Genomic DNA, 72,089 nt, shown 5'->3' on the forward strand with positions numbered 1-72,089 from the left:
TTCCTGTTTTCTTCTTCTGGTGTCCATCCTCTTTGCCTTTCAGAGTGGGGATTGAGCATTTTAGCCAGAGTCCTCCCTCTTGATTAGTTTCTTTAGGTGTACAGATTTTAATAGGTTTATCCAAAATGCTACTTTGGCTAGACTTATTTGTTCTCTAAGCAAACCCTAAGAAAACACCTACTTCTCACTTTAGGGATGCACCCCAGAAATCTTCCTGATCTCTTTTGGAGGTCTCACTTTGGTGCAGGTCCATGTCAGATACCAGTTTCCCCATGAAGTTCTTCTAATCTCAATTAGAAACAATGACCTATTGTTCTGAATCTCAAAAACATCTGTACCTCTCAAATTATTGAAACTGTTATGCTTCTCTCTAAATTATCACATGGCTTTGAAGTATTTTGTTATAAAAACAAATTCAAGCTAGGTTAACTGGAATCAAATAGTGAGCTTGGAAGATACTAGTAGAATGAGTTTGGGCAATAGAAAGAAAGAAAGAAAGAAAGAAAGAAAGAAAGAAAGAAAGAAAGAAAGAAAGAAAGAAAGAAAGAAAGAAAGAAAGAAAGAAAGAAAGGAAGGAAGGAAGAAAGAAACCTTTTGAGGCAATGTTTCTCATCCTTTGTTTAGGATATTATGTGGATAATATGTCTGAAAAACAGGGCAATACCCTTCATAGGTCAGGATTATATATGTAGTTACTATTTTATATTATATATATATTTTAATGCCTATATTGCTGAGCTTCTGGAGGCTAGGATAATAAATTATTTATTCTTATGTGTAAACCATGTTAGTTAAAATTATATTTGCTGACTAAAGAAATGAATCTTGCATGCTAAAATGAATGCTTTGATTTAAAATTTCTATATTTTATTTCCTATGAAGCTGTGAAAAGTTAAATTTTTTTGATTGGTTCATGCTTATTTAGTCATCTATAAATATTTACTGAGCATTTATATGCAAATATAATAGAAGAATCAATAGATTGCAAATTGCACAAACTTTGTCCTTAAACTCAGCAATCTTGGGAGGCAGGAATATGCCTCGAAAGCACAAAGTCAGAGTGAGGTAGAGAATGCAAAATGTTGACTCAGAATAATCTGAATTTCAATTTGCAACATCTACAGTATGATCTAGCTCATAACCAAAGTGTATTTTCCAAAAATATAATTAGAGTAGCCCTAATAATTCTGCATTATGACTTACATTGCTCTCCCAAAGTATGTTGTATGCTTTAAAACAATACTTTACATATTGGCATATATTAATTACCACATAGAAACTAGTTTTCGTTTCCAAAGAAATCACAGAGCGGTTTAAAATAGTGACCTTAACTAGATGTTAAAATGAGCAATTAACTAGCCACAGGATTATCATCATGGATTGCTGAAGCCATGAATCATCTGAAGGAATGGGCGGGCATGGGAGCGTTAGCAGGCCTTCTGGTGTTGGTCTCCTTGGTTTGTCTGTGGTGTATATGCAAGATTAGAGTCTCACAACAGCATAATGCAGCCATGATCATTCAGGCCTTTACAGCCATTGAAGCAGGACAGTCTCCCCAAGCATGGTTGGTTACCATAAAAAGCTAAAATGTTACGCTCAGGATGCGAGGCTAAGCACTGCACTCAGGGTCAGCTGCTTTCGACCCAGAGAAGAGCATGTCTGATTGCATGCGGGTTGATGCCCCAGGTCCCGCCTCTGAGAAAAAGGTATCAGACAGGTCTGATGCTCTTTGGGTGGATGACACCTAAATGAACATTGGTACAAAGTCCCAATTTATTTCTAATATCAGAGATCAGACCTCTACTCTTGCCTGATGCATCTAAAACAAAAAGGGGGAACTGTAGAGAGCTGCGTAATGCTGCGACTTAAAGATGGAGCTGGTTTCCACCTTCCACCTTCCCGATGGTGAGTGCTCTCTGTCACAAACAACTCCATATGTGGCTAAGGCTGAGGATCTGGCTTGCTTCCGTGTATGTGGACCTATCTGCATTGCCCACGCTGGGGTTGGCTACCCAGAGGCTATTTTAAGCTATGGGCTGGCTTTCCCCAGGGTCAGAAGATTGTTCAAGGTTCCTGAATAAACTGCATTGAAAAGAAAAAAAAAATCAGAAAGAAGGAGAGGAGGACCTCCCCTATCAGTGGACTTGGGGAGAGGCATGCATGCAGAAAGGGGGAGAGGGTGGGACCGGGAGGGGAGGAGGGAGGGGCTTATGGGGGGATACAAAAGGAATAAAGTGTAATTAATAAAAGTTAAATAAAAAATAAAAAAAACGAGCAATTAAGGCGTGTATAGAACATTTACCTCTATGTTCATTTTTCATCATTTAAAAAAAAGTTGCCTCCTGGTAAGTACAAGATATTATCATGAATGCAATAGAAACTTATGGGAAGAATGGACTCCGGCTTAGAAACCTGAACAGCTGACAATGTACAGGCATTTAAAAATAATGACGGTGTTTACTATGTCAGTGTGTGTAGAGAAATCCGTTTAACTCACTGTGATGCTCTTAAGGCACTGTGCTTCTGCCTGAAAGGATTTTGAATGCCATGTGGATTCTGTTGCAAGTTGAGCTTAAAAGGCAAATACAACTGAAGGCTGGGGTTGAAAACGGTACTTATCAGTTAGCAATAAAAATAGTGTATGTGAAAGAGCATATCACATGCTCAGCGAATAAGAAATCTCTTATCTTTCTTGGACTAGAATAAATTTACAAAGCTTAGATGAGAGGAATCCAGAGTAGATGGGATTGCGTTTTGGATTGGAGTGGTGGAGTTGTTCAGATTATTTCCACTAAGTATAACAGAGAAAAGGATACAATTGACGGTATCCAGAGAGGGAAATATACAAGTGACCTAGTGGACCACAACATCACAGGCTTGAGCAGATGAGTGAGTTTATCACCGAGAGACATAAATGTAATCTGAAGATCAGGTTCCTCACGTAGAAATAAGCTCTTCTTTCAGGCAATGATATAGGGATAGAGGAAAAAAGGCTGACTGGAGAGATTTGCTTATTCTCAGTCCTGCCTGAAGACAAAGTTATGCAAAGTTTAAGCAGTGGGAAAGGGGGCTTGCCTCTATTCGGAACCTTCATGTTGGGCTTAGATAACAATGATATGCTGATTTTTAAAAAATCATTTCTCATCTTCAAAAAACTGATTTGCATGAATTAGGTGATATTCTCAGGTAGTTAAATAATTAGCGTCACTTTTTTTTTAATTTTACATCTTACACTTAGAGGAGATAGAATTGGAGCCCAGACTCCTTTCTCATGTTCACTAGGTCGCAGGTAAAACTCTTTCAACTGTTACTTCCATGCAAGAATGGCACAGTGTACTCACTGACACTTTCTTTTATAACAGATGAGATGTTGAAATCGTAGCCAGAATCGACAGGTATTCTCTTGAAGCCATAGGCCGCTCCAGAGAGTGAGACAGATGGCCTACTTGAAAATCTTGAATGCTCCCCCTGCTCCTCCAAAACTAATGTCTAGTCTTCTCCTCCATTCTGTAGCAAGCCACCTGCTGCGAACTCACTTTTCTCTCTTGACCTGTATCCTGTCCGTCACACCGATCTTCCTCTCCAAACTTCCTTCCCTATCACCCTTCCCTTTTTCCCAGTCACCACCCCTTGCAGACCTTCCCCGGGAACTTGCAGACCACTGCAGTTTAGATAGAACCTGATAGAAGAGAGAGCAGGGAATAGCATTGAACTCATTAGCACAGGGTAAGACTTTTTGAACAGAGCACTATCAGCACAAATATTAGCATAAAGCATTAATAGACTGGGCTTCATGAAACTGAGAAGCTATAAAAGGAAGTCTCCATCAAATCTTTACCTTCAGGGTTCATGGACCTCAAAAAAGAAGGGAGAAAAACTGTAAGAGCCAGAAGGGACAGAGGACTTTAAAAAAACAAAGTCCTCTAAATCATCATGGACAAAGCACATATGTACTCACAGAGGTGTGGTCAACACGCACACAAGGGTCTGCACTAGGTCCTTTGCATACATATTCATGTTTTTTTTTTTTTTTATGAGAATACCGAGCGTGTGAATGTTTAGGTCTCTGTTCCTTGTGCCTTCTCTTGGACACTTTTCCTTATGCTTGTTTTGTCCAATTCCAATGTGACATTTTTGTTTTAACTTGTTATATTTTATTTTATGATATAAAAAAGAAATCCTAGCAAAAATATAACTTTTTCATTCTTTAAATAATAAAGTTGGCTCTTAGTGACGGGGGCCCTTTTAAGATCTTCCCAGCCAGAGGACAGCAGACAGCAAGGACTTCTCCAACCTTTCCCCAAACCTCTAAATAAGGTTGCTCTAACAGTAAATAAATAAATAACTAAATAAATAAACAATAAAGCTGAAGCTGAATCTCAATTTTAGAGCAAGACTTGGCATTAAAATAAATTTTAAAATGAGATATCTTTCAACTTGTGTCTGTTTACATTTTGGGATGATGGACAATTGATAAAGACATAGAAGCATTATTTTGAACATAGTTGGAGGGCCTCAACTAACCAGTGAGTGGGATCTCAGAAATGATAGATAACTACGCTTATGGTGAAATGTGGTGAGAATATTAATAATAAACCTGGATTTGTTGCGGATTTCAAAGCACAGCAAGTAGTTTGCCACGCTCTTGAATCTAATTGGCCAATAGAAGAATAAGGGAGTCTTTTTCATATTGCCATAATTCTCAAAACTTATCTTCTAAGTCTTTTTTTTTTTTTTTTTTTTTTTTTTTGGTTAGAACTAGTAATTTTATTCAGTAAAGTAGTAGGATCAAAGTTGACACACACAAAACTCAATTCTTTACTCAAGAAAATTAGGAAGACTCCCACTGAAAAAATAGCATTTAAGTAAATTACCTAAGAATTGATCAAATATGTGAATTATGTATGCAATTAAAAACTATAAAGCCTCACTTAGATAAATAAAATAAAACCTAAGTAAATGGATACAACACTTCACTGTTAAGATATAACATTCCTCAAAGTAGCCCAAAGGTCCAACACAGTCTCTGTCAAGGCCTCAGTTACATTTTGGTCTTGCTTAAAGAGCACTCCAGGAAACTCCATGTGACACCTCAAGGGGCTCTGGACAGTTAGAAACACTGTAGAAAGCGCAACAAAACTAGAGGACTCTCTTTTGTTTTTTATTATCATTTGTTAAAATTTATTCAGTTTGTATCCTGGCTGTGGCCCCTTCACTTCTCTCCTCCCAATCCCACCCTCCCTCCTTCTTCTTCTCCATGCCCCTCCCCTAGTCTACTGATAGAAGAGGTCCTCTTCCTCTTCTATTTGACCCTAGCCTTTCAGGACTCATCAGGACTGGTTGCATTGTCTTCCTCTGTGGCCTGGCAAGGCTGCTCCCCCACCCCCGTGGGAGGTGATCAGAGAGCCTGCCACTAAGTTCATATCAGAGAAAGTTCCTGCTCCCCTTACTAGGGACCCTATTTGGAGACTGAGTCTATGGGCTACATCTGAGCTGGGGTTTTAGGTCCTCTCAATCCACTGTCTTTGTTTGGGATGGCATTCTCTTGAGGGCCCCCAGGGCTAAGTTTTTGGTCTCCTTTTAGAGCTCCTGTCCCCTCCAGGTCTTTCTATCTCCCCCTTCTTTCATAAGATTTCCTGTACTCTGCCCAAAGTTTGGCTATGAGTCTCAGCCTCTGCTTTGATACCTCGATCAGAGTCCATCTGTGGTAGGCTCCTGTCCTGTTCCCTGTCTTCTCCTGCTTCCAATGTCTATCACGTTTGTCCTTCTGAATGAGGATTGAGCATCTTTCCTAGGGTCTTCCTTGTTGTTTAGCTTCTTTAGGAGTATAAATTTTTAGTATGTTTATCCTGTATTATGTGGCTAATATCCACTAATGAATGAGTATATACCATGTGTGTCTCTCTGCTTCTGGGTTACCTCACTCTAGATGATCTTTTCTTTTTTTTTTTTTTAATGTTATGCACTATACTCTTTTATTATAAAAGTAAAAGACTCAATGGTTTCAGAATTTGAGACACTGGATAATTTACAGTAATCATGTAGACATGGGCATGATCAAACCTCAAAGAGTTCAAATCAAGAAATATTTGTAACAAATATATGTTAAAAGTGAACATCAATAAATTCTCACTCATATAGGTATTTTAGAATTTCCCCCTTACACAATTTTCAGTAAGTTCCTTAAATAAAATATTAACACATGACAATTAACGATAGTTTCTCTTTTTTTTTTTCAATGCAGTTTATTCAGGAACCTTGAACAATCCTCGGACCCTGGGGAAAGCCAGCCCACAGCTTTACCTTGAACAATCCTCAGACCCTGGGGAAAGGCAGCCCACAGCTTAAATAGCCTCTGGGTAGCCAACCCAGGCGTGCCACATGGGCAATGCAGATAGGTCCACATACATGGAAGCAAGCCAGATCCTCGGCCTTAGCCAAATGTGGAGTTGTTCGTGACAGAGAGCACTCACCATCGGGAAGGTGGAAGGCGGAAACCAGCTCCATCTTTAAGGCATAGCATTCTGCAGCTCTACTAAGTCTTTTCTTAAGAGGTCACTTTTGCATGATTTACTAAAATAGAGGGGACAAAAAATATCCATCCAATTCAGTAAAAAGTAACCCCAAAAGGATGAATGGAAAAAGTCTGTTTGTCAAAAAGACTGGAGCAATACTAGATGAGATGTAGTAAAATTTTATACCAGGAAATTGAAAAGACTGTCAGAGAGGGAGGTACCTGGCATTTGTAAGGTTTTCAATGTCGTAACCAAAATGGAGAGAATCTTTTAAAATAAAATGTTTCCAAAATGACAGAGTTTTCAGGGATGCTAGGTACACAATAATGCAATCAAGAGGAAGGAACCCAAAGAATGATAATGTGACCAATGTACGTGAAATGCAAATGACTAAGAAAAGCTGGGATAGAGACAGGAGGACAGGGAAAACAACCAGTAGAGTTGTATGAGAAGAAAGAAAATGTCCACTTAAGATTTGATGTGTTTGACTCAGAAAATGTAAAACAGACAAACAATAAAACAAAAGTAAAAACAAAACACCACAAAGCAGTAAAGCCAAGATGTTTTCACACCAATACATCTCTTAAGATGGTGACCTTTTGGGGAAAAGTAATGTTAGGTGAGTATGTACAATGATTATGAAAGACTGTTGAAACTGCAAATGATACCATTTACTCAACTAGAGCTGTTTTATTAAGGAGTATGCCGAGTATATTTTATTAAAGATGAATAATGATGCCTTTAATGACATAACTATATCAACTAGTTGAATGAGCAGTTATATAGCTAAAGTATTTAAAGTTCTACTTAAAGAAAGGTGAATTCCTTGACCTGTATTCTTATATCTTCTTTGGGAAATATCTCAAGACAACTTTTTTTTTCTTTTTGAGACAGGGTTTCTCTGTGTAGCCTTGGTTATCCTAGACTAGCTTTGCAAGGCAGTCTGGCTTTGATCTCACAGAGATCCTCCTGCCTCTGCCTCCCTGAGTGCTGGGATTAAAGGTATGTGCCACCAGGCTGGGCTTCAATACAACATTTGAATGAAGAGGTTAACTCAAGCATACAAGATACTCTACGAAAATCTTTGTCCGTCTATCCTGAGCTACAAGATGATATTGTTGGACCTACTTGGTTTTTTTTGTTTGTTTGTTTTTGTTTTTTACTAGAGTGTAGTGAGGTTCTGTTGCTTGTAAACACCTTGATACAGTTATAGGGGAAATAAATATTCTTCTCCTCTACACATTATGGTCTCTAGTTGTGTCTAAGAATTGAAAGTTACATAAGATTAATAACAGTATACAAGCACACAAGTTATATTTTATGTATTTTTATATTTTTAGGACTGTTGCATACAAAATGAATGTCCTGGAGAGATCAGGGATAAAAGGCATTTACCTAAACATAGTAAAGGTAATATACAGCAAACCTATAGCCAACATCAAATTAAACCGAGAGAAACTTAAATCAATCCCTCTGTAATCAGGGACAAGGCAAGGCTGCCCACTCCCTCCATATCTCTTCAACATAGTTCTTGAAGTCCTTGCTAGAGCAATAATACAACTAAAGGAGATCAAGGGAATACAAATTGGAAGAAGTCAAAGTATCACTATTTGCAGATGATATGATATTATATATGAGTGACCCCAAAAATTCTACTAGGGAACTCCTATAGTTGATAAACAACTTCAGCAAAGTGGCCGGATACAAAATTAACTCAAAAATATCAGTAGCCCTCCTGTATACAGAAGAAATTGGGCTGAGAAAGAAATTAGGGAAACAATACCCTTCACAATTGCTACAAAGGACATTAATTACATTGGAGTAACTCTAACCGAACAAGTCAAAGACTTGTATGAAAAAAAAAAAAAAAACAAACTTCAAGTCTCTGAAGAAAGAAATAGAAAAAGATATCAGAAGATGGAAAGATATCCCATGCTCATGGCTTGGCAGGATTAACATAGTAAAAATGACCATGTTACAAAAAGCAATCTACAGATTAATGTAATTCCTACCAAATTACCAATGCAATTCTTTACAGACCTTGAAAGAAAAAAAATTCTCAATTTCATATGGAATAACAAGAAGCCTAGAATGACTAAAACAATTATCTACAATAAAAGATCTTCTGGAGGTATCTCTATCCTTGATCTCAAGATGTACTATAGGGTAAAAAAACTGCATGGTACTAGCATAAAAAACAGACTGGGGGCTCAATGGAATTGAAATGAAGAACCAGAAACAAACCCACACACTTATGGACACCTGAGTTTTGAAAAAGATGCAAAGACCATACAATGGAAAAAGGATAGCATCTTCAACAAATGGTGCTGGTCCAACTGGATGTCTACATGTAGAAAAATGCAAATAGATCCATACTTATCACCCTGCACAAAACTAAAGTCCAAGTGTATCAACGACCTCAACATAAAACTAGACACACTAAATCTGTTAGAAGAAAAAGTGGGGAAGAGCCTTGAAATTGTCACAGGAGACAACTTCCTGAACAAAACAACAACATCACAGTCTCTAAGATCGACAATCAATAAATGGGACCTCACGAAACCGAAAAACTTCTGTAAAACAAAGGACACTGTCATCAGAACAAAATGACAGCCTACAGACTGGGAAAGGATCTTTATTAACTCGGTATCTGACTGAAGGCTAATATCCAGAATATGTAAAGTACTCAAGAAGTTAAACAGCAAAAAAATCAAGTGCAAAAAAATCAAGTGCAAAATAATCAAGTAACCCAATTTAAAAATTGAGTAGAGCTAAACAGAGAATTCTCTGTGGAGGAACGTTGAATGACAGAGAAACACTGAAAGAAAAGGTCAACATCCTTAGTCATGAGGGAAATGCATATCAAAACAACCCTGAGATTTTACCTTATACCCATCAGAATGGCTAAGATCAAAAACTCAAGTGACAACACGTGCTGGAAGGATGTTGAGAAAGGGGAAGAAGCCTCCTCCATTGTTGGTCAGAATGTGAACTTGCACAACCACTTTGGAAATCAATCTGGGGCTTTCTCACAAAATTAAGAATAGCGTTTCCTCAAGATCCAGCTATACCACCCCTAGGCATATATCCAAAAGGTGCTCAAGTGTACAACAAGGACATCTGCTCAACCATGTTTGTAGCACCTATATTTGTAGTAACCAGAATCTGAAAATAACCCAGATGTCCTTCAACTGAGAAATGGAAACAAAAATTGTGGTACATCTACACAATGACACTTAAAAACTGTAATTTTGCCAGTGTTATGAATCAAATGTAAACATCTCATATGCGGGATGCTCTTCAGTTACCCTGGGAAAGTCATTATCTCCCCAATGGAGCCGCAACCCACGGGATGAGAACCAGTGCTCTGTGCAGTCAGTAGAACCAGTGGATTGTGAAAGAACTGAATAAATAACATTCAAGCAAAAAAAAAAAAAAAAGTAATCAAGAGGAGGACTCTTGCTAAAATGCTCCATTCCTATCCAGAAAGGCAAAGAGGCTGGACATCAGAAGAAGGAGAAAAGAGGGAACGAGTCAGGAGCCTGACACAGAGGACCTCTGAAAGGCTCTGCCCTGCAGACTATCAAAGCAGATCCTGAGACTTATGGGCGACCTTTGGGCAGAGTGCAGGGAATCTTAGGAAAGAAGTGGTAAGCAGTAAGATCTGGAGAGAACAGGAGCTCCACGAAGAGAGCAACAGAACCAAACAATCTGAGCACGGGGGTCTTTCTTGAGACTGATACTCCAACCAAGGACCATGCATGGAGATAACCTAAGACCCCTGCACAGATGTAGCCCATGGCAGTTCAGTATCCAAGTGGATTCCATTGTAATAGGAACAGGGACTGTCTCTGACATGAACTGATTGGCCTGCTCTTTAAATACCTCCTCCTGAGGGGGAAGCAGCATTACCAGGCCACAGAAGAAAACAATGCAGCACTCCTGATGAGACCTAATTGACTAGGATCAGAAGGAAGAAAAAGAAGACCTCCCCTATCAGTGGACTTGGGGAGGGGCATGCATGCAGAGGGTGGAGGAAGGGAGGGATTGGGACAGGAGGAGGGAGGTTCACGGGGGGGGGGGGGGGATACAAAGTGAATAAAGTGTAATTAATAAAGAATTTAAAAAAAGAATTCAAATATATATATATAATATATATATATATTTCTGATGTCCAAATTGTCTCATCCATCAGGTTCATATTTTTTAACTTCCCCTTTCTTAGGTATATACTTGCCAATTTTTTTCTGAAATTAAGGACTGGATATTTTAATATAATTTAATGCATGGATATGGGTATCACGTGGAATAAAAAGTGCGTTTTGGACAATTTAGCAGCATTTTTTAAACAGGCAGCTGCAAATCAGATCAAAGTCACGTGGTTCAGGTGCAGGCCCGCGAGTGCGTGAAGGTGTGTGTGCTTTATTTGCTGTTTTATTCTTTGACTAATGTTGTCTTACAGGTCTATGCCTGAAGGTTAGATGATGAAAGGTTGAGGCGAAGGAATGTCAGGCACACTAAATTTCAATTTTCTGAAGAAAAAATATTAACTGGAAAATCGGGGTTTAATTTAAAATTTTGACACTATCTTTTGTATTCTAAAGTATATACAACAGTTTTATTTCACATCACCTATTAAACCTTCATTTTCTTCGATGTCACTGGCGTGATGCATCGCTGTCATTCCTTCCTAGTACATAAAGGTATCCATGGCATCACTGTCCCTTTCCAGATCAGGATGGTAACATTTCTTTCTTTTTTAAAAGAAACTTTTTTATACAATTTATTCATTGTATATTCTGATTGTAGTCCCCGCCCTCAACTCCTCCCAGTCCCACCCTCTTGCCTTCTTCCCCCATATCCCATTCGTTCCCCTAGTCCACAGAAAGGGGGAGTTCTTCCCATTTCTTTCAGGAACTTGGAGAATTTCCTACACCATAAATGCTGCATTCCCTTACCAGGCACCTTTTTGACTGTTTTCCAAGTTTGGTCAAGTTTGTCAACACAGTCTTCACCGCACAGGCATGGCGGTATCTAAAATTTTGGAGGATTTGTGAAGTATGGAGGGTGTGTGTTTAGCATCTAAGTCACGTGTCTTCCCTCCCATCAAAATCTCATTGTTTTGTTTTTTTTTTAACTTTTTTAAATTTTTTTATTAATTACACTTTATTCATTTTGTATCCCCCCATAAGCCCCTCCCTCCTCCCCTCCCGATCCCACCCTCCCTCCCCTTCCTGCATGCATGCCCCTCCCCAAGTCCACTGATAGGGGAGGTTCTCCTCTCCTTTCTGATCTTAGTCTATCAGATCTCATCAGGAGTGGCTGCATTGTCATCTTCTGTGGCCTGGTAAGGCTGCTCCCCCCTCAGGGGGAGGTGATCAAAGAGCAGGCCAATCATTGTTTTTTTAAAGAAGACATTTTCTGGTTATAAATTTTTAAAACATTCTATATGTCTGATATAATTTAAATATTCTCAAATATATACAGTCCAGTGTTTAAGAGAAAACGAGATTTTAATGTGTAAATTGCAGCATGACACTGTTTAATAAACCCATTTTCTAAAAAGGATTGCTTTTAAAGTTTAAAATATGAAGGAAGCATACATCACCGTCAGGCTACACCTGCATACACTTTTTCTAAAGATTTATTTATTATTTGTTCATTATTCTGCATGCATATATACCAGCAGGCCAGAAGAGGACACCCGATCTCATTTGTGGTTGCTGGGGATTGAACTCAGGACCTCTGGAAGAACACTCAGTGCTCTTAACCTCTCTCTAGCCATCTCTCCAGCTCCCACCTGTGCACACCTACCAACAAATGAGAGTGTGTGGAGGTGTACATTTCTCCCTCCAACGTTTTAAGGTCATCATCATACTCTCATGCCCAACAGGAATCTGTACCCTAAAGAGAAAATTCTCATGCTATCACTTAGACTGGAGCCATATAGAATGCACATGGAATCTGTTTCTCAAAAAAGTTTATCCATGTTTAGTCAATGGCGCTGAGTAGTGGAGAATGCAGTCCTTGATAAACAAAGCCATGAGGGAACAGACTCACCTTCTTGTTGTCTCACCTCTGTGAATAAACTTTAGCACTCAATTGACATTCAGTTGGCAGCCAATTAACAAAGAATTAGAGCCGCCAAAAACAGAACTCTATTCCTTTACGTTACTTGTATTAGTTAAGTCTGTGCTTTTGACACTTCCCTCTTACCAGCCTTCCATAATACATAGGAATTTTACTACAATCACTCCTCTTGCCAAGTGAAATGTCAGGAAGCTAAGAGTTATTAGAGCATTCTAATTGAAATTTGAAAACTAATTAAAATGTGTGTCCCTACTTAGAAGCTGCTGAACTAAAAACGCTGGAGCAAAAATAAATCACTATGTTTACACTGTAACTGTCATATATTCTTAAAATTAAATCCAAACGCGAGACTTTTGATTTACAACATAACCAAAAATATATACCACAGCCTTTGAAGTTCCTCAAAAAGTTGTGAAGATAGTTTTTAAACTAAATAGAAATAAAATCTGCCTTTCCTGGTATAAACTAACAAGTAAAATAGCAAGTAGTAGAATTTTAACAACATTATGAGAAAAATATGTCAACACTGGCCAATACCAACATTCTCATTCACAGCGATTGCTGGGATTATACTTTTGCATAGAAAAACTTGGCAGACAAAGTTGTCAAACTCTTTCCAGAAATCTACTGACAAAGAAAACACACAGACACACACACACACACACACACACACACACACACACACACCACACAGGAGATAGATAGAGAGAGAATAAAAAAAAAATCTAATATCCTGCCCGAAGCCTGCCAATATAAAGATGTATAAGCTGTAAGTAACAATCTGGACATCTTAGTTAAGTATGGGTTATACATCAGTCAAGTATGGATTATAAATATATTTTCAAAAGTGATCTAGCCATTGTTCAGTTACACACAATGCGGTTTCACAGCCAAACACACACGAGAGACTTGGGCTTAAAGACAGTGGAATGTGTGTGTGTGAAAAGAGGTGGGGACAGAGTAGCAAGATAGGCTATGGGGGTTGGGGAAGTGGAAATGATAGGAAGATAAAAGAGAGTGAAGGGACGAATGTGGCCAGAATCTATTATTTACATGTATGAGATCATCAAAGAATAACTTACTCAAAACACATACATAAGAGTCAGAATGAAAACAGTTTTGTAAAATGGTTGCTAAAATGAGTTAACATACATACTGAAAGTTCAAGTTGGCATTTGAAAATTATAAAATCTAAAATACCATATTTACATTTGCATGTATTTGTAATCTAGGACAAGTAAAATACACTTGTCTATCTATATTTACTATTTATCTGCTGTCTCTCTCTGTCTACATCTAACTACCATCATCACCATCCATAATTGGCAACTTCCCTTAGGCTGAGCCTGGCACAAGCTCCATGTTTCTACCTGGAAAGGAAGACCTAGGAGTGCAGCCACACCCTGGGAAGCTGAATTCCTAGCGTTTCCTGCAGACAAAGTGTTTTCTTTCTGTGGGCAAGAGCCTTGCTGGAAGGGAGAACAGACCTCAGTTCCCAAACTAAAGAAACGTTAAGAAAAACATGGAGTAAGAGGCTCAGGACTGAGAAATTGGAGTGGATAGAGAGAATATCCGCTTCCAAGAATACCCATCAAGTCAGAAGTTCTCGGGAAGAGCAAGGAATCGAGTGGCTGTTTATGACTGTCAGCAGGCAGAGGCAACTCCAACAGCACGGACTTCAGCTCTTCCCTGTGGCATTGCTTGGTTTTCCTCTTTACACCAAAACAGCACCTGTCAGACTTTGCAGACACGAGAAAGGGTTGAATGGATTAGCATTGGCCTCATTAGCAGAAGTCCAGATTCTGAGGGAAGAAAAAATATTTATATGTGTGTACACGTGTGCATGAAACTGTATAATATGTATGAGTGGAAGGATGTAGTTTGTGTACACATGTTCACTCACCAGTGTGTGTGTAGGTGGGTGCCTCATTCGAAGCTTTATGTGTGTGTATATGTATACCCGTGCAAACACCAGTGTATATATGTATGTAAGATAGGTGCTACTGTCTGTGTGGTGTGTGTGTATTTGTTTATATAAATGTGCATACCTCAGTGTGTTTGTGTGTATGTGAGAGAGAGAGAGACATGGCTGTGTGTATGCACACATGCAATACTTAATAATATTTGCCTAAATTAAAGGAACAATCAGAAAGCAGTGCAAGTCACATGCTATATTTTAAGTTGTGCTCTTGATGGGTAGCTAGTACACAGAGTCTAGTGAGAAGAATGTGGACTATCACCTACAGACAGCTGGCAGGCATGTTCAGTACGATTCCATACCCTCTGGCACACTGCTGCGTGACTTTGAACTGTCCTTGCAATTTATGATCTGATAAAAATAGCCATTAAAGTGGAAACGGCTTATATAATGCTGTCATGGAAAACAACACCCAACAACATGTTAGCATAAGGAAAATAAAATATCCACTTTCAGTTTAATTCTGGATTGAAGGATGGAATGCCTTTGAGAAGTCCTCTCAAGGGTGCGAGACAAGGACGGTGACTGTGACCTTGTCACGTGCTTACACTGGATCTCAAAAGGGCTTTTCTGATTGAGTGTCAAACAGCTGGTAGATACAAGTGAGATCGCTAATCTTTATCAGGTATCTTGATGTCAATTTACAAATTGATCCACTTTCCTTAGTTGTGTAGAATAAAGGGAAGTAACTTGTTTCTTTTTCATTTGAAGATGAGACCACACCCCCCTTAATGACAGTTTATTTGAACTATATAGCCGTTCATGACCATATTACACAAAGAATCATAAAATTTAATTTGGGCCCAGAAAAACACAAGTTAATATTTATCTCCTGGGTAACCTATAAAGTCTAGACATTATAAAGATTTTTCTACAGAATGAGGTATTAGTGAATCATTTATCTTCACATTATTATAACAAGATGGCAGAGGCCATAAACTTATGAAGAAAATGTTTATTTAGTTAATAACTTGGAACGTCAAGTCCATGACAACTTATCCCCACTGCACTGGGCTCATGTTGAAGGCGAGGACAGCAATGGTAGAAGCAAACATGTCATAACAAACTGTTATTTTATATAGCAGGAAGAAGAGAGCAGGAGAGTGGTGAGAGAACATTTTAGAACATATTTTCAATGATATAAGGACCTCAAAGGGCCAGTGCCTCTCAGTAACACTGTTCTGGAGACCAAGTCTTGAGTTGGTGTGACTCTTATAAAAACCATAACTTTAGCTGATTCACTGATCAGTATTACCAGTAACAGTGAAGACTTGCTTTTGTCTTCATGGTAATAACTAAATATGGAGTGGACTATTAACCACACAGAAGAGGGGCTTTCCAGCAGCTCCCATCTCATTCACAGTCCCTGATCAAAGCATCACTCAAGGCTATCACTGACACAGATATAATAGTTTATTGCTTGCTTTGTGTACCCACCTCAAGACCAGGCAATTCACATCCAGTAATGTGATCCGGGATGGCTTCTGAGTGGAATGGATCAGATCTCTCTTTGCAACATTTCTGTGGAGGCCCACGAGTGAGAGGCCTAGGTGAGAGATGAAACCAAAGTTCCAGATGCGCAGAGTCACAGGCTAGCCAAGTAGTAAAGTCAGTTAACAGCTGGACTCTGGGCTACACTTGGCCCTACTTACTGTCCAAAAGTTCCTTCTAATTCCAAATTGTGTGACTCTGCTCTGACCTTTAGGTTTCTGAAAGGCCATGGCATAATTACTAACACACAATACAGAACTGAGAGCAGGAAAGCAAGTAAATAAATGTACCCATTTTTACCATTTTCAGTTTTTAATGGAGCGGCAGTTCTTGGTAAAGCAACCGCGGGCTTGATAGGATTTAGCAATTGTAAAACATAGGTCCATAGACTGGCTTACCGAGAGTCAAATTTGAGTTATGATACATTTCTAGAAATTACTCCTAACTTCAGCCCCTTCCTGATGGTTTTCAGAACTCTAATCTTCAGAAATCTCTCAAAAAACTTCAAAGTCCAGGCATGAGCTTCAGCGACTGCCAGGGCTCCTCGGAAGATCCTGCTGAACTGCACACACTGTTGATCCACTAGGGACTCCTAGCACACTAGCGAAGTCTCAAAATGGATCCGAGGCTGGGACAGTGAGTGCTTCCCTTTCTCTGCAGAAGTCTCCTAAGGTGCCCTTGCTGCCCAAATCTCCACATCTCCTTAGAGTCGCACCAGCCTGATGGATTGTTACTGGAGCGTGAGGCTAGCATGGGATGGTGTGGTTGGCCTTGCAATCATTTAAACGCTGTCACACTGGACAATACGGGTAGATCGGTACCTTTGAGTCTGGTCTCGGAGTCTGGCTCCCGGGATTCTGCATGGGCTCCATCGCCACTCACCTCCGCTCCCCTCGGTTCCTGATCCCAACACTGTATCATATAAGGCACTGCCTATGTTTTCTCTTAGCAGTTTCAGGTTTCTTGTTACGTGAAGGTCTTTGATCTTCTTGGAGTTAGCTTTTCCGAAATGTAATAGACTTGAATATAATTTTGTACTTCAAGGCACGTGGACAGGATGCTCTCTTTTCTTCAGTGCATGGTTTTAGCATTGTTGTCAAACATGAGAAGTCTGTAGTTACATATACTCATGTCTGGATATTCTATTTTGCTCCATTGATCTACATTTTTGAGCCAGTACCATACTGTTATTATTACTATGGCTTTGAAACACATCTTAAGATCTGAAATGGTAATTCTTTTATAATTGTTCATTTTGCTCAGAATTGTTTTGGCTGTCTAGGGTCTTTTGTGGTTCCAAATGAATTTTAGATTTTTTTTTTTTTCTATTTTCTGCAAACAAATGAGCTGAGAATTTTGATTCTCAGCTTAGCTTATGGTGGTATGGCCATTTTTACAACATTCGTTCTACTAATCCACAAGCATGTCTTTCTCAGTCTCTTTCTGTAGAAACTTAAAGTTCCCATTGTAGGGGTCCCCTTACCTCCTTGCTCATGTTTATTCTTAGATATTTTATTTAATTTGAGAATATTGTGAATGTTAGTGTGTCCACAATCTCCACCTCTGTATGTTTATTGCTAATGTATGTAAAAGTCAGTTGATTTATATAATTTCATTCTGTGTTCTGCCATGTTACTAAACTTGTTTATCATTTCTAAAAGTTAGTGAACGTTCCTACTGTTTCTATTTCTTGCAATAATTTATGAAAGATTGACTGTAGAACTTCTTTAAAAGTCTGGTAGAATTCTGTTCTGAATCCATCTGAACCTGGGCTTGGTTTAGTTAGAGGTCTTTTATTGCTATTTCAATCTCTTTATTTTGTTATTGGTAATTTTTTTCCTTATCTATTCTTCATTTAAATTCAGTGATTTGGATGAGTCTAAAAATTCATCTTTCTTTATTAGATTTTTAAACTTAAGGAAGTACAAGTTTTAAAATTTCTCCTTTATAGTATTCTGATTTTTTAAGATGTCTGTTGAGATGTTTCTTTTTTCTTTTACTTTTTTCTTAATTTATTCATTTTACATCCTGCTCAAAACCCTGCTTATTTGGGTATTCTATTTTCCTTCTTTTGGTCCAAGGGCCTCTCTATCTTATTTATCTTCCCAAAGAAGCTGTGTTTAGGTGTTTTTAAATTTTTTTATTCTTTATATTGTTATTTTTATTCTAGTTTACTATTTCCACTCTTATTTGATTACTTATTGCTGTCTAGTGGGTTTGGGCTTTGTTAGGTTTGTTTGTTTAAATTTTTAGATTCATGTTTGAATTATTTATTTGTATTCTTTCTCACTTTTTAAAAGTATACACTTAGAGCTGTACTGAAAGTTATCCTTTGAGGATTGCTTCTAATGTCCCCAAAGGTATTGTGTTGTGTTTTCATTTTCATTCAGTTACAGCAATATTTTGACTTATTTCCTGATTTCTTCTTTGACCCATTCACCATTCAGTAATGAGATGTTTAACCTCCAATCATTTGTGAATTTACTAGAGATATGTTTGCTGACAATTTTTAAATGTTATTGTGTTATGCTCATATAGGATACATGGAATTATTTTACTTATTCTCAATTTGTGAAGATTTGTTTTATGCCCTAGGTTTTGATCTATTTTAGAAAAGTTTCCATGATCTATTAAAAGGAATTATATTCTTTGTTGTTTGGGTGGAATATTCTGTAGATATATTAAATCCATTTGATGTAAAATGACATTTATTTCTGATGTTTCTCTGTTTATTTACTTATTTGTTCCAGACAGTGTTTCTATTGAAGAAAGTAGTTATTGAATTCACCTACTATATTAGGTTTATGTTAATCTGTGTCATTAATTACGTTAACAGAATTTTTATGAAATTGATAGCACCAGAGTTTGGTGTATATATGTTAAGATAGTAATGTTTTCTTCATTAATTGTTCCTTTCATAAAAATGAAATATTCTTCTCTATGCCTTCTTTCAGTTTTAGCTTGAAGTCTGTCTTGTCAGATATTAATATAACAAAGTCTGCTTTCCTTCTGGTTCTATTTGATTAAACTACTGAGAATAAGACTATGATATTGGATGTAGAGGAGCCGAGGGAGAGATCAAGGAACTTTTAAATTAAAAACACCATCAACAAGAAAAACACGCATAATTATCCAGACCCAAAGTCTATTTCAGTTAATTTTGTATATAGTTAGAATAAATATTCTGAAGGTGTGGAGAATCACAATGGATTTTACACTTTCAATATTAATTATATTTATGTACTTATCTACCACACACATACACTAACGGCAATGAAAAAATCTAGTATATGATTAAAATTAGAAAAACAATTGGTGTTATATCTTCTTCTATGTCTCCTGTGTCTATTCCAGGTAATAGACCTGGAATTTATCTTTCCTCAGCACCTAATATTTACTTCCTTATTTTTTCTTTTTATCTATCTGTCTATCTATTACAATTTATTCACTTTGTATCCCAGCTGTAGACCCCTTCCCTATCCCCTCCCAACCCCACCTTTCTTCCCTCTTCTCCTTCCATGCCCCTCCCCAAGTCCTCTGATAGGCGTGGTCCTCCTTCCCCTCCATCTGACCTTAGCCTGTCAGGTCTCATCAAGACTGGCTGCATTGTCCTCCTCTGTGGCCTGTTAAGGCTGCTCCCCCTTCAGGGGGGAGGTGGTTAAAGAGCCAGCTACTGAGTTCATGCCAGGGATATTCCCTGTTCCCCTTACTAGGGAACTCTCTTGGACACTGAGCTGCCATCAGCTACATCTGTGCAAGCAGGTTATCTCCATGAATGGTCCTTGGTTGGAGTATCAGTCTCAGAAAAGATCCCTGTGCCCAGATTTTTTTGGTTCTGTTGTTCTTGTGGAGATCCTGTCCCCTCCAGGTCATTCTATCTCCCCCTTCTTTCATGAACATAATATTTACTTCTTATAATACTATACTGTACCTACATATACAATTGTTTATATACATACCTACACATATATAACTACATATGTATAAATATAATATATATGTGTATATATTATTGACTATGATATGCTTATGAAAAACTTTTTTTTGTTTCTGAGATATAATCTCATTTAATATTAAACATTCTAAGTCATCAATTTTCCTGAAAACTTTGTGACTTGATTTTTTTTTTCTGGATTTGAGAATTCCATTTTGTATGTATTCCAGGTTTACATTATCTGATCCATCTGTTGATGGATAATGTGGTTAACCTCATTTGTTGCTATAGTGAATAAAGCAGCAAAAATACAGATGTGTAAATATATCTGTAATATGTTCTAGCATTATCTGATTATATGCCCAGAAGTGAAATAGCTAGGTCATATGGTAGTTTTACTTTTTATTTTTCCTTTTATTTTTTATGATTTTAATACAATTGCATCATGTCTCCCTTTCCTCTCTCAAAAGCTTCCAATATGTCTCTCCTTGCTTTCTTTCAAATTCATGGCCTTTTTTCATTAATTGTTTATATATGTATACATGAATGTATCCTCAATATCCAGCACTACCACTCTTGGGCATATGCTCAAAGGATGCTTCAGCCTATGTAGGGCTCTTCTGGATAAAAACAAAGTCCATCATTTCCAGATAACAAATCATTTGTGCTTGGTCTATGATGATAGACTCCTTTTTCTCAGGGATTCTGAAAAGTCTCCCCTGATCTGAACTTCCATTGCTGAATGGAGAATGGCAAGTCTACAGCAGAGACACATGCTCAACCGTATTCATTGCTGCTCTATTCATAATAACCAGAGATTGGAAACGACCTAGATGTTCCTCAACAAAAGAATGGATAAAGAAAATGTGAAAAATTATACAATGGACTGTTACTGAGTTGTTTAAAAAATTATATCCTAAAATTTCAGGGTAAAAGAATGGACCTAGAAAAACTAATCCTGAGTGAGGTAACCCAGAGCCAGAAAGATAAAAATGGTGTGTATTTACTTAGATGTAGATTTTAGTTGTTACATCAATGATAACCATGTTAAAATCTATAGAACCACTGAAGTTATCTATAAAGTAAGGGAATAGGCTGGACAAATAGATCTCCATAGAAAAGGGAAATTGAATAGAATTCTTCCCACTGGAGCAGGAAGATCATGGGAGGAAGTATGGAGAGAGAGGAATGAGCAAGTGAATACAGAGACAGCTAAATTTGAGGGCCATTTGAGGGGTAGTATGGAAACCTAATGCAGTAGAAGGTTCTTAAAATACAAACATGTATGAAAGCAATCTAAATGAAATCACTAAATGTTGGTATAATGTTCTTGTGGAAAGTATACAATTTACCCTTGTTTATTCAAATGCTGTATTAAAATGAGATTAGAAAGGGAGTGCATATAGATTGGAGAGGTAGTGGGTAGGAACTAGAAGAAGTAAAGGAAGGGAAAATCATAATCAAGAATTGTTATGTGATAAAAATCAATTTCCAATAAAAGGGGAATAAGAATGTTTCTTGCAAAAAAAATGAAAATATACTATTTCTCTACTTATATATACTTCATAATTATATATTTACATGTATATGCTCCTTCTTCCTACTCATGTATACTTCCTAATTACACATTCATTAATTTATATCTATTTCATCTGTATCTTTATCTACATAAAAATATGTATACATATATGGATATAGATGAGGATATAGATGACATAGCTATCTAAAGATATCGACCTATAGCTATAGACAGATGATGTTGATATAAATATAGATATAAATGATAGAGCTAGAGATAGGTAGGTATAGAGTCTTCTTACTATCCTGTCTTCCCAATAATCCCTTTCTGTGCCTATCAGGATATTTGTTTTTTGTTTTCAAGACCCAGACTGAGACTGTTTTCAACTTCTAGCTCTTCTTCTATTTAGAAATTCTAGAAGGCTAGATGAGAGAGGATTCAGAACCTTGCACCCAACAGGATGTGCCTCACAATGGGTTTTTTTTTATTTCACCAGTGCCTGCTTGAAGATCCCATCTCCAAAAGGACTGTATGGTGTACCCGGATGTGTCATTCATACCTGCTTCTGCACAGTAGACTCAGAGGTTCTGCCCACGGGATGATAAAACAGTAACTCCCACATTGCCAAGTTAGACTGTTTAAGTAGCTGCACAAGTCCACTCTCTGCTTAGATAAAATCTATTTCAATCACAACTGGATTCAGCTGGCTTCTTTATACCATGGCACATGCTTATGTCTTTGAAATTATTTCCTGATGGCTGCCTTACTTGCTACAATCATGACGGAAGACTACGTCTGTTGATGTCCTTCCTTAATACTTGGTATGTCCTTTATTTTAATGTCAAATCATCAATTAAATCTTTGGCAAACACAATAATTATATCTTAGCTCATGTAAGTAGGAAAGCACTCATAAAATCAAACAAAAGAAGGAAATACACAGGGAAGGCTCAATGCATTTCCCTGAGAAGGAATTAGTATTTCAAATTAAAAGACATGCTTGTTCTGCATGGTAAGGCACAGACAAATCTCTGTGATTTATTAAGGTTTAAATTTTCTTTTTCAGTTATAATTCTTTTGGTATTGGAAAAGAATCAGACGTGTGCTTATATTTTATTGAATGGCTGTGTATCTAGTCCAAATAATCTTTTCAGCTACTTATAAATGTAGATGAGATGACAGTTGCAAACCTTGTCACAGTCACAACAGAGACCTTTAAACAGGGATGAAAATCCACTGTGATTGGATAAATGTATTCATCAAATGCGCTTTTGAAATCTGTAGCATAGATTCTGAGAAGTCTACACAAAATAGAACCAGTAACTCAATGTATTTAAGGACACCATACTTACAATTCTGAAGTTACGCACTTTTTGTTCAGTGAGCCTCTGTAATTAGATGTGGACATAAACAAAGTCAACATATCTGAGTTAAGATTGTTTTGAATGACAACACACATGAATCTTAGCATATCCTGACATTATAGAAAGCATTTTGCACTCAGGTGTTGTTTGATGAATAAAATATGGTTCGTGTCAAGGCAGACAAAAAAAGAGGTTGTAAGCAGTAGTTCACAGAGTGATGTTACAATTAAAAGACACTCTAATTTTCAATTTAAAACATTTGTGGAAGTAATGAGACACTGTATTACAGGTTGGCAGTTCTCTGAAAAATTGAACATGCAGCTACTACATTACTCAGCAATTCTGCTTCTGCGTGTACTTTCAAGATAATTGAAAACAAGTTTCCAATATAGCAAAACAAAACAAACAAACAAAAAAAGAACAAACCAAGCTGGTATGCCTGGAAAAGGCTTTCTGGCAAGATGGCAGAATGGGAAGCAGCAGGAATTTGTCAGTGCCCAGACAACAGCTATACTGGAAGAGCCTGTCTAATGTGACAGTTTTAGATGTCTGGAGTCTATTAAAGCCTAGCAATGCCCCATGGGAGGCAAGACTGGTGTATTGCATTTCATTTCAACAATTAATACAGAAGCAATTACCCATTTCCCTCTCAACTGCCATGGTGGACAGCTCTGTGTCTGGGTGATCTTCAGTCTTCAGGAGACAGGGTAGGGGAAAGACCCTGTTCTTCAAATGTCAGACTTGCAGGTGCAAGCCACTGAGTGCTGCTTCAGACCATAGAGGTACAAAAGGGAGAACACCAATGTTTGTTGCATCTTTCCTCACGGAAGGAAGCCCGTTTACTGTGCTAATGTGGTATCTGGTGGTTTAAAGGGTCAGTATTATTCCGCTTTTCACTCCTCCTCCATCATCCCAAATTTGGAATCTGGATTTAATCTAAATATTAAAAAGCCACTCTATACATGGGGATGGTGAGGAAGTGACTATGCATGCTGGGGGAAATAAACAGTCTTAGAAAATTCTAAATTTATAACTCAAGGCAAACGTTGAAACAGTAACTTGTAAAAATAGCAAAGACAAACAAAAAAAAATAACAGAAAACAGTAAACTCTCAGGTTAGGGGATAGTACTATATTAGAGTCTAGTGTTCGGTATTCAACAACAACAACAAAATGCACAATGAATAAAAATAACATAGGAATCTGTCTTATTTAAAGAAAAATAATTAATAGGAATCGTCCCTGAAAAGACCTGACAGCAGATCTACTGGGCAAACATGTGAAAATAATCATAGTCACACCAAGAACCAAAGGAAGATCTGGAGTAAGTCATAGAGACAGTGTATGCACTAAACAGAAATATAGATGAAAAACTCAAGAAGCTAAACAGAACAAAAAAGATATTCCAAAATGGAAAAATACAATTGTCAAAAACTTGTTAGAGATTCTAGAACAGAGTTGACCAAGCAGTAGTAAGGTTCCATGAACATACTATATAGGATGATGCAAATGATAAAGTCAAGAATATATAGAAAAATCATGAAGAAAAGTGAACGGAGACCAAGCTGACGATGGAATAAGACTGAATGGAACATTGCGTTGTGGGAGTGGTGGGGATAGGGATGGGCAAGAGAAGAAAGTAGAGAATATAATTGAAGAATAATTTCAGGAAACTTCTAAGATTAGATGACAGAGGTGATTTTGAGTATTCTAGAAGCTCAACAATCAAATAATAATAATTCAAAGCGACACAGGAAGACATTATTATCACAATTATGAAATACAGAGACAAAGAATGAATCTTATAAGTAGCAAGGAAGGAAAATCTTACCACAGAAGAATCTTTAATGAATTATCAGATTTCAGCTATAAATATTCAAAATTCTAAAGTAAAAAAAAAAAAAAGTCAGCCAAATTACCTTTCAAAAACAAAGGGAGTAACTGATTGCCCTCAGAAAAACAGAAGGGGCCATTAGCTGTCCATCGCTGCTGAGGGAGCTTATAGAAGGAAGCAAACTTAGTGATGTAAAGCCATATGAAGAAAAGAATAGAAAACTAGAGGGAAAAATCAGTGTGACCAAAATCGATTTCCTCTTGTCTCGTTCTTCCTGTATTTTACTCCCCCTCCTCTTTCTTTCTTCAAGATTCCATGCAGACCAGACTAGTCTTGAGCTCCATCTACAACTGGTAATGACTTTGACCACTTGAATCCCTGTGTGTACCTCCCACGTGCTTGGAGGACAGATAGGTGTGCACTACTCAATGCAGTTCAAATGTTAGTTTCTAAAAAGGTCAAAAGTGGCAAGTCTTTATCTAAACAGACTTGAAAAAATAGAAAAGACTTGAATGTCAGATAAAGAAAAGCAAGGATATTTCTACTTCTATAGAAATGGAGCAGGAGGCTACTACGAACAGTTTGTTGTATATGAGCCAAAATCTTGAAGGTAACACTCTCTCTATTACTACATTATCTAATAGTGTAAAAAAAAACCCAAGAAAAAGACATTAAAAACCTACAAGTAAATATCTTTCATAAATAGTGATGCAAAATACTCTAAATATATAAACTGAGTTTTACTGGATATTTAAAATAATCAGACACAATATCATCTGGGTTTGATTCCTGGGATGCAAAGATGGATCAGCAAGTGAAAATCTGTGCAACATAGCACGCTAAGAGAATGCAGAAAAATGTTCACATGGTCCTTGCAGTTGCTACAAAGAAAAAAGTTATTTGGCAACATTTAGCACATTTTCATGATTAATCACATTAGAAAAAGAAAGTTAAAGATGGAAACTATAGAAGAGAATAAGATTTGGTAGTAGTCATGAATATCACATTCAGTGTTGAAAAGCTAATCACACCTCCTCTGAACAGGCCAAGGCTATATAGTCTCAGCATGCCAATTCAAAACAAAAGATAGAAAGATCAAGCTTAAACATTGAAAGAAAAAGAAATGAAAAAGGCATTTGAGTTAGAAACGATTAAAAAATTCCTGTTTGAAAATAATGTAATTCCAAACACAGATAATTCTGAAGAGCTGCCAGAAATCTTCAAAGGAATCTGGCAAAGACAAAAGGAACATAAAAGCAACCCACAGGCTCTAGTTGTCCTTGCCACAACAATGATGAACCACATGGTGAGTAACTGAGGCATGCAATTCCACGGCATCAACAAGGAATCGCATATTTAGGAGTCAGCTTAACCAATGAGATGAAAGGTTTATACAACGAAATGTACAGAGTTCTGCAGGAAAATGAAATTGCATCTAAACAAATAACAGCATATTTCATGCTCCTGGACTGAAAACCCCAGTGTAGTTAAGGAGTGGGTGCTAGCAAAGTAGTCTCCACCCTGCAACCTCATGGCAATGATTTTCATACCTCCCTCAAAAACTTGAAAACTTGGTGTCCAATGCAACAGTGCTGACAGAGGGTTATCTGGAGGTGACTGGCTTGTACAGCCTCCATCTCTATGATGAACGGACACACTCACCCCAATGGATGGGTAAGAGGACTAGTATGTTGTCAGGAGAGAGGCTTGTTTATGGAGCTTCGCTTGCCTGTCAGAATGGGATGCTGTGTGATATGCATGTCACAGTGTAAGAAAACGAGTCTAGGCAGACACCACCGCCTCCTTGTCTTGGGTTTTCAGGCTTGCACTATCAGCCAGTCAGTCTTCTGTTTTAATCGTGCATGCTGTTGCATTCAATGACTGTAACAGAGAAAACCAAACAAATGAAACACCCCAAAAGTCAGACAGAAACATGATGGGCTTTGAGGTACAAAAACAACCGTGAAAGGGCACGGAAATTTAGAGCTTGAAAGCCTCCTCTAGCAACATGGGGGTAAAGTCTTAGAACCTAAGGGGATGCTATTGAGAGGTGTTGGAACTTTTAGGAAGTAAGGCCTAATGGTATTCCCAGTCACTAAAAAATACAGTTAAAGGGAACTATCTATGGGACTCTAGTATCTCTTTCCCCTTCCCTGCTTCATGACTCAGGATGTAACCTTGGAGTGATGGTCCTGGCAGGCTACACTAACTCATCACAAACCCAACCTGTTGGAGCCAATCCACCAAGAGCTTCAGTTATCAAACACAGGGGCCAAAATTTACTTTTCCTCTTTACAGGATAATTATCACAAGTGTTTCGTTTATTGACGGGGATCACTAAAATGCTTCACTTTTTTTTGTTGTTGTTGTTGTTTCAAAACTTACTTTAGCTTGGTTAAGAGCCCTTGCTCCTCTTCCAGGACCCCAGGATCCATTCTCAGGACCCACACAGTGGCTCACAACTTTCCATAGCTCCAGTTTCAAGATATCCAGTGCCCTCTTCTGACCTCCACAGCACCAGACATGCATGTGGCGCACACACACGTACTTGCAGGCAAAGCACTTATATACATAAATTAATAAAATGTATAATTCTAAAACAAGAATTAGAAGGAGTTATCTTACCAAGCAGTTATGTTCAAAATGATGTGTTTTGGGGTATAAAAAGTGCGATATAGGCCAATTAAAGCAGAAAGCTTAGAATTAAAGTGAAAAAAATATACATGATCAAATGTTTTCCCTCCAGTGAATGAGAATTGTTCATTAGGAAAAAGGATCTTTTTAATATATGGTGTTGAGACAACTTAATATTTGCATGAAAAGGAATGATTTTAATCACAGAAATACTTTTTGTACCATATAAAAGGCAAGAGAATAAAACAAAAATTAAACAGTTTATAGATTAAATTAAAAATTGAAAATTGACCAAAGCATGGTGGCACACACCTGTAATCCCAGCACTTGGGGAGGCAGAGGCAGACTCTGTGTGTTTGAGGCCAGCCTGGTCTACAAAGAGAGTCCAGGACAGCCAAGGCTACACTGAGAAACCCTGTCTCAAAAAACCAAAACTAGTGGCTGGATCTTTGATCACCTCAAGGGAGGAGCAGCCTTACCAGGCCACAGAGGAAGACAAAGCAACCAGTCCTGTTGAGACCTAATAGGCTAGGGACAGAGGGAGGGGAGAAGGACCTCCCCTATCAGTGGACTTGGGAAGGGACATGGGAGGAGATGAGGGAGGGAGAGTGGGATTGGGAGAGGCTGAGGAAGGGGGCTACAGCTGGGATGCAAAGTGAATAAACTGTAATTAATTAATTAATTAATTAAAAACTAAAAAAAATGAAAATGATATTTAGCAAAAAACAGTATCAAAAGAGAGACAAAGTAAAAGACGAAGGAGTATTAGTAAATCATTTGTCAACTCAATACAAATATATAACTGGGAGAAGGGAACCTCAGTTGAGAAAATGCTTCCATGAGATAGGCCCGTAAGCAAGTTTCTGAGGTTAATGATTTATGTGTAAGGCCCAGCTCACTGCAGGTAGGTAGCCATGGATGGTATAAGAAAGCAAGCGGAGCACGCCATGGAGACCAAGACAGTAAGCTGTGTTTCTACGTTTTCTCTGCTCCAATTCCTGTCTCCAGTTTCCTGCCTTGAGTTCTTGCCATGACTTCCCTGACAAATGATAAGATGAAACAAACCCTTTCTTCTCTTGTTGGTTGGTCACGATTTTTTATTAAAGCAATTGACTTCTAACTAAAACAATAATCTACTTGATATGGAATTAATACCCTAGGATTCAAGATGGCCAAAGGCCCACTCTGAGCTACCTGAAAGACCAACAGAGGCTGCCAGGGGAGATCTGAAAGTGGAGGGTGAGGCAGCAGAATGCGCAGTCTCTCTAGAACCACTAAAACAAGAGGCAGGTCTATGGAAAGGTCCTTTTCAAAAGCGGTTTCATGGAACTGGAAAAAAAGATGGCTGAATAGAGTGTTGTGTGCTGAGAGAGAACTTGAACTAGGGACACAGCACTGGAGGTGGACACAGGGTCATGGTGCCACAGCTGCCGCCAGCAATGCTGGAGGGATGAGAGTTTAGAGCTCATAGAACAGTAAGAATCCACGAGGGCAAGCAAGTGACATCTGACTAGATAGCAGCTCCAGATAAACCACCACAAAAGCTACAGTGCTATAAAATATGAAAGTTCCTTTCAAAATTGAGAAGGAGGTTTTTAATATGAGCTAATGATGCTGATTTAGTATTTTTCGAGAACATGATAAGCTGTTATTTAGGGATTTTACACCTATATCCACAATATCATTACTCTGTAAATAAGCTAGAGAATCAACCAAACTGTCCATGAATGGATGAGAATTCAAGCAAAATATGTAAGGCATGTACACAGGTATGTTTGTTATTCATCTTCAGATGGAAAAGACATTCAGATATATGCTCCAATAGCAGTGAGCCTTACAACAATCAGTCTGAACAGAACACAAATGGCCCATGTTTTCTATTACAAAGAGTGGTATAAAAAGCTCCTACATATAGAAAAGAGCCTGGTGCTGTTCTAGAGCATTGGGGAATTTTCTATGGTCATTTTCCATTAATAGAAATGTAATTTCAGTTTAGGAAGACAAAAAGAAACATGAATACTGGTAATATTTACACAGCATAAATATATTAACATCATTGAATTATATGTATAAAATGGCTTAGTTCCTCAAGATCCAGCTACATCACTCCTAGGAATATATTCAAAATATGCTCAAGTATATTGCAAGGATATTTGCTCAACCATGTTCATAGCAGCTTTATTCATAATAGCCAGAATCTGGAAACAACCCAGATGTCCCTCAACTGAGGACTGAATAAAGAAATTGTGCTACATTTACACATGGAATACTACTCAGTGATTAAAAACAAGGAAATCATGAAATTTGCAGGCAAATGGATGGATCTAGAAAAGATCACCCTGAGTGAGATAACTCAGAAGCAGAAAGACACACATGGTATAAACTCACTTAGAAGTGGAAATTAGACATACAATATAGGATAAATATACTAAAATCTGTACACCTAAAGAAGCTAAGCAAGAAGGAGGACCCTATGTAAGATGCCCAAGCCTCATTCAGGAAGGTAAATAGGATAGACATCAGAAAAGGGAGAAAACAGAGAACAGGACAGAAGCCTACTACAGAGGGCCTCTGAAAGACTCTACCCAGTAGGGTATTGAAGCAGATGCTGAGAGACTCATAGCCAAAATTTGGGAAGAGTGCAGGGAATCTTATGAAAGAAGGGGGAGATAGGAGCTCCACAAGGAGACCAACAGAATAAGAAAATCTGGGCCCAGGGGTAAGACCAAGCATGGAGATAACCCAGACCCCTGCTCAGATATAGCCCATGGCAGCTCAGCCTCTTTGTGGGTTACCTAGTAAGGGGAGCAGGGACTGTCTCTGACATGAACTCAGTGGATGGCTATTTGATCACCTCCCCCTGGGAGAAGTGCAGCTGTGCCAGGCCACAAAGGAAGATAATGCAACCAGTCCTGATGAGACCTGGTAGGCTAGGGTCGGATGGAAGGGGAGGAGGACCTCCCCTATTAGCATACTGGGGGAGGGGCATGAGAGAAGAGGGAAGGAGGGTGGAATTGGTAGGGGATGAAGGAGGGTGGTACAGCTGGGATACAAAGTGAATAAATTTTAATAAATAAAAATTAATTTTAAAAAAGGAAGAGCAAAAAATACACAATTTTATTTATTTAGAAATTCAGAAATTCAGAAAGTCAGTAATAGAGAAAGGACAAGAATTTGTAGGTGGCAGAGGTCAAAGAAGCATAGGAGTAATTTTGTAGATATTGGCGTTAATTTTGTATTGATGCAGCTGTCTTGTTGTTTTGCCTAAGTTGGGGCTTGTACAGTATAAATGCACCAGAAGTCATTGAATTGGACACTTCAAATCATTAAAATGATGACTTTAAAATTACTTGAATGTTATTGATATTAATAAATAATTTCCAAGTACAGATATCTCCACTCAAAATAAGCAGAGCCTAAAGATTAAGAAGATGCTTTTGGTAGTCAAAGACTGATGGTTTCTCAAGCCATCAGTTTTTGTGTATAAAACCTTCTCTGTAATACAAAAAACTGTACTGCCGAAAAAATTAGTTATTTTAAAATAATCGTTTTTTTATTTATTTTTTGTATGTGTGTGTGAGAGAGAGAAAGAGAAAGAGAGAGAGAGAGAAAGAAAGAGAGAGAGAGAGAGAGAGAGTTACACCATTTGTAGAGGCCAGAAGAGGTCATTTGTTCCTCGGGAGCTGGCGTTCCAGGCAGTTTTGAGGGCTGGGAACTGAAACTGGGTCATTTGAAAGAGCAGTAAGTGCTTTCCAGTCATCTTTCCAACCCTGCAAAAGAGGTGTTGTTGTTGTTACTGTTAAACTATTTTTTACATTCCAATTCCAGCTTGAACCTGTATTTACAGTTTACACATAAAAGTTTACCCATTTAACGTGTGCAGGATGTTGGAAGCCTATTGGTAGAGTTGGGCAACCATCACTATCCTCCGTCTGTCCAGTCTCCACCTTGTGACAAGGATTCATCAACCTCATGACTCTGCGAATCTGCTTTTCAGACATCTCATCTTCTATGACTAAGTCATCAATCACAATTTTTTTAATGATTTTCTACTTTACATACTATTTCTTTCATTTTATTGACTAATAATGTTCCACTGTTTGGGTATGCCAACACTGATTTACCCATCTAGAGATGAGTGGACATTTTAGACATTTCTGTTTTGGTTATGTGTAAGGCTGCTAAGTCCATCCTTGTATGTGATTTTATGCGGTTGCATGCTTTCCTTTTTTCCTAGATTTGCTGGTTCCATTTTTACTCTATATCTAACACATTGAAGAACCTGCCACAATCTGTTTCAAAGCAGCTAAACAGTTTCTCATCCCCCCAGCAATGTGCAAGGACTGCAAAGACTCTAGAGGCTTTCTAGCATTCATATTTGCTTAAAAGTTTTTTTTTTATTACATTCCACTTAGAAAAGGAAAATTCTTGACCTATTGAGGTCCCCTGAATACCTTTTTATCTTCTTGTGAGGAGGTCATTTTTATACAACCTCTGGAAAACACCTGTTTGCATTCATTGCCCATATGGATTTTTTTGTCTTTCAATTATTAATTTATGTTAGGTCCTTTTAAATATTCTGTCATCATATATTTTATTTGTAGGTTGTTTTTTAATTCAGTTTACACATAGTCTTCAATGCAAAGGTTGTCTTAATTCTGACCATGTCTAATGACATCTTTTTTGTTATGAATATACATTTACAAAGAGTCTCAGGGATTTAATCCTCTACATTAAGAGTTGGAATCTTATGTAAGAAGTGGGAAATAGTAAGATCTGGAGAGGACAGGAACCCCACAAGGAGAGCAACAGAAACAGAAAATTTGAACACGGGGGCCTTCCCAGAGACTCATACTCCAACCAAGTACCACGCATGGAGATAACCTAGAACACCTGCACAGATGTAGCCCATAGAAGTTTAGTGTCAAGTGGGTTACATAGTAATGGGAAGAGGGACTGCCTCTGACATAATCTGATTGGCTTGCTCCTTGATCGCCTCCCCTTGAGTGGGGAGCAGCCTTACCAGGCCACAGAAGATGACAATGCAGACACCTCTGATGAGATCTGATAGACTAAGATCAGAGGGAAGGAGAGGGGGACCTCCCCTATCAGTGGACTTGGGGAGGGGCATGCTTGAAGAAAGGGATGGAAGGGTGGGATTGGGAGGGGAGGAGGGAGGGACTCATGGGGTGATACAAAGTGAATAAAGTGTAATTAATAAAATAAAATTAAATTTAAAAAGAGTTGTCTATGTGTACCTCCTTTTAGTTTTATGCAAAGTTTTGTTGATTAATTTTTCCTTATGACATGAGGTAGAAAGTCAGGGTTGGTGGTTTGCATTGTTTATGTATATAGCCAGTTGTCTCAACAAAAGCACTTGGACTTCTTTCTTCATTAAATTATTTTATCTACTTTATTAAATATAAATTCACTCTGAATGTTAGAAAAAAGTTGGATTATAAAGTTATAGGCTGGGGGGGGAGCCAAGATGGCGGCGCCGGGAAAACAGCACATCTGAGCAGCAGGACAGCACTTTCCGTGCAGAGACCAGGAGACTGAACTCGGGGCCCTGAAACTACATCGATCATGTTTCCCAGGTGAGGGGAGGCTCCCACAGCGTGGGAATCGGTCGGGTCCACTCACGGCTACCCAGCCAGAACCCGGAAGAAATCCCGGGTAACACAGGCTTTGGGTCTCCGGGCTGGAGCTGCAAGCGGGCAGGTCCCAGCCACTTTCCCAGGCTGATCCATTGGCACAAGGGTACCTGAGACTGGGAGTCCCAGTCGCGGGGGTACCCCATGGGGAAGCAGGGTTGCAGGTCTGATCGCAGGTCACCCAGTCTCTCCCCGGAAGGTCTCTGCTGCCATCACAGCCGAGCTCGTGCCCTGCGCAGAGAGCTTTGCACTCAGCTCAGCGGTACAGACAAGCTGTGCACCCCAGTACAAAAGGGACTGGGAACCCCTGTCCGGAGAGGACCCCACAGAGAAGGAAGAAACCATTCTGCTGGGGTCACCTAGGGAAAGTCTAGCAGACTGCAGATTGCAAACAGACAGAACTGAGTGCCCCAAGACACCAGAGCAGTACTCACCCGCCACAGATTACCGCAGCTGATCACTAAATTTACAGCAAGAAACCCAGAAGGAGGCAGCTTCCCCCAGGACTTCTCCTGGTGAGAGGAGAGCCCTCTTGACTAATCAGGACCACAGTTACCACCCAGGTCTCTAGGCCTGAGGTGAGCTGTAGCAACTTCTGAAAAACACCAGACATCCAGGGACTATACCCAAAAAGCTGGGAAGGCTTCCTTCAGGAAAAAAAACATCTTCCTGCCAAAGGGATTCTCTCCACTACAAGAGTCCAGGAACAACCAGAAACTAAATTCAAACAACTAAGATAGCCCAATGGGTAGAAGACAGCGTAAAAGTTCAACCAACAAAAGCCAGATCATTATGGCATCTCCAGAACCCAGTTATCCAGGGGCAAATAGCCCTAGACACCCCAGCACAAATGAAATTCAAGGAGACGACCTAACATCTATGCTCAAGAAGATGATAACAGAGGAAACAAATAAAATACGAAAAGAAATAGAAGAAGCTGAAGCCAAAAAATATGAGGCCTTTAGAGAGGAAATGCTTAAATCACTGAATGAAATAAAAGAAACAGTGGATTGTTCAAACAGCTGAAGGAATTGACGGAAAAACATGAAAATACAGTCAGACAGGGGAAGGAAACCAACAAAATAGTTCAAGACCTTAAGATAGAATTGGAAAAATTAAAAAAAAAAAACACAAATGGAAGAAATTGTGGAAAGAAAGAACTTAGGGAAGAAAGCAGGAACTACAGAGGTTAGCATAACCAATAGGCTACAAGAAATGGAAGAAAGAATCTCAGGGGTGGAAGATACAATGGAAGAAATAGATGTATCTGTCAAAGAAAATGATAAATCTAAAAAATTCCTGACACAGACCGTCCAAGAAATTCAAGACAACATAAAAAGACAAAACCTAAGAATAATAAGAATAGAGGAAAAAGAAGATTCCCTGCACCAAGGCCCAGAAAATATTTTCAACAAAATCATTGAAGAAAATTTCCCCAACTTAAAGGAGAGGCCAATAAGAATACAAGAGGCCTATAGAACACCCAATAAATTAGACCAGAAAAGAAAATCCTCCCGCCACATAATAATCAAAACTGTAAGTACACAGAACAAAGAAAAAATACTAAAAGCTGTAAGAGAAAAAGGCCAAGTAACATATAATAGCAAACCCATTAGAATCACACCTGACTTTTCAACAGAGACTAATGAAAGCCAGAAGGGCCTGGACAGATATCATGCAGACCCTAAGAGAACACAGATGTCAGCCCAGGCTACTATACCCTGCAAAACTCTCAGTCCTCATAGACGGAGAAAACAAGATATTCAATGACAAAAACAAATTTCAACAATACCTACAAACAAATCCAGCATTACAGAAGACACTGGAAGGGAAAATACAACCCAAGAAAGCTAGCTACATTCAAGAAAACACAGGAAATAAATAACCTCACTTCAGTAAAACAAAAAGCAACCAAGCACACAACCGTATGACCACAGCCTACATCAAAGTCAAAGGATTTAACAGCCACTGGTCATTACTCTCTCTCAATATCAATGGACTTAATTCTCCAATAAAAAGACACAGACTAACAGAATGGATGTGTAAACAAAACCCAGCAATCTGTTGTATACAAGAAACACACCTAAGTCACAAAGATAGACATTACCTGAGGGTAAAGGGATGGAAGACGGCTTTTCAAGCAAATGGACCCAAGAAGAAAGCAGGAGTAGCCATTCTAATATCTGATAAAATTATCTTTCAACCAAAATTAATCAAAAGAGATGGGGAAGGACACTTCATACTCATCAAGGGAAAATTCCACCAAGAAGACATCACAATCCTGAACATCTATGCCCCAAATACAAGGGTACCCACATTTGTGAAAGAAACATTGATAAAACTTAAACCACATATAGATCCCCACACACTAATAGTGGGAGACTTCAACACCCCACTCTCAACAAAGGACAGGTAAACTAAACAGAAATTAAACAAAGAAACAATATCTCTAACAGAGGTCATGAATCAAATGGACCTAACAGACATTTACAGAACCTTATACCCAAACACAAAAGAATTTACCTTCTTCTCAGCACCTCATGGAACCTTCTCCAAGATAGACCACATACTTGGTCACAAAGCAAGCCTCAACAAATACAGGAAGATTGAAATAATCCCTTGTATCCTGTCGGATCACCATGGAATAAAGCTGGACCTCAGTAACAACAGAAATAGCAAAAAGCCTACACATACATGGAAACTGAACAACTTGCTACTAAAAGACAGCTGGGTCAGGGAAGAAATAAAGAAAGAAATTAAAATCTTCCTAGAACTCAATGAAAATGAAGACACAACATACCCAAACTTGTGGGACACAATGAAGGCAGTGCAAAGAGGAAAGTTCATAGCACTAAGTGCCTTCAAGAAGAAATTTGAGACAGCGCATTCAAGCAACTTAATGGCTCACTTAAAAACCCTAGAAAAAGAAGAAGCAGACACACCAAGAAGGAGCAGACGGCTGGAAATAATCAAACTCAGGGCTGAAATCAATCAATTAGAAACAAATAAAACAATTCAAAGAATCAATGAAACCAAGAGCTGGTTCTTTGAGAAAATCAACAAGATAGACAAACCCTTAGCCAAGCTAACTAAAAGGCAGCGAGACACCATCCAAATCAACAAAATCAGAAATGAAAAGGGGGACATAACTACAGACACTGAGGAAATCCAAGCAATCATTAGGACTTAACTTCAAAAGTCTATACGCAACAAAATTTGAAAATTTAAATGAAATGGACAATTTTCTTGATAGATTCCACTTACCAAAGCTAAATCAGGACCAGGTAAATCAATTAAATAGTCCTATATCCCCCAAGGAAATAGAAGCAGTCATCGAAAGTCTCCCATCCAAAAAAAGCCCAGGATCTGATGGTTTCAGCGCAGAATTCTACCAGACCTTCAAAGAAGAGCTAACACCAATTCTCTTCAAACTATTCCACAAAATAGAAACAGAAGGAACATTACCAAACTCATTCTATGAAGCCACAGTCACCTTGGTACCTAAACCTCACAAAGACTCAACAAAGAAAGAGAACTTCAGGCCAATCTCCCTTATGAACATTGATGCAAAAAATACTCAACAAAATACTCACAAACCGAATACAAGAACACATCAAAGATATCATCCACCATGACCAAGTAGGCTTCATCCCAGGTATGCAGGGATGGTTCAATATACGGAAATCCATCAATGTGATCCACCATATTAACAAATTGAAAGAAAAAAACCACATGATAATCTACCTAGATGCTGAAAAAGCCTTTGACAAAATCCAACATCCATTCATGTTTAAAGTATTGGAGAGATCAGGGATACAAGGCACATATCTAAACATAGAAAAGGCGATATACAGCAAACCTATAGCCAACATCAAACTGAACGGAGAGAAACTTAAAGCAATCCCACTGAAATCAGGGACAAGACAAGGCTGCCCACTCTCTCCATATCTCTTCAACATAGTTCTGGAAGTCCTTGCTAGAGCAATAAGACAGTTGAAGGAGATCAAGGGAATACAAATTGGAAAGGAAGAAGTCAAATTATCACTATTTGCAGATGATATGATAGTATACGTGAGTGACCCCAAAAACTCTACCAGGGAACTCCTACAGCTGATAAACACCTTCAGCAAAGTGGCCGGATACAAAATTAACTCAAAAAGATCAGTAGCCCTCCTGTATACAAAAGACAAAAGGGCTGAGAAAGAAATTAGGGAAAAAACACCCTTCACAATAGCCACAAATGACATAAGGTACCTCGGAGTAACCCTAACCAAGGAAGTCAAAGACTTGTATGAAAAAAATTTCAAATCTCTGAAGAAAGAACTAGAAGAAGATATGAGAAGATGGAAAGATCTCCCATGCTCATGGCTTGGTAGGATTAACATAGTAAAAATGGCCATCTTACCAAAAGCAATCTACAGATTCAATGCAATGCCCATCAAATTACCAACACAATTCTTTACAGACCTGGAAAGAAAACTTCTCAACTTCATGTGGAATAACAAGAAACCCAGAATTGCTAAAACAATCCTCTACAATAAAAGATCTTCTGGAGGTATCTCCATCCCTGATCTTAAGTTGTACTATAGAGCAACAGTTTTAAAAACTGCATGGTACTGGCATAGAAACAGAATGGTGGATCAATGGAACCGAACAGAGGACCCAGAAATAAACCCACACACTTATGGACACCTGATATTTGACAAAGACGCCAAAACCATACAATGGAAAAAAGATAGCATCTTCAACAAATGGTGCTGGTCCAACTGGATGTCTACATGTAGAAAAATGAAAATAGATCCATATTTATCACCCTGCACAAAACTGAAGTCCAAGTGGATCAAAGACCTCAACATAAAACCAGACACATTAAATCGGCTTGAAATAAAAGTGGGGAATACCCTAGAACTCATTGGTACAGGGGAAAACTTCCTGAACAGAACTCCAACAGCACATGCTCTAAGAGCAACAATCAATAAATGGGACCTCATGAAACTGAAAAGCTTCTGCAAAGCAAAAGACACCATCATCAAAACAAAGCGACCTCCTACAGATTGGGAAAGAATCTTCACCAACCCTTTATCTGACAGAGGACTCATATCAAGTATATATAAAGAACTAAAGAAGCTGAAAAGCAGCAAACCAAGTAACCCACTTAAAAAATGGGGAACAGAGCTAAACAGAGAATTCTCTGTAGAGGAATACCGAATGGCAGAGAAGCACTTAAAGAAATGCTCAACCTCACTAGCCATTAGGGAAATGCAAATCAAAACAACCCTGAGATTTCACCTTACACCCATGAGAATGGCCAAGATCAAAAACTCAAGTGACAACACATGCTGGAGAGGTTGTGGAGAAACAGGAACCCTTCTCCACTGCTGGTGGGAATGTAAACTGGTACAACCACTCTGAAAATCAATCTGGTGTTTTCTCAGACAACTAGGAATAGTGCTTCCCCAAGATCCAGCCATACCACTCCTAGGCATATATCCAAAAGAGGCTCAAGCACACAAAAAGGAAATTTGCTCAACCATGTTTGTAGCAGCTTTATTTGTAATAGCCAGAAGCTGGAAACAACCCAGATGACCCTCAACTGAAGAATGGATGCAGAAAATGTGGTACATCTACACAATGGAATATTACTCAGCAATGAAAAATAAGGAAATCATGAAATTTGCAGGTAAATGGTGGGATCTGGAAAGGATCATCCTGAGTGAGTTGTCCCAGAAGCAAAAAGACACACATGGTATATACTCACTCATATAGACATACAACATAGGACAAACCCACTAAAACCTGTGCATCTAAAGAAACTAAGCAAGAAAGAGGACCCTAATTGAAATGTCCAATCCCCATCCGGAAAGGCAAAGAGGATGGACATCAGAAGAAGAAGAAAACAGGAAACAACCTAGGAACCTACCACAGAGGGCCTCTGAAAGCCTCTGCCCTGCAGACTATCAAAGCAGATGCTAAGCCTGATGGGCAACTGTTTGGCAGAGTGAATGGAATTTTATGTAAGAACTGGGAAATAGTAAGAGCTGGAGAGGACAGGGTCTCCACAAGGAGAGCAACAGAACAAGAAAATTTGAACACAGGGAACTTCCCAGAGACTCATACTCCAACCAAGGACTATTCATAGAGATAACCCAGAACCCCTGCACAGATGTAGCCCAGGGCAGTTCAGAGTCCAATTGGGTTACATAGTAATGTGAAGAGGGGCTGCCTCTGACATGAACTGACTGGCCTGCTCTTTAGTCACCTCCTCTTGAGGGGGAGCAGCCTTACCAGGCCATAGTAGAGGACAATGCAGCCACTTTTGATGTGAACTGATGGACTAAGATCAGAAAGGAGAGGAGAACCTCCCCTATCAGTGGACTTGGGGAGTGGCATGCATGCAGAGGGAGGAGGGAGGGTGGGATTGGGAGGGGAGGGAGGGGCTTATGGGGGGATGCAGAATGAATAAAGTGTAATTGATGAAATTTTTTTTTTTAAAAAAAAGGGGGAAAATAATTTAAGAACCTTAAATGTCTTTCAAAAGTGGAGGAAAACATGGAGTTAGTCAATTTACATGGAGCACGTCTCGCCCCTGGGGGCAATGGTCTCCTGAACCTACTCAGACCTCGGACACCACCACTGATAGTTCTAGAACTGAAGCAGGATGTTCGAACGAGGGGGTTAAGGCTTCTCATAATATTTCCTATAAGCCCACACCTGTTTGTTTATATCCCCCATTTTTATTCATTATTAGCCAGATAGAGCCAAGTAATTGTGGTAATGATACTTGCTTTTTTGCCCAATGCTGTAATGCTAGTAAATTTACTAGCTGGTTAATCGCATGCCTCGCTGGGTGCCTGTGCCCGTTGATGCCCTCACACTATGACTCTCTTCAGACAGAAAAGGGATCTTGGAATTACAGCTGCCATTGTTACTGCCATCTCATTGGCGGCTGTTGGAGCTACCACCATGGCATTAGCCATGAGTCATACTGGGCAGACTGCTCAGACCCTGAATAACCTTTTAGCCAATGTAGCTCATGCCTTAGATGTACAAAAAGGAATTAATGCTCAACTAAAAGGAGGTTTGATGGTGTTCAATCAGAGGATTGACCTCGTGCAGGAGCAAATTGATACCCTATGGCAAATCGCTCAACTTGGCTGTCAATGAAAGTCTGCTGGACTTTGAGTCACTAGCATACAACATGAGAATTTTCCCTGTGCTGCAAATCTGTCTAAACAATTGTCGAGCTATATTTTAGGTAATTGGACTGGAGAATTCGATACTACGATGGAGCAGCTGAGAGTGGCCATTGTCACGGTAAATTCTACCAGAGTGGACGCAGGACTAGCCACAGGATTATCATCATGGATTGCTGCAGCCATGAATCATCTGAAGGAATGGGCGGGCATGGGAGCATTAGCAGGCCTTCTGGTGTTGGTCACCTTGGTTTGCCTGTGATATATATGCAAGATTAGAGTCTCACAACAGCGTAATGCAGCCATGACCATTCAGGCCTTTATAGTCATTGAAGCAGGACAGTCTCCCCAAACATGTTTGGCTACCATAAAAAGCCAAAATGTTATGCTCAGGATGCGAGGCTAAGCACTGCACTCAGGGTCAGCCGCTTTGGACCCAGAGAAGAGCATGTCTGATTGCATGCGGGTTGATGCCCCAGGTCCTGCCTCTGAGAAAAAGGTATCGGACGGGTCTCATCTGATGCTCTTTGGGTGGATGACACCTAAATGAACATCAGTACAAAGTCCCAATTTATTTCTAATATCAGAGATCAGACCTCTACTCTTGCCTGATGTGTCCAAAACAAAAAGGGGGAACTGTAGAGAGCTGCGTAATGCCACGCCTGAAAGATGGAGCTGGTTTCCGCCTTCCACCTTCCCGATGGTGAGTGCTCTCTGTCACAAACAACTCCGCATTTGGCTAAGGCTGAGGATATGGCTTGCTTCCATGTATGTGGACCTATCTGCATTGCCCACGTGTCATGATGAGGTTGGCTACCCAGAGGCTATTTAAAGTGGACTGGCTTTACCCAGGGTCAGATGATTGTTCAAGGTTCCTGAATAAACTGCATTGAAAAAAAATAATAATAAAGTTATAGGCCTACTTTTTCTCAAGTAAGTGTTTATTGCTACAAATATTTCTGTAATTCCCATTGATTTTGTGATGTCATGATTTCATTTTTACTCCTATCAGACAGAGTATTGTATAATTTTTCTTTTACATCATATACATTTAGAACTGTGTTAATTTCCATGTTTCTAACTTTTCCAAGTGTTTTTCTTTTTTAATATTTAGCATAGTGACATTACATGTGAAGAGATTTATTTGTCTGATTAAATACTTTCTTTATTGGGGTTTCTTTTCAAGCCGGCATAGTACCCTGGAGAATATTTCCCTACACTTGAGATGAGCGCCTGGTGGTGCTGGGCAAGTGTTCTAATCTGATCTGAGTCTGGTGGGATTAGAGAATTTTTCAAGATTTGTATTTCCTTTGTTTCTTTTCAGACTTTTTCCTGTTTATTGTATCTGATTTTGAAAGTAGGATATCAGATTTTTAAAGTATTATTATTTAATTATCTTTTCTTTCACATCATTCTACTGGTTTGGCTCTATGCATTTTAATTGCCTTATTACAAAATGTCTGTCTTCATTCCTACTGGCACTTTTATTCTGCAGGGTTTTTTTCTGTCTGATATTGGTATAGTCAGTAAGGCTTTATAATAGTTATTGTTTACATGATATACATTTTCTTTCAACATATATGTATCACTAAGTCTGAAATTTATCCTTACAAAGACTGGTTTGCATATTGTGTTCAGTCTGAATATCTCTGCCTTTTACTAGGTTGTGGAATCCATATTCATTCTTAATATAGGTGGATTTATGGATGCTGTTTAATTTTTATACATAGCATATTCTTTTGCTTATGTGATGGTTTACAGCTTATTTTTGTAGTTTATATTTTATAATGTACCATTTTAATTCTAGTATTTTTCCTCATTTGTCTAAGAGTGATGTGTTTTGCTTAGCATGATGATGATAATAATGCCCCATTCTATACATTTTTCTATAAATATTGTAATTTTATTCTTTCTTTTGCAATTATACATAAACAACACATTCAGTTAAAAATAAGTTAGATAAATGGAAGAAGATGGGAAATATTAATTTTAAATATCAACATACTGCTAAAATACAGTAAAGGAAAAAAAGAAGAGAAAAAATTAAAAATTATAAAAACAGAAGAAAAAAGAGTGTTCATTAATTAAAAGATGAATAATCAAAATTAGATCAATATGTGAAGGTGAATACAACATAAAATATAGTATTCTCAAATGTAATGGGATAAAATACCTGTAAAATGTAGTTTTAAACAAGAAAGCACAGTATGGTTATCCTGTACTATACGGCTAATATGCACTTATAACTGAGTACATAGTACAGGCCAAGCAAATTATAATCCACAGCCCCAAAGAAGCTAAGTAACAAGGAGGACCGGAGGGAGAATGATTGAATCCTACTCAGAAGGGGAAATAGAATGGACATCGAAAGTGGATGAAGAGAGGGAACTTGGTGGGAGAGGGTGTGAAGAGAGAAGCAAGGGTGTGAATCAGATGTGGAGAGAAAGGGGATGTTAGGCCAGGTGGCTTGGAAAGAGCAGAGAAACCAAGCGAGAAGGAGGTCTTTCAGACAAGCTGCTGCTATGCGACAGAGTAGGCTCCTGGGAGCATTGGGGGGGGGGGGGTGATGCTAGCAAGGACACCAACTGCGGGGGACACGGAGACTGAAGTGGCCACCATTTAGCCAGGTGGACTTCCAGTTGAGGGAGGGGGACTCCAACCCACCCTCGAAAGCTTTGACCCAAAATTTACCATGCCTACGGGATGTGCGGGGATAAAGATGGAGCAGAGAACGAGGGAATGGCCAACCAATGACTGGCCCAACCTGAGACCCTCTCCATGGAAGAGAGCCAAGCCATGACTCTATTAATGATACTCTGTAGATGGGAACCTAGTATAGTTGTCTTCTGAGAGGCTCTACCCACCAGTTTGATGGAAACAGATGCTGAGACTCACAGCCAAACAATAGGCAGAGCTCGGGGAGTCTTGTGGAGAAGCAGGGGGAAGGATATAAGGTCCCAGATGGGATAAGAACTCCTCAAGATGAGCAACAGTGTCAACTAACGTGGGCCCACAGGTGCTTACAGAGACTGAAGCACCAACCAAGGAGCATGCATGGACTGGACCTCCGCACATGACCTATATGTTTAATGGGCACGTTGGTCTTCATGTGGGTTCCTTAGCCAGCGGAGCAGGGATTGCTGACATGGACTCTGTTGCCTGCTTTTGGGTCACTGTCTCTTAGCTGGGCTGCCTTTTCTGGCCTCAGTAGAAGAGGATGTGCTTATTCTTGATTTGACTTGATGTACCGGGGTGGGTTTGAAAGGAGGGTTCCCCTTTTCTGAGGAGAAGAGGAGGAGAAAAGGGGAAGAGGTTGGGAGGGTGGGACCGGAAGGAGAAAAGGAAGGGGGCTGTGATTGGGATATAAGATGAATAAACGAAAAAATCTAATAATTTATTTTTTTTTAAGCGAAGCACAATGGGCTGGAAAGATGGCTCCCAAAGACCTGCGGGTTCAACTCCCAGCAACCACAAGGCCGCTCACAACCGTCTGCAACTCAGTTCCAGGGTGTCTGACATTCTCACACGCAGGCAAGCAGGAAGAATGCCAATGTACATTAAACGATCAAGTAAATAAATAATTTTTAAAACGTGACGCAGGTGCAACAGGCAGATACAAAAAGTGAAAGAAAAGAAAAGTAACTGCATTTAAATTACTTTGCGTCTCTCTGAGTTTTCAAAAACTGGCTCCTGCGGCTAGTTGCAGGGTCTGTGGGGGGGGGGGGGGCGGTGGAATGACAGGTCGAGTCTGCCGCACCAGCTAAGCGGGTGTAGAGCCTGTATCGGACAAGCGTCTGTCGTCCACCAGAGCTGTTTCTGCTTCAGAAACTTCCTTCTCGGCGTCCTCCGCTAACCACGGCTAACTTTACAGTTTGTGGTTTGGGTAGAATATCTCACCTTTCTCCTGTGCATGAGGCTCCAGCGGTAAATAAATGTCACATGTCTGAGAAAGGAGAAACTTGTATTTTAAACACAAGAACATCAAAATTTAGACTTGAAACATTAGTTACTCTAATGACATGAATTCATAAATGATCGTAAGAAAGTTTTAATGTTTGTCATGAAAATAAAATGTAGTTTATGAACAGACTTTTGGACTTGAAGTCCACCTGGAGAACAATTGTCTTGCCATATGGAAAGATACGGTAAAGGTCTAGAATTATCTAGAATTATAGCAGTGCACTTGAACCTTGATGATGGACTGACATCTCACTTTCTGGAGGAATAATGAACACTTTCATAAATGTTGATAGGGAAATTTATTATATATACAAAAAATGGAAATTGCACTGCCTGTCTATCATCTAAAAGATAAAATCTAACAGGAAAAAAAAAGAATAAAGAGAGTGGATGAGCTTGTTTAACAGGGTATAAAAGCCTGGAGACTTTAACTCAATTCCTGGAGCCCATAAAGGTTGAAAGACAGACCCAACTCCAAAAAGCTATTCTCTGACCTCCATACACGTCCTAGGAAACATGCAGCTCACTATCATGTGTGTCCACATAATAACACATTCAATTTAAAATTGAAGCAAATAAAGACAGACATCCAAACTCTGAACACATCAGAACAACCTGGGCACATAATTTTAAAACCTTAGGCAAAATTAACATGTTTACAAAATACAAAAGCAAAATGCATTTAATTTTCACAAATAAAGTGCTGATACAGTCAGCCTGTTTTTGATCTTGATGAATGTACAAAATTCAAAATTTTGGTTGATAAAAATATACCATAAAGCCAGGCCTGGTGGCAGACGCCCTTAATCCCAGCACTAAAGGAGGCAGAGGCAGGTGGATTGCTGTGAGTTTGAGGAAAGCATGTATATACAGTGAGTCCAGGACATCCAAGGCTACACAGAGAAACCGTGTCTTGAAAACATATACATTAAAAGCCATAAAAACAAGATGAGAGAAAACAGTAAGAAAATATTATCTACTTATTTAAAATGCACAAAAATAAAGATTTTTATATATTAATAAAGGCCAGCGAAATAAAATACAAAATTATCAGATTTTTTTTGTTTTAGAAAATAATGGCAAAGAGAAGCAATTCCCCAAAATATAACATGTATCCTACTCTTTTGTCTGGTTGTATGTCACATCCTTAGAAGGCCTTCTGTGTATCCTGCACAGGGCAAGATCACACTCTACCTTCACGTTGTATTATTTGTCATAAGCAATTATAGATTTTCATGTAATTATTTATATAGCATCTGCCTCTTTATTAAATAATAATCCACGAGATCAAAATATCTACTTTGTGCTCCACTGGATAACACCAAACATAATGCCTGGCACAGGGCAGCATGAACCACTGGGAAATGAGTCCCTGAGGACCGACACGCACACGTGGGTGCTGCGGGAGGAACTCGCATCCAACCAGCTTCGAGTGCTTTACCAATGTCTTCTCCATCAGCTGGCTTGAATGGACAAACAATGAACTTGGCTCAGACTGTTTTGTTTACGCCGTTATCGCTATGCATTACCGCACTAACATGTAAAGGTGTTTCTTGAGATGCAGATACTATTTCTGTTCTGTTTGGTTGCACACTAACGCTGCACACCACACAATATGTAGGTGATGGTGTTTCGGTTTCATAGCCGAGGTAACCTTTTCTCAGTGTGTGAACAGTAGAGACGTGATGCTCTTGATTTGTGTTATGATTGCAAGGGGTTTCTTTCTAATATGTTACTGGGCTTTCTGCTCCATGTGTAAATTTGGATCCTATCACAGAGTAAGGTAGGTATTACTCACGAAAGACCAGATACATTTTTTACCTATATAACATGCTTTCTTAATATTTGTAATTTACTCTCAGCACTCTTGAAAGAAAATGCTATTAGAAGTTGGGGTTTTCTTAGAAGCTATCAAAGAGCCTATATACCTAGAGTAGAGACTGTGCTGTTTATATTTCATGTATCCCACTTACATATTTCAAAATCTAACATCGGGTCATGGGTAACTAAAACTTTTACTCTAGTTTAGTGGCGAAGCATCAGCTAATTTCTGCAGAGCTTTTGCCCCATTTTCCACATGCATCAATATTTACCTACCTGTGTTCTCCTCTTGACACTGATGTGTGTGCTTCTTACTGATCTCTCTGGACACTCAAAGCTGACATCTCAGGAGTGCGTCCCTTTACTGTTGAACTATGTAAATGTTTCCAGTGTCAGACTTTGAGAAGATACTGTGTACAGGCTGTAGTGTTGCCCAACTTATCGAACATCGTTTTATTTACTTTTCCTTTGTTCATACCTCACTCACCTGATGCCTCATACAAGGTACATACATGAAAGATTGTTAGATTATGACAAAAGATACATTGTTGAGGAAAGGAAAAGGACTGCTGTCTCTCTCTTTCTCTCTCTGTTTAAATGACTACATAAATGCTAAAATCTTAAACTTGGGAGTATTGTTTTATGTCCTGTTCCCAGTCGGCTGTAGTATTTTATTGTATTTATTTCTTGGTTTTTATTATTACAAGGAAACAATTATTTTCTTCTTTGCAGTCTCACTAACTTTTCTCTTTTTATCTGTGTGTACTGTATTTTTCTCATATTCACCTAGCCCATTGTTCTCTGTTATTCCCTCTCATCCTCCTTAATAGTCTCCAACTTGTATGTCTTTGGGGGAACTTGGCACATGAGAAAAACCACGAGATGCTTGATTTTAGTGTCTAACTTATTAATTGAGACCCCCAGTTTCACCCCATTTTCTAACAGTTACTTACATATTTCAGAGCTTTAAAATTTCATTGTGCATCTCTTTTCTTAACCAATCATCTCCAGTTCTCCCCTTCTTTTTTACTTTATCTAGATTTAATCTAATACACTATGTCCAGTCATATAAGGTCAGGTCAAGATAGTGTGAAGTGTGAAATTTTAACCACAAAATAATTGAGGGTTTAAATGCCAGAATAATGATTTTTAAATTAATGCATAAGTAATATGAAATTCTGAGTGTCTTTCAGGAGAGACTTGTTAGTGGCATCTTTAATTAGAGTAATCTTCTGGTGATGATGAAGCTGGCTTCATGATATTGTCTAGTCCAGATTGCAACTGATTTTAAATTGGACCTCTTAATCTTGGTTTTATTTTGTGATGTGACTGCACATAGTATGAAGACTAATGTCATTATTCAATTTTCGGAAATCCATAAAAATTTAGCTAAATATCTTGTTTTGTTTGTATATTGCATAATTTGCATTTTGTCTTAATTCACATATTGTGTTCATGCTTTAATTTCCAAGATAAACTAAGCTTACTACATGAACGTAACATTTATTGGGTTGCTTTGTACAGAATGCCTACTCACCAACATTGATAAATGTACAATTTGTGATCATAATAGTGCTTTAATGTATAAATTTAATGTATAATGTATAAATGTATAGTTAATTTCCACTTTTTGAGTTGGTGTCTAAAATACAAATGCCAGATTGTATTAGGAACCTCAGTAAGCAAACATGATTCTATCATGACTTTTAAATAGATTCTTTCATTCTCTGAGACTTAACAGCTACGAAGATACCAAGCCTGGTGTGCTAAATATTGTGTTCTGTGCTCCACTTAGACTTTGATTTGGTTTTAAAATTCAAAATCACTCCCATCATTTCTATCCTTGTGAGTGTGTGCCTGTGGGGATATTAAAATAGAGAAAGAGCTACTTGGAGAGATGAAATGATTGAATTTGATGCCTAAGGCCAGAAACCTCATTTCTCTTATGTTAATATGTAGAACTTTCTGCACTGCAATCCATGGCTAGTGTGTGCTTTTTCCTTGGCTCTGTGAAATTCAGCATTGTATGTTCCTGTTGAGAACTTCATTTCTTTTGTTATAAAAAGCACTCCCAACCAATCTCAATCAATAGAGAGTCTATTAACATAGCCCAATTAGAAAATGGTTACATAGGATTGTAGAAAATCAAAACTTCTCTTCCCCCTTCCTCTACCCCCCACTGCCATGTCCCTTCATTCCTTCTTCCTTCTTTCTTTCCGGAGTGTTAAGAACTGAACCCAGAGACTTGTACATGTGTACTACTCTTATAAAATGCCAGTTCGTTTCAGGTTGAAAATGAAAGTTTAGGTAAAGTGGAAATTATAATAGAAATGGAAAGCAGTGATAAAATAATGGAATTCAGCAGGCATTTTGATGAATATATAGGAAGACGCAAAGCAGGTCAGAAAGCGTTGGCATCCTCTGCGTGCCACCTGCAGGGCAGCATGGGGACAAAGATATTTGTCACCATTAGTTTTAAAGTAATTCATTGATGAGTCCATTTTCTACAAATATTTATTCTATACAATTCTTTGGCATTCAAAGATTTATAAGAAAAATATTACATTTGCTGCTTACAAACCCATTTTATGCACAGACTTGAGAATTTAAACCACAAAGATTGATGACAAAGGAAAAAAATGTACCAAATAAACATTTATAATCCAATGTAATGAATGTACTTGTTTATGCTTAAGATGACTATGAAAATACAGAACAAGAGATAATTCCTGAAAAAAAAATTATCAAGTATTTTCCCAAGCAGAGACAAAACATTCAAGCCATCTCTTAAGATCAGCTTAGGGATTTCCCAAGCAGTGAAATCAAATAGGAACATCACAGTGTGTAGTGTCCTGTTCCTAGTGGCATGTCACATACTACTGATGAGAAACAAAGCAAGATGGAGCCCCTGGACAGGGTTGAGAGGACTAGGTACCACTGTCTATAGGCACACAAGGCAGGTATGTTTCACACAGGGCCCTGTGTACCAGGCAAATTATTGGCATTTTCAAGTAAGAACAATTGAATCAGATTTGTGTTTTTCAAAACTACCTGATGGGAAGTGTGAAGCCATGACTGGTGATGGGCTCAAGCACCAGGGATTTCTGACTGATTCATGAGGGAACAGAAGTGCCAGCTGAGGCACGTAGAACTGCAACAGTGATGCAGTTGTCAACCAGGGAGAAATGGAACCGGGGCTATGGCTGCAGGACCATAAGTCCAGCGTAGGAAAGGCTGAGACTAGAAGATTCTTGTGAGATCAAGCCTGCGTGGCCTACAAACCAAGACCCTGCCTGAATCTGGTTTCCAATCAAAGACCTCGGATGAAAGAGAAAAATATGAGGACAAATGAGTTTGATCTGAAAATATATGTTCCTTATTAACTTTAATAGACATTAAGTTATATAAAATAATAGCCATATTATCCATTATCAGGCATACATATTCTTTAAAATATATATAAACATATATATATATATTTAAAGAGGAAATGGGTGGAGATGTACAGGAATAATATATCTCACTGAAATAAAATGATCAGAAATCTGAAGTAGGTTCTGATTAGATATATATGATAAGGTTAAGAACAATGGATATAGAAATAACTTAAAATAGAGTAAATGAGTATTAAAGGGTTAAAGTGCTTCATTGGACAAAGATATACTGTAAAGGTGATCACAGAAGTAAAGTAGAAAGTGACATGTAGAATAAAAGTAAGCAAGATATATAACTGGAACAGTGTAGGTGATGACAGTAATGTGAGCAGAAGATAGACTCCATAAAAAGAAAAATCTAGCTATACATTCTGTAGGAGAATCACATTTGATATTCAAAGATAAAAATAGGTCTAAGTGAAAAGATGACAAATTAGTATTTAAACTATAGCCCTAGAGAACTGTAGTAGCTACCTCTATATTAGAAAAATGGACATTAATGCTCAGATATGGCTAGGTATTAACACATACAAACACACAAACACACACACAGGTGAATGTCAAAGAGGAAATAACAGCATATTGGTAGACTGAGGGACCCCTATGGCTATATGTAAAATGGTTTGAATAATGATTTGCTGTTCTTACAGCAAGTACAAAATAATACAGATGATGCCATACTGCCACAAACACACAATTGAATTAGTTAATCATTGGGGAAGAAGTACATGCAAATTATGTAGGTGTTCCTTAGCCAGTAAGGAGAGTACACTAACTTCAGATTAGAGTCTGGAATAAAGGAGGAATTTTACAAGAGAGAAAACTTCAAGGCACAGCCCTTTTCAAACAATGAGGGAATACATATGACCGGTTATGGACAGAGATAACGTCTTCATGATAATGTTGAGATGTACACTTGGTGTTGGCTGGAAGACTGAAAGCTGTCAAGATCTTGCCTTTATATTCAAGACACTCTCAATCAAAGTTCTGCAATCTTTGTCCATCCTCCAGTCATAAAACACAGGATAGGGATGTCACGTGATTAAAATGTCCTTCCTATTCTAAATCATAATCTTCAACTAATCATGCCAAAGGACACCAGACAAATTCCAACAAAGGGACTCCATGATGTTCTTGATTAGTGCTCTTCCAAATGCCAAGATAATAAAAGAAACAAAAAAAGCAAACCAAACAAACAATAAAACCCCAGGTTTTGAAACCATCAGATTCAAGAGAAGCCTACGGAAACATGACAAACCAAATGCAAGGAAGTACCCTGAATAGTGTAACCTCAGGAAGTAACCTCAGAAAAAAAATAAGGATAACTTAATTAACTATGGACTTAAGAGTAATGTGAAATATTGATTTCTTCTGTAAGAGGCATGGATACAAATGTTAAGTGTTAGTGACTGAGGAAACTGAGCTTCTTGAGTGGTGGGGAAGGGCTCTACGATATTTCTGTGCTGCCCACTCAGTTACACTTAACTGCAAAACTTCCAAGAGGAAAGCATATATGTTTCTCACTGACCCAGAAAAACATTTCATGAGTTTTGCACACGAGGCCCAGAAACATCTGCCAGCGTGGAACTCCATGACAAAACTGAGTTCAACCAAAGTCTCTGTTAGGGTTTATATGCAAATTGTAACTTACCATATGAGAGGCACATGACAAACATACTGTACACAGAAATATGTAGCTTTCCAAATTCAACAGAGTCACAATAAAAGCTCCTATTGATCTAATAAAAGAAAAGACATTCTTTTATTTATAATGAATTAATTTATTTCTTCACTTTACATATGAGACAGCCCCTGCTCCCCTTACTAGTGTACTCACCTGAAGCCTGAGCTGCCCATTGGCTGCATATCTGTAGAGGATTTTATGTTGTGTAGGTAATTGAACTGGCCTGCCCTTAGGGGCCTTTAGTATCCTGACAACATCCTATGTCACTGCCTGCCTCCTGTGTCAGTACCTGGGCCAGGTGCTTCAGGTATAACTGGTCTACCACTCCCCCCAGCTCTCTCTCTGCAATTTCTTTTCTTGTACTCTCTGACTCTTTTTCTGTCTTGGAGCCCCCACCATGTCTCTCTCTCTCTCTCGCTTTCTTTCTCTTCCCTCCAATAAATCTTTTTCATATCAGATCTGTTGTATGTGGCACTTTAAAATACATTGTCACAAAGGACCTAGGTCCAGTCCATACATGGTCCTTAGTTGGTGCTTCAGACTCCACAGGCCCTTCTGGGCCCTGGTTAGTTGGCTCTGTTGGTCTTCTTGTGGAGCTCTTTGAATAATTCTCAATTTTCTACTAGACTCCCTATGCTTCCCCCAACATTTGGCTGTGAGTTTCAGCATCTGTTTCAAACCATTGCTGGGTGGAGCCTCTAAGAGGACAACTCTGATAGGCTCCTCTCTGTAAGCATAACAGAATATCATTACTAGCTTCAGGGGTTGCCTCTCTTCCATGGGGTGGGTCTTGGGTTCGCCCCAGCATTGGTTGGATATTCCCTCAATGTCTGCTCTATCTGTTCTTTCTTTGCTCCTGCAGGTCATGAGGGCAGGGTATGTATATGATCAAAGTTTTTGTAGGTTGTTTGGTGTTCTCCTACCTCTGTTAAGAGTTTTCTTAAAGCTGATAATGGATCTCCCCTATCAGTGGACTAGGGGAGAAACATGGAGGTGGGGAAGAAGGAGGGAGGGTGAGACTGGTAGGAAATTAGGAGGGGGCTACATCAGGGATACAAAAATGAATAAATTATAATAATAATTTTAATAATAATGAAAAAACTTATAACAGACCATTACTCAAACCCTGCTGACACAGCACTCAGAGCTTTACACCAAGTTAAGGAATCAGACAAGGATGCCCTCTCTAACTACAGCATTTCAGTGGATCTCTTGGCATGCATAACAATTCTAGAAGATAAAACACAGGGATAGTTCAAATAAGATAAAGCTTACTATCTTTGTGAACAACAGCATCTACAAATATTTTGCAATGGTCTGGCAGAAAATAAAAACTTGGATTAGTATGCATGGTGAAATCTCAATATGCAAGAGTAACATATTTTACCATATTTTAATCCTCTGTACTAGTAATAAACATTTGGGAATTATAAAGAAAAGCTACTGTTTGGAATGGCATCCAAGGTCTGAGCTATTTACAGATTAAATTATGGTGAATGGAAGACTAAAACATACTGTAGAGTTATGAAAAGTGATGTAAATAAATGAAGATATGTGCCCCTAATGGGCGCCTTTCTCACTGCTGTGACAAATACCTGTCAAAAAACAACTCAGAGAAAATGAATTTGTTCTTACAGTTATGTTGTACACTCTCATGCATCTCTTCCTGGTCTTGAAATTTCAGGATAATAGAAGTAACTTCAGGTAGAAGAGACCAGTTTCTTCTAATGCTCAGTAGTCCATGTATTATGTGTGGATATTTGATACATTCTGACATGTGGAATCATTCTATGCTTTAAAAAAAAAACTTTCTAGAACCTCTGGTTCCAGTCAACCCATTTGTTATTGGAGAAAGCCTGAAAATCTGTAGGTTCTGGTCAACAATTAAATGTTGCCTTACCCTATGCATTTGGAAACAGAAAGAAGTACAAACCAAACACCTTTTAAATATATCTTTTGTTAGTTTTCCTGGATTTAGAAACATGGCTTAGTCCAGCATAGGAACCTTCTTTTATACTCCCTGAGTGCATTTGAGTTTTTCCTAGGAGGTTTTGATTTAAAGGTGTGACTGCATACTATATGATTCTGCCCACCAGCTGAGTTGGATCTAAGGAGATTAAGGATATGATGTGTTGAGCTACTGAAAGCAAAGAACTAAGCTCGTATTTCTCTCTGGGAGAGATGATGAAGGGAGGACTCCCTACTCATTAAGACGATGAAAAACTGGACTTCAAATTAGGAAAGTTAGAAAATGTGGAAAAGGAAAAAAAATGTGTCTTTCTAATCTTTACATCCACAACATCCTCATTTGTTCTAACTCACATTGAGCCATCAAATTTTGTGGTAAGCTATAAACTTGTTGAGTCATTAGCCTGCCTGGTTAATGGAGGAAAACTAAATTCCTGTTCCTGCATAATGATACTTACTCACTGTAGACATTTGCATCGCTGGGAAACGATAAAACCTCATCCTTCATAATGAAGTTCTGGGCTGACAAAGAGGAAAATATAGTGTTGTGGGACCACTATGAATATAAAACAAGCTTAATAAAGAAATAGTGACAAATTATATTATGCAAAATGTAATGTAATAAAAATGTTACTAACTCATTGGAAATGTCATAAATAATCTAAATAGTTTTTGACTGTCAAGGGCTTGAAAAATACAATTTTTCAAAGATGAGGTGTCATTTTAATTGCCATCACATTTTGACAATGTTGGAAGTCCCAGTCTTTGGCTTATTTGCTAAATTCAGATATGTGTTCTTGATGAAATGAAGAAGGGAATATGATTAGCAGGGTCCGTGACCTGTTTTTGATGTGCATGGCAGCTGTTGGTGTTCCTAAATGTACGGTGGCTGCTTTGGTTTTGGACCAATGTTTGTATGAGGCAATAACCAGTGTTGATAAATTAATGTCTGCAAAGTACGCAGTTTTGTGTCTCCTGTTTGAGCACTGAGAGAAGATCATTTTCAAAGTCTTGATATTGTTAATCTCGTAAAACACAATCTTGCTCTTGAAAAACCTTGCCAGCCTTCCCCAGTCTATTTGACTGAAACTCTGGCTCTGCATCATGAGCTTCCATGTGAGGTAGTTACTTTCCTTCTACTAACCCTGAGTATTTGCCACAAAATTCTCTGCTTTTGTCAGATCTAATTCCTTATTACTATTCTTACTTAGAACAATATTTTGTATTATAACAAATTTAGTCACCTCTCATATAGTTTTCCTTGTTTTTCTCCCCTATCTTCTGTTTGGGAGTCACTTATCTAGGAGGAGCAGCCCGAGAGATAGATAACTTTTTTTTTCAAGGTGTAATCTTTTGTTTGTTTGTTTAATTTCTTTATTTTATTTTATTTTTCTTTATTAATTACACTTTACTCACTTTGTATCCCCCCGTGGTTCCCTCCCTTCTCCCTTCCCAATCCCTCCCTTCCTCCACCCTCTGCATGCATGCCCCTCCCCAAGTCCACTGATAGGGGAGGTCTTCTTTTCCTTCCTTCTGATCTTAGTCAATTAGATCTCATCAGGAGTGGCTGCCTTCTCCTCTTCTGTGGCCTGGTAATGCTGCTTCCCCCTCAGGGGGAGGTGATCAAAGAGCAGGCCAATCAGTCCATGTTAAAGACAGTCCCTGTTCCTATCACAATGGAACCCACTTGGATACTGAACTGCCATGGGCTACATCTGTGCAGGGGTCTTAGGTTATCTCCATGCATAGTCCTTGGTTGGAATAACAGTCTCAGGAAAGATCCCTATGCTCAGATTTTTTGGTTCTGTTGCTCTCCTTATGGAGTTCCTGTCCTCTCCAGATCTTACTGTTTCCCACTTCTTTCCTAAGATTCCCTGCACTCTGCCCAAAGGTTGCCCATAAGTCTCAGTATCTACATTGATAGTCTGCAGGGCAGATCTTTTCAGAGGTCCTCTGTGTCAGGCTCCTGACTTGTTCCCTCTTTTCTCCTTCTTCTGATGTACAGCCTCTTTGCCTTTCTGGATAGAAATTGAGCATTTTAGCAAGAGTCCTCCCTCTTAATTAGTTTCTTTAGGTGTACAGATTTTAGTAGGTTTATCCTATATTACATGTCTATATGAGTGAGTATATACCGTGTGCATCTTTCTGCTTCTGGGATAGCTCACTCAGGATGATCTTTTCTAGATCCCATCATTTACCTGCAAATTTCATGATTTCCTTGTTTTTTATTGCTGAGTCCACTGCTGGTGGGAATGTAATCTTGTACAACCACGCTGGAAAGCAATCTGGCGCTTTCTCAGACAACTAAGAATAGCGCTTCCTCAAGATCCAGCTATACCACTCCTAGGCATATATCCAAAAGATTCTCAAGTACACAATAAGGACATTTGCTCAACCATGTTTGTAGCAGCCTTATTTGTAATAACCAGAAACTGGAAACAGCCCAGATGCCCCTCAGTGGAGGAATGGATGCACAAATTGTGGTATATCTACACAATAAGATAGATAACTTTGACATCAAGGATATTTTAAAAAGCATCCTCATTTTGTTCCTAGACCACGGCAAAGAAATATACTATAGCCCAGGAATCTTCAGCTTGACAAGGCTTCCCATTTTCCTAGACAGAGCAAATGGACCACACTGCCTATATTTTCATGCCAGTCATACAGACTACACATGCCGAAAGACAGGACTGTCTTCTGTTCATGATGCTTTGTCTTCCTTCTTTGAGGAAATCTGTAGCTTAGGAGGCGGTAAGTCTACTAGTGAAGAGAAGGCACTGAGGCCAAGTGCTGTGAGGATTTTACCACATGCTTTTACACAATGGAGTCCTCTCCCTCTGCGTCTCTCAGCATTTCTTCCCTTGCAGCTTACTTCTACATGTTCGGCGGGGCATCTGTCTTAGAGAATTGAATGTATTCTGAAGACAGAGTAACCTGCAACTGTGTGAAACTGTGGGTTAGTGTTTATGTAACTGTCTACCATGCAACATTTTTGTCAGCTGCATAAATAGCAAGGAGAGCCTATAAGATTACATCATCAACAGGCATCTGTCTGAGTCTGTGCTCCTGCAATCTGTCTGGAAAAGGGAGTCACCTGACAAAGCATTATGCAGATTATGTCTCCATTGTTAGAGACAAATGACTTTGTATGCGCACACGTAACTATGCCAGCTCTCTGTACATATGGTCTAATGATATACATGGTATATGCGATCCATTGGTGTTGTAGGAGGTGATTAATACTTACTAATAATTATCTTTTGGTAAAGTTTGCTGTTATGCCTAACAGCTGTATAACCAAATCACCACACAGACACTGGGTTTATTTAGTTAACCAAGAACACAATGCTGGGCAATAGCTACTCTATCCTAAACCTCCAAGCCCTCATAGTTTCCTAACATTTAGATTTGCCACGTTATACTTGCTTTTAGTGATATCTTAGGTCCAGTCCATCTCTCCACATAGTTCCAAGATCTGTCCTCCAGCTCTCTCTCCAAGCTCTCCTCCCACCCTTTCCTGTCCCCCGACTCGACTCCTTCCCTCTTTCCTGTCCTCTGGCTCCTTCCCTCTCCTGCCTACTTCCTTTCCCTGCTCAACATTGTGTCTAGTTGCTTTATTTGGAAGTTTACACCAAGTTGAGACAATGCAATATCTGAATTGAAACCAGAGAGCGGGGCGGGGTGGGGGGAGAAATCAGCATTTGAATGAACAAGGGTAAGGTGTATACATTTCAAAAGAACATTATACCAACATGGGGTCAATTTTTTTTTTATTAAATATAATGAATACCTCACTTTCTTACTGCTTTTATTTAGTTTTCAACTGTTCTATATAAACAATGAAATTTTCAAAATTATGTACTTTGAAAGAGTGTTAAAATAATAACGAAATTATATACTATGTGGAACTAGTCACATAACAAATATTTGATAGACTTGCAAATGAAAATTGTTCAAAGCACTCTTAAAACTCAGCAATAACAAAACAAAGCAAATTTTTTTGTTTGAAAAAAAAAAGGCATCAGTGCTGAACGGACATCTCACTGAAGAAGATACAAGCCCAGCAGAAAGCTGAGAATATGCCAAACATTGGGTTCTTCAGGGAGTCATGCAGTAAGAGGACAAGGTAGCACTGCACACCTATAAGGGTGGCAAAACTCAGAGCATCAGCATCTTCTCACAATGTTATGAAACACCAGGAATTCTTGTTCATTGCTGGTGGGGATGTAAATCGCAGGGCACTGTGCAAGGCAGTTTTGGCAGGCTCTGTTGAAGATAAACATAATCTAGCGTAAGATTCAGCAATTTCCTTCCTAGGTATTTATTCAAATGTGTTGAAAATTTATTTCCACACAAAGTCCTACCCAGGAATATTTATAGGAGCCTCATTCATGGTCGCAGGAATGAGAAAGCAATCAAGATGTCCTTCAATGGGTGATCAGATAAACAAACCAGTACATCCGAAAAAGGGATATTTTTCTGTGCTAAAAAGAAATGACTTATCAAACCACAAAAAGAAATGGAAAAAGTTTAAATATACACTATGAAATGAAAGTAGATAATATAAAAAGACTCTGTGAAACATGGTTGAAAGAAAATACTCACCAAAAGACAACAGTTGCTAGAAGTTTGAGGGTAGCAAAGGAAGAGTAGATGGTGCTCAGGACATTTGGTAGTGCCAACAAGTGATTTAATCTAACCTGCAAACTTCTAGCAACTGTTGTCTTTTGCTGAGTATTTTCTTTCAACCATGAGTTTGAGTTATTACAGGATATTGTCTAGTCGTTAAAGTCCACTGAACTGAACAAAATGAATACTGACCCATCGTGTAAGCTTTAGAGTCAAGTTAATGGCATACAAGATAATCCTTCATGAGTTTTATGAGTTTTAGGAATGCATCAGACGAATTCAAATTGTCATCGTTTGTGAAAACTTTACACTTGGTGACAGCACTGTGTACGAGTTCTATATTCTGCTTAGGTTCTTTTTTGCAAGTCTGTAACTTCTCTGAAAAAAAATTTTAACATCAAAATTAATTACAATGTTAAATCTTCTTGAAACTTCATCTCATTTGTGTCTTTGATATTTTATCTTTGGTTGCCTAGTGCATCTTGGATTATTTTTAAGTTCCAGATTTAGATGGGCAAACCATATATTTCCGAATGTTGCTAAACATTTTTAATGTATTCTAAGCTCCAGAAGTTTAATTTTAATTACTGTAGTTTCACATATGCAAAACCAACTGTGACAATATGACCGGGAGCTAAAATCTTCATCCAAGAAACTGTGAATAACTTTGCCCTTCAGGTTTTCAACAGACTGAGGCTGCTGGAAAGCAACAGGCAGGCATGAGCTACTGATCAGAAACCGTTCAGTATGGAACAGTGGGAGGGGAAATTGCATCCCAGCAAAAGCAGATTATTGAGACCATGATGATGGCTGTCTGTGCTTCTGGTATAAAATTTGGTCTTCATGCTACCTGTAAAAATATTGTCTCCACATCAGGAAATAAGTGCAGTAACTATTCCTTGTTGGATAACAAATGAATATTTGCTACATAGCAAGTACTGACAAAGGGCTTGACCCATTTAAGCAATTTTCTCATCACAACGTTTCTACAGGCTAGGGACCTTTATCCTTCCAATTTTACAGATGACAGAAATCATAATACAAACTAAGAATTATTGCTTAAATAAAGAATAAAATGACAATTTGAACATGAACAGATAGACCCTAGCATACACATTCTTCTCAATCACAAAAAATTAAATTTATGGTTTGGGCCAGAGAGGTCCTATATACCTTCATGTTGGCTATTGTCAATGATATAGGTTACCTTACACTATTTGATGGTAATTCCCTATGGCTAAAGACACCACCTATTATATCAGCAAACATGGAGAAAATGAGTTAGCACTCAACTGGAAGCTTCAGGAATGACTAGTGTTCATAGTGCTGGAAGGTACAGTACATGCTACTAGAGCAGAAAAGTAATCATCACCCTCAGCTGTCTGTGAATCCTGTGAGTTAAAATAGTGATCTACCTACAAAAATATGCCCACAGTGCAATAGTGCCACAAATTTATTGGAGTAGCCAATTGTAGTTTTCATTGGCTTTAAGCCTACCCTATGAGTTAGAAGACATGCCTGACATTATTAATGAGTCCAAGAACTTGAGAGTAGACAGGTCACAGAAGGCATGGGTAGCTCAATTGATGAGGCTCCTGATCCTGAATCTGAGAGTAGATAGGTCATACTCCCTAGGAGAGCAGTTCTACTAGTATTATTCCACTAAAGGAGTAAAGCAATAAAATGACTCCCAGTGACATATTTTTTATTTAAATTTATTTAGTTTTTAAAATAAATTACACTGTACTCACTTTGTATCCCAGCTATACCCCCTCACTAATGCCCTACAAATACTACCCTCCCTTCCTCTTTTTCTCCCATGTTCCTCTCCAAGTCCACTGATAGGGGAGGTCCTCCTCTCCTTCCCTCTGACCCTAGCCTATCAGATCTCATCAGAACTGGCTGCATAGCCTTCCTCTGTGGCCTGCTAAGGCTGTTCCCCCATCAGGGGGAAGTGATTAATGGGCCAGGCACTGAGTTCATGTCAGAGACAGTCCCTCTTCCCATTACTATGGAACCCAGTTGGACACTGAGCTGCCATGGGCTACATCTGTGCAGGGGTTCTAGGTTATCTCCATGAATGGTACCTGGTTGGATTATCAGTCTCAGAAAAGATCCCTGTGCCCAGATTTTTTTTTTTTTGTTCTATTGCTCTCCTTGTGGAGTTCCTGTCCTTTCCAGGTCTTTCTATCTCCTCCTTAAGATTCTCTGCACTCTGCCCAAAGTTTGGCTATGAGTCTCAGCATCTGCTTTAATACAGTGCTGGGTAGAGTCTTTCAGAGGCCCTCTGGGGTAGGCTCCTGTCCTGTTTCCTGTTTTCTCCCTCTTCTGATGTCTTTGCCTTTGCCTTTCTGAATGAGGATTGATCATCTTACCCAGGGTCCTCTGACTTGCTTAGCTTCTTTAGGTGTACAGATTTTAGTATGTTTATCCTGTATTATATGCCTAACATCCAATTAAAAGTGAGTATATATCATGTGTGTCTTTCTCTTTCTGGGATACCTCACTTAGGATGATCTTTTCTAAATCCCAGCATTTGCCTCCAAATTTCAGGATTCCTTTGTTTTTAATTGCCGAGTAGTATTCCATTGTATATATGTACCTCAATTTCTGTATTCATTCCTCAGTTGAGGGACATCTGGGTTGTTTCCAGATTCTGGCTATTATGAATAAAGCTGCTATCAACATGGCTGAGCAAATGTCCTTGTTGTATACTTGAGCATCTTTTGGATATATGCCTAGGAGTGGTATAGCTGGATCTTGTGGAAGCACTATCCCTAATTGTCTGAGAAAGTGCCAGATTGATTTCCAAAGTGGTTGTACAAGTTGACATTTCCACCAGCAATGGAGGAGGGTTCCCCTCTGACATATTTTATACCTAATAAACATTGTATCACTAAACCTTCATCAGAGAAGTTTCTTCCCGTGGTATATTGTAATCAACATAGAAAGTTGCAACTGGACAGTGTGTAGAGACGGAGAGAGACTTTGGAGAACTCAGTCCAATGTCGGAGGTTTTCATCAAAGCGCTTTCCTCAATGCTCAGGAATCTATATAGAAAAGGAGGCAGAAGACTTTCAGAGCCTTGTTATGACTTAAAGGGAACAAAATTTTCTAGACATGATAGGGCTCATGAAGAAATGAATTCACACAAGCTGGGGCAGCATGCACAAGACCTGCAGGTGTTTAGATTAGAAAACAATCTCAGCATGGAGAATGGGAAGTGAGCACCAAGTCTCATGTCTACCCAAGACTCTATTTGCTATTGGTAGTTCCTAGGAAAAGGAAAATCACTTTTCTTCTTGCAGAGAAACTGAATATATCAACCACAGTTCAGGCCACGCCCTATATTGGAATAGCTGACCAACAAAAGTGGATTTCATGGTTTTTGTTCTTTTTTGTTTTGTTTCTGCTTTATTTTAAGAGAAAAAAAACACATGAAGTATGGTGAAAATGGAGGGGTGGGGTAGGATTTGGAAGAAGATAGGGGAGGAGAAAGACTATGACTAAAATAAAATATATATTTTAAAATATATAGTATATTAAATTCTCAAAAATAACTGATTACATTTTATAAATTCAAAACATCATTAACATTTTGAAATAAAAATAATTTTAAAAATCTGATAATACACACATAAATATATAGTTATATGTATAAATACACACACACACACACACATATATATGTATAAACATATATACATTTAAGGCTTAAAGCCCTTCGTTTAGTGCATCTATGTGTATCTCATATAAACTGGAAGGAAGAACAGTTGCTTACCTCACTGTTTTCTTGAAGTAAGATTTCATAAGGCATTTTTTAGGTTGGCAAGATTGATAGGGATCTAGACAAATGTGAAAATCATGTATATAACATAATACAAAAGCCCTTGGTATTTATTATTCAAAACTACCATTTTTTATTAACACCTTTAAAAATTATTCAAGGGAATTTTTCTTTTCAAGTTCATTCTTTGCAAACAGTTCCATATTCTAAAGGTTTCTTTTTTCCACATTGCTATTTATCTATTGAACAAACATATCTGGCAGACACTTTTTCATAAGACTGAGGAGATTGAAATTCTTTTTTCACAATAAATTGAAAGAAACTGAAAAACAACTGAGAACAAATACTACAACTTTTTTATCATCTGAAGTTCAAAGTATTCTAAATGTAATCTTCTCCTCACTTTCACAGCATACAAAGCACACAGAAAACATGAGGATGTGACTGTTACCAAGAAGGATGGAAGACGTAGTGAGATGGAGGAAGAGTATCATCTTTATGCACTGTTGTCTCCCTCCATCCTAAAATATGTAATAAGACAGTTACATTTATCAACTCCCTACAATTTACTTGAGTTGACTTATGAGAATTTAAATGACAAGGCAAACGCAACTGTAAGAATGTGAGCCATTACAGAAGATGCCTTTGGGAAGATGCACTGTGAACCCTAAGACACCTTACCAGTACAAATGAATTTTGAATTAAAGATGATAATGGTTTTTGTCCCCCTCTGCAGATGACAGGATGATGACATTTTGAATAGTAAAGAACAATGTTTCCGGAATGCTCAATGAGACAGATCTGAGTTATAATAAATTGAAGAACAGATAATCTGATGTAAGGCTGTTCCTCTACTTACTACCAAAGATTCTGTAGGTTTGTGTGTGTGTGTGTGTGTGTGTGTGTGTGCTTGTGTGTTGCTTGCCTATTTAAGCGTGTGTGCAGATCTGAGGATGTTGGATAACGTCTTCATGTCTGTAACATTACGATAATGATGATGATAATGATACAAGGTCTCTCACAGTTCCTAGAGCAAGTTTTGTTGTTGTTTGTTTCTTATTTTGCTAGACTGGCTGGATATCTATCTCCCAGAATCCCTGTTTCTGTTCTTCTCCATGCTCTTCACCTCCTGACTCCCTTCCCCAACTCTAACCCTCCCACCCACGTTTCATACAGGTATTATAACAACCAGTTTTTCCACTGAGCTATCTCTCCCATCTTTGGTATCATAAAAAAAAAGCTATCATATTTGCTGTGTCTAGGCTCTGAAACTGTCTTAATTTACTTAACACAGTATGTACTCACAAAGAATGTTGCATAAAATTTGAAAAACCCAAAGGTTGTTTTGAGCATGGTCCCATACAGAAAGGAGAAGGCTCATTATTTGGCTGCTGACTTGAGGGCTGGAACAGTTGGCAAGATTCTCTTACTGTCTATTCACAGATAAAGCCAGATTCTAAAACATATGGAATTTGACCCACATGACTCATTAGTGGTATACTGAATCCATTATGGGTCTAAGTTCACACAGAGTCTAAGTAGTATAACTGGGAACAAATTGGAATAGAAAAACAGAAGGCAGAAGCTACATAAAATAAGTAATGCAGTTCTTAAAGTAGAATAGTGTTTGCACTGATGGGTTTATATAGATACAAGGATTAGCTAGATTTTCTAAAAGTTTGCATTGAATACAAAATGATATGGAACCACATATGAATTCTACTTGCTTACCTAGCTATATATTCACCCTCAATATACCTATGAACGATGTTCAAGAACTTCATATAGCCATATGGAGGAAGAGACTAATGTTGGAAAGAAGTTTAACACAATTAGTAGTCTACCCGTATACAGTTTATACTGTACTGGTTCAGTGTTCTGGCTAGCTTTGTATCATTTGACACAAGCTAAGTCATCAGAGAGGAGTGAACTTCCATTGAGAAAGTGTTTCCATAAAATGGGGCTGTAGGTAAGCCTTTAGGCATTTTCTTAATTAGTGACTGATGTGGAAGGGCCAAGCTACTGCAGGTGATGCCACTTTGGGCTCTATAAGAAAGCACGTTGAGCAAGGTGTAAGGAGAAAGCCGGTGAACAGCAGTGCTCAATGAGCTCTGCAGTGGCTCCTGACTCCCTGTTTGAGTTCCTGTCCTGGCATCCTCCAATGATGAACAGTGCTGTGGAAGCATAAGCCATTTTTTGCCTCCCCAAGTTGCTTTGATCATGGCGTTTCATCAGTATCTACATGTGTGTTACTCCAAGAGGCTTCCCAGTTGAGTCATTCTGCCCTTCTCAGTCACACCTCACAAAAAAAAAATCTAGAAAACCTGTACCTCAGCTCATTTTATATGGCCAATGACTAAAATATTTCTGGACAGTGGATTGTTATAATGAAAATGTACTGCTGGCGCCTGCCTCTCTCATTTCCCAGGGCATCTGAGGTACATACAGGAGTTCCAAGCCCTCTACGTATCCTCCACAATGTGCCAACAGGTCTTTGTCGTGGAGCTTCAGTCAACAGCTGTCAGAAACCCTTTCTATCTTATCCTGAAGCTTTAGGACTTTCATCTCTCTTTCTTCCCCCAACACATACATAATACACACTACACACCCCCTCACAGCACACACACCTACACCCCCTCAAAGCACACACACACACACCAATAACTCTACACATTCACCACATTCACAGCACACACAGCACATACACACTACAGACACCACTCACACACATACACAGCACATATTATTCATCCTAGGGTGTGCACGACACACACACACACCACACATCCTCACAGGATGTTTACACACGTACACACATCTCACATCACATCACACTCTATACACCCCCACTACAACCCACACCCCACACATCATGCCTCTCCCTCTCCCCTCACTGATGTTGGCCATCTTTACCATTTGATACCAACAGTATCTCCAGTGGAGCATGCACACAGGACAGTGGTAGTTGCTGGTGAAAGGGCCATCACAGTGAAGGACTTTCAGAAAAATGGAGCTAGCCAGGTGGCAGAAGCCGGCATCCAGCTCCATTTCAATTAATTACTTCTAGTTTGAAGCTACTTCTCAAGTATGTTCTATGGAGGCAGATTTGTGTTCCGCCAAACCAGTCATGGTTATCAAACTGTGAAAAGCGCGAATTAAATTATCTCCAGTACTATACTATGAAAATATTTTCTGGTAGGAAAAAAAAAAGTTGTCCAAACCTCTTGATTCTTTTGAAGATGGAATCAACAAAGCAGGGCTCACAGGCTCTCACAGAGACAACAAGCACCGGGCCGGGCCTGTGTGGACGGTCTGCACCAGGTCCTCTGTGTATATATTATGGCTGTTCACTTGGTGTTTCTGTGGCACTACTAAGAGTAAGAGCTGGTGTGTCTCTGACTCTTTTACCTGCTCTTGAGCCTCTTTTCCTCCTTGCGGTTTGCGTTGACCAGCTTCCATATGAGAGGCCTTGTCTTACCTTGTTTTGTCTTGTTTTTCTGTTGTCTTGTTGAGGCCTGAAGAGGAAACAGAGAGGGTATTGATCTGGGGGAACATGGAGGTGGAGGGACTGAGACAGGTGGAAGGAAGGAAAACTATGATGGTGAGGTATTGTATGAAAGAAGAATCTATTTTCAATTTAAAAACAGAAAAAGAAAATCATAAAAAATTTAAAAATTACAAATAATGCAAGTGTATTATACCCTCAATTCTTATATTCATTTATTTTAAATGCTGCATTTTTACCTGTTTTGATATTAGAACAGATTTTTTTTTGCATAACTCTTAGGAATACTTGCAGTGTGGATAGCCATTCTCTATGAAAAAGTGTCATATAAAATGAGTATTAAAGTAATTCTCTGACTGCTGAAAATATCACAGTCTATGACATGTCACAAAAGAAAACCAAGACAGGAAAATGCCAGAGATTTTTTTCCCCGTGGTTTTAGAGCCCCTGGCAATTTGGAACACCTAGCCTGACTGTCACCTTTACTTCTTCTTTCTCTCCCAAAATGTATTCTTGCTGGGTTCTGTTGTGACATGTGTAATACCTCCTTAATCTCTACATCACCACTTCTAGCATGGAAACTTTGCTCTTCAAAGAGAAATAACTGCATTGTTATTGGAAACAAAATTACATTAGCTCAGAAAACTGAGCTTTATGATCTTCCTCTGCTTTATCAACCTCAGAGAAAAATCACATATTGGCCATTCTGATTTGGAAAAAAGATTGTTTTGGTACAGAATAAAGATGTCAAAACACACTAGGGGAAAATGAGCTTCTTGCTAATATCGTATCATGTTGTAGAATACGTTCTACTAAGTAAAATCCTATGCAGTATTGCTTTGTGTGTCTTTACCATACATTGCAGATATTCTGATGTATTGAAGTTTAGCTTTTAGTATCTCATAAAGATCAGAATTCATAAACTGAATGAGTCTAAATACAGCCTGAGGGTTGGGATTGGACATGTCTGTCGCCTTAGCTACTCAGAAAGCTGAGCAAGAAGGGCTGAGCACTCAAAGCCTGACTGATTACAGAGAGTTCTAGGCTAATGTGGTAAACTTAATGAGTTCTTTCTCAAAATAAAACTTTAAAGGGAAAATCAAGGCTTGAGGATATGGTCCAGTGGATAGCACCTGAGAGCTAGTGTTCCGAGCTTCAGAACCTCTGTAAATGGTGAGTAGGCATTGTGGCCACTTGCAAACAAAGCACTTGGGAGACAGAGACTCCTGGGGCATGCTGGCTATGGAGACTAGCTGGAGTCAGAGAGCTGAACTCTTCAGCTCTGATTCTGTGAAAAACCCATTTCAGCAAAAAAGTGGGGGGCCATAAGGGAGTACACTTGACATCAACTTCAGGTCCATATATACATATACATATACATAGAAGAAAGGAGTATGCTGGGGACAAGAAATAGAGGTCCTCGGTAGAGAATTTTCCAGTGTGTGTGTGTGTGCATGTGTGGCTGTCTCTTTGTGTGTACATGTGCACATGTCTGTGTGTTTGACTGTAAGCATTCATAGTTTTGCATTTTTATGTGAACTTTCATGTCTACATAAAACAAATTGTAAGAGATACTTGATCCATATTTGAGCTTTTAGGTAGGGTTTCTTTCTAAGTGTTTTTGGCTCACTGTATCTGCCTAGAAGAAATCAGGTTTTTTGTTCACTGGTGCTATAGCACATGACAAGATGAAGACACACAGTGTTTCCTAATTAATTCCAAGATTCATTCCAAGATGATTATTTAAAGGCTTCTTATTGGACTATAAGTAACGCAGGGTTCTGAGAAATTGCACTTGTTTGTGATGATGTAAAAGAAATGGTTTTGATCAGGTATTAAAATACTGGAACTCTATTTTCTGTGCTTGCTTCTCTTGAGCCAAAGGAGAAAGGTGCTCACAGGTTCACATTTGGCACCTGGCAGAGGTTGCCAGAGGATTCTGAACATTCTGAACAGTGCCTTTAATGATGGTATCCAGGAGACTTTACAAATGAACTATCAAAATTAGCTGTCTCAAAAAGCAGGTGTTTCTTTCCTGATTGTCTTGACTTGTCTGTGTGTGAAATAATTTTACCTAAAACTCCCAACTCCCAAATTGTCAAAAACTTGTTTAAATTTTTTTTTAAATGAAAATATTCTTCGTTGTCCAATAGCAAATCTATGCCACATGAAATAACTTATTAATGTATCACATTAGCACTTCATAATAAATTCATGTCTGCCAGTTGGCTACTTAATCATACTGGGCTGTCTGTCCAACCTCTGTTTATGATGAAGTTAAAATAAAGAGTGCACTCAAAAACAATGAGCTCATGCAGCACTATTAATATAATGATTTTGACCATTATATCATTTATTATTTATTGAGCTCTACATTCTGATGAAAGTAAAAAAAAATGGCATTATGCAGAAATAGTAAAACCTGAGCTGATACTCAAACCACCTCATTCTCTAGCATTGGACCTTCAAAGTTAAAGGCCATTTGACAATATATTGAGCAAAAGCAATGCTATGTCTTAACCAGTGCTTTATTGCTGGGAAGAGACACCATGACTGAGGCAACTTTTATAAAAGAAACCATTTAATTGGGGCTTGTTTACACTTTCGGATGGTAGTCCATTATCATCATGGCAGGAAGCATGGCAGCAGGCATAGTGATGGAAAAGTTAAGTAGCCCAGAGCTTTACATACTGAGTCCCATGCAGGTAGTGGCAGCGAGAGAGAAAGAGACTTGGCCTGTCATGGGCTTTTGAAACCCTAAAACCCACCCCCGGTGACTCGCTTCTTCTAAAAGTGGCACACTTACTCCAATAAGACCACAACATCTAATCCTACGAAGTGCTCAAATATGTGACCCTAAGTGGGCCATTATTAGGAGGGGCAGGGAACCTTAGGATATTGGTGCTTAGTGGAAGGGAGCTGGGTCACTAGGACAGCATGATTAAGGGATAACACAAAGACCTCAGACTGTTAAGGATGACCTAGTCTCTAACTTTAGTTGACAGAAGAGAGAGGAAGAGAAAAACAAAACCATTTAAAAAAAACAAAACAAACAAACAAACAAACAAAAACAACAAACCTCTGTGCAAGAAGAGAAACAATGAGTTTCATGGTTCGGGGCAGCGACAGTACCAAGTCATTTCACCTTAAACTACATCTTAATGGTTTTGTCCTCAAGAGCCCCCATGCATAACAGGCTCACAGGCAGGATTTTTGGAGTGGCTTACAATTCAGCCCACAATAAATATGAACTCTTGGACAGAAAAGTATGTGCATTTTAAATATTCATTATTTATTTTTATTCAATTTTATGAATGACCAAAGGCTCATATGTGGTGCCAGAGTTCTTGAAAGCAGCTGAAGGTTTTTCATGCTACCATAAATATCTTTTGTTGTTTTTCTCCACAATTTTAATATTTTAAATGCATTGTATATCCCAATTGAAGCCCCCTCCCTCAACTTCCCCAGTCTTTTCCTCCCTCCTTCTTCCCCCCAATCCCCTTCTCCTAGTCCACGGAAAGGGGGAGTTCTCCACTATTGCCATCTGCCCATAGCTTGTTGTGTCTCATCAGGACTGCCTGGATCCTCTTCCTCTGTGGCCTGGCAAGGCTGCATCACCAGGGGCAAGTGATCAGAGAGCAGGCAACCAAGTTCATGATAGAGGCAGCCCCTGCTCCCCTCACTCAGATTCCACATGAAGAATGACTGCCAATTGGCCACTTCTGAGCAGGGGGTCTAGGTCCTCTCCATGCATGGTCTGCCCTTGGTGCATCAGTCTCTGCAGGACCCCCCCTGGGCTCAGAACTTTTAGCTTTTTTAATCTCCTTGTGGGACTCCTGTCCCCTACATGTCCCTCTATTCCCACCCTTCTCTTCTTCCATAAGACTCCCTGCCCTCTGCCCAAAGTTTGGCTCTGAAGCTCAACATCTGCTTCCATCCCCTGTTGTATGGAGCCTTTCAGAGGACCCAGTATACTAGGCTCCAATCCTGTTACCTCTCTTCCACTGCTTCTGGTGTCTATCTTCTTTGCTATTCTGAATAAGATTTAAGCATCCTCCTTAGGGTCCTTCTTACTGTTTAGCTTCTTTATATCTGTAGATGGCTATCCTATATTATACAGCTAATATCCTCTTTTAAGTGAGTGTATACCATGCCTGTCTTTCTGTTTCTAGGTTACCTCACTAGAATGATCTCTTCTAGTTCCATGTATTTGCCTGCAAATGTCATTATTTCCTTTTTAACTGTTGAGTGGTAGTCCATTGTCTCCATGTATCACTACTACGCCCTTGAAGATACTGACCCAAAGACAGGTTTTCATTGGAGTCAGGATGATAAATGACTCCACCATACTAGGTAATTCACCTGTTACTACTCTCTCTTAAAATTAGTTTTGGCCCTTTATGTTTCTTACCAAATCATGTCTGAAGGAGATAGTAACATAATGGAACTAAGCCCTTTGGAAAGTTTGCTGCCCCCAACTTCCACCTTACTAGTTATTTGGAAGGAATTCTCAAAATACTAAATGTCTTTATCATCCTGAATTAATATTTGTTTCTATTCAATACAGATTCTTGTGGGTATATGAAGTAGCTCAGGGCTGGCTTAAATGGAATGGCTTCTGGACTCTGAGGCTGGATTCTCCACCCTGACCACTTGAGAGAGGTGTAACAAAACACTGGAGTGGGAAACCAGGAGATGATCTTCTTAAGACCTCAGCTCACTCACACACACACACACACACACACACACACACACACACAAATGCATGACCGCATGCACACAGACACACAAACGGGGGTGGGGAGATTAGTTCTACAGTTCACAGATCAAACCCATTAGTGAAATGAAACTGTAGTCCTGTATACACTCATGAGTCATTCACTACTAATTGGTTGGAATACTAAGATGGTCTCTTTGGTGCTGCCAACCTTTCACAAAACAAAGTGAAAGTGGCCCAGATGATGTTTCATGAAATACAGTTGGGTGTGTGTCACAGTTAGTCCAGTAGTGAGGATTCTGGACGGATAGTCACATAAATGCCACAATACTTCCTCACTGATAACCTCATGGTATCTTCCTTTTTTCCCGTAGTCTTCTTTGTATTTTAGGATTTTACACATATGAATTTAAACCACCAAAATATTTAAGGTTAATAGGAATATTGTGCCAGTATTAAACATGTCAAGAGTTTTTTTTTCTTGGTATTCGCTAACAGATAGTTACAGAACATTTACATTGAGTTAGTAATTATATACAACTTAGAAAGTAATTTAAAGTGTAGAAGATGAACATGGGCCTTTTTCAAGTACCATGTCATCTTGTGTAAGTAACTTGAGCGTGTATAGATTTTTGGTACCCTTTGGGGGGGGGCAGGCAGAAAACAACCCCTTTGGATGCAGAAGAACAGCTACATACTTTAGATAAGTGCATTTTAGATGCAAAATGCTTTGCTTTTCAAACAAGCCTTGTTAAGGACTCAGTTAAAAGGCATGTTCAAGGACCTAAGTTTATTTTGGTTGATGGACTACTTAATGTCTCACTCACTAAATGTAAGGTCTCTGTTTCAAGGTTGTTTCACTCTCCAAACTATTTTCCCTTAGCTGCACTGTTTCAGGTTATTATTCAGTTACATTTTCTAACTGAACTAATGAATAAAATATAATATGAGTGCTATAATTTGGATGCTAAATGTCCGCCAAAACACTAGGTCCAGAGCTTGATGCTATTGGGAGGACACTCTGGGAGATCTTCTAAGTCTAAGTCTGTGTCTTTGAAGAGGATTGTGAGACAGCTGAAACTTCCTCCTCACTCTTCTGTTTCTTGATCAGAAGGTGAGCAGTTCTGCACCAACAGACGATTTTCATGTCAGTGTGCTGTGCTGCCTCCCTATGGCCTAATGTGACCAACTGACCAAGGACTGGAACCTCAAACTGTGAGCCAAATAGATCTTTTCTCTTTGTGAGTTCACCGTCTCCGGTGTTTTGTTATAGTGATAGAAATCTGACTGAAACTGTTATATAAATGCCTGATTTTACATTAAAAAAGTTTTCTTTTAAAGAGCTACTTCTACTTATATTACCAAGTATTTTGAATCTCAGATGGAAGAAATGACAATTTGTTATACGATTACATTAAATTTCAACCTAATTTCAGTTTTGTATTACGTAGGGCATATTTTCTTTTCTTCTTTATTTCCTTCATTTCTTTTAGAAAACATAATGGCTGAAGTTAGATACAGATTACAGATAAATAACATCTAATACTAGGTATCAATGAAAGTTTAAGCTTTAGAAAAAGCTTTGAAATTTTACAAAATTTCTTAGACTTTTCCTCTGAGCTATAACAAATTGAGCTGTCCACAGATATAGCTCTTTATCCAATGAGAAGTAATTATTTCTAAGAGGAGCTAATTATTTGAGGTATAAAGACACACATTTAAGACATATTTTCTTCATCTTACATACTCTCTGTGGGCAGTAATAGATGTTTGGTTGGTGAGATGTAATTATTTTAGTGAGAAATTGTGGTTTTATCATCAGACAATGTCTTCTTGGTGTTTAGAAGTATCAGGTTAGATAGGCAGGTTGTTGGTTAGAGACCATATGCATGTCTCAGGAGGCGAGAAGTTATAATGGGGTATATGACTCTGTTTTGAGACAAATTATTGTCTCATAATCATAATATGTGGTCTCATTTCATGTGCAAGACAAGAAAATATCATTTATATTACTAGCTATATTTTTAGAAACTTCTACATACATATAAAGGAAATTTTGGAATTTCAGTGTATTGTTTACTGGTTTTATTTCATCAAGCTTAACTTTATATTAATTATTTAATATAATTTAATAATAGCAATTATTCTTTGCTATTTAATAGTTATGATATTTTTTCTGTAAAAAGCCATATATGACTTTACAAATTTTGACACATAGCTCTCATTATAATTTATTTCTAAGTATCCTGTCATTATGATTTTCATGTTTTACTCAAAAATCAAGACTCATATAGCCCAGCTTTTATTTCAGACGACTGAAGTTACTTTCTTTATTAAGTTTGTTTTATAATTGTGTCAATGTTAATTATAGTGTTAG

The sequence above is a fragment of the Meriones unguiculatus genome, chromosome 6, assembly GCF_030254825.1.
Source record: "Meriones unguiculatus strain TT.TT164.6M chromosome 6, Bangor_MerUng_6.1, whole genome shotgun sequence".
NCBI lineage: Eukaryota > Metazoa > Chordata > Mammalia > Rodentia > Muridae > Meriones > Meriones unguiculatus.